The 72,089-nt window shown below is 35.8% G+C and overlaps 3 protein-coding genes across 7 annotated transcripts in view; all 3 read right to left on the reverse strand.

The window, feature by feature from the left end:
- Window positions 1-8,788: 8,788 nt before the first annotated feature.
- On the reverse strand, window positions 8,789-14,002 carry LOC131145010 (ADP-ribosylation factor-like). Of its 2 annotated transcripts, XM_058094033.1 has the most exons (7): window positions 13,737-14,002; window positions 13,065-13,234; window positions 11,533-11,603; window positions 11,273-11,392; window positions 9,871-9,989; window positions 9,684-9,765; window positions 8,789-9,100 (listed from the first exon to the last, which is right to left on the reverse strand). In XM_058094033.1, exons 2-7 carry the CDS (start codon window positions 13,210-13,212, stop codon window positions 9,095-9,097), a joined length of 546 nt encoding a protein of 181 aa, XP_057950016.1. In that variant the 5' UTR covers window positions 13,213-13,234; window positions 13,737-14,002; the 3' UTR covers window positions 8,789-9,094. The 2 variants fall into 2 exon arrangements, with proteins under 2 accessions (XP_057950016.1, XP_057950015.1); XM_058094032.1 differs by having other exon boundaries at window positions 8,789-9,765; window positions 13,737-13,986.
- Window positions 14,003-16,973: 2,971 nt separating this feature from the next.
- LOC131145011 (phosphatidylinositol 3-kinase, root isoform) lies at window positions 16,974-38,567 on the reverse strand. Its single transcript, XM_058094034.1, has 18 exons — window positions 38,251-38,567; window positions 37,398-37,494; window positions 36,832-36,928; window positions 35,763-35,921; window positions 35,417-35,626; window positions 32,069-32,247; window positions 31,038-31,185; window positions 30,336-30,431; window positions 29,009-29,144; window positions 28,768-28,886; window positions 27,995-28,189; window positions 27,643-27,813; window positions 27,325-27,462; window positions 19,085-19,239; window positions 18,340-18,483; window positions 18,006-18,153; window positions 17,734-17,915; window positions 16,974-17,517 (listed from the first exon to the last, which is right to left on the reverse strand). Exons 1-17 carry the CDS (start codon window positions 38,360-38,362, stop codon window positions 17,778-17,780), a joined length of 2,442 nt encoding a protein of 813 aa, XP_057950017.1. The 5' UTR covers window positions 38,363-38,567; the 3' UTR covers window positions 16,974-17,517; window positions 17,734-17,777.
- Window positions 38,568-64,736: 26,169 nt separating this feature from the next.
- LOC131144330 (1,4-dihydroxy-2-naphthoyl-CoA synthase, peroxisomal) overlaps window positions 64,737-72,089 on the reverse strand; it is a 10,771-nt gene continuing 3,418 nt past the window's right edge. For 2 of the 4 annotated variants that reach the window (XM_058092903.1, XM_058092902.1), the window contains 3 exons: window positions 65,614-65,709; window positions 65,335-65,457; window positions 64,737-65,154 (listed from right to left, as the gene is read on the reverse strand). In XM_058092903.1, coding sequence (XP_057948886.1) covers window positions 65,038-65,154; window positions 65,335-65,457; window positions 65,614-65,709 — 336 coding nt within the window. In that variant the 3' untranslated portion in view covers window positions 64,737-65,037. Of the gene's footprint in view, window positions 65,458-65,613; window positions 65,710-72,089 lie in introns of all 4 variants that reach the window. The other 2 variants (XM_058092904.1, XM_058092901.1) reach the window with 2 other exon arrangements.

Consider the following 72,089-nt stretch of genomic DNA (forward strand, 5'->3'; position numbering starts at 1 on the left):
TTATGTTAGTAAAACATTTTAATAATAATTATTTTATTTATTATTACATAAATTAACCATTATTGGTGTTTACATAATTTATTAATTCATTCATTTACATTTACAATTAAAAAAATAAAAAAAATACTATTTCTTTGAAATTGTTAGTAATATATATTAATTTAAGCTAAGGTTGGTAAAACGCTTAAATATCCAATATTAACATAGATGTGTGTTGTTTTTTGTCCCACATTGGTAGAATAGTTCCACATTGGTATAAAAGTTGTTTTGAATTTTTTGTATTATTTGTCCCACATTTGAGAGAAGTGTTTTTTGGACTTGAAGTTGAAGCTATATAAAGAGCTCAACTCTCCATTTGTAAAACACACCTCAAAGTTGTACTTTGTCAAGAAGTAGTGTATTGATCGTCGGCGCCCGAGGACGTAGTACCAAACCTCGTTAATTTCTTGTTTTGTTCTTTTTACTGTTTTATTATTAATTTCTGCATTACTTTAGCTTCTTATATATTCAATAGCAATAGTTGTAGTATTGGTGTTTGACACAAGTGGGGTGCCCGACATAACAATTGGTATCAGAGCTAGGTTGAGTAGTGTCGATACGAAGGTGTTTCTATGTTAGGATCCTTGATTCCACACTTGATGCCTAAGAAAGACCTTGTCTAAGCGAGTGCTTAGAGACCACTGCGACTCAGTCGCTCCTTGGAGGTCGGTCTAGTCAAAATGGAATTTCATAAGATAAAATAGAGTAGACACAGTTGGTACGTACTATTCATTCTAGGCCTTTTGATTTGTTGGTTGCCATTGAATATATAGAAGATGGCAGAAACTAGTGCAGCAGTAGAAGAAAATCTGTCCACACGAACTTAAACCCCTTCGGCTTCGACATCATCATCGAAGACGATAGCTAATACTTGGTTTGAGGCGGAGAAATTTGATGGTACCAATAATTTTGGCATATGGCAATGTGAGGTGGTGGACATCTTGTATCAACAAGAATTAGATATTACTTTGGATGATAAACCAGTAGATATGGGTGACAGAGATTGGGAAAAGATTAATCGTCAGACATGTGGTATGATTCGTCTGTGTCTCGCTAAAAATCAGAAATATTGTGTTATGAGGGAGACATCTGCAAAAAAATGGTGGAAGACATTGGAAGATACATTTATGACCAAAAGTTTGGAAAATCAGCTCTATTTGAAAAAGAAATTGTTTCGCTTCCAGTATCAACTAGGTATTTCGATTAATGACAACATAAATGCTTTCAATAAAATTTTGGCCGATTTGTTAAATTTGGTTAAAAAGGTGAAAGATGAGGATAAAGTCATATTGTTACTAAATTCTCTCCCTTATGATTATGAACATTTGACCACCACTTTATTGTATGGGAAAGATAAAGTTACTTTTGATATTGTTTGTACTGCATTAATTAGTACTGAATGTAGAAAAAATGATCAGAGGGTTTATAAGGAAATAGCAAAAGCACTAACAATAAGGGGACGTTCTCAGAGTCGTATGCCTAGAAGGAGGAATAAATCTCATGGGAGGAGTAAATCTCGTGGGAGAGCTGTTAAAGATAAATGCGCCTTTTGTCGTGAGTGAGGGCATTGGAAGAAAGATTGCCCTAAATTACAGCAGAAGAATAAGGGCAAAGCACATTTTAATGTCAATATTGCCAATGATGATGGAAGTGAGTAAGATTTTTCTCTTGTTGGAACATTTTCGTCACATTATTTTGGTAAGTGGATTTTAGATTCTGGTTGTTCCTATCACACGTGTCTCAATAGGGAATGATTTTCTAATTTTGAAGAATTAGATTGTGGGGTTGTTTTATGGGAAATGATAATACATGTAAAACAACTAGAATAGGATCAATACAGTTGAAATATCAAGATGGAACTATTAAGACCTTGACTGATGTTAGGTATGTTCCAAGCCTAAAGAAGAATCTGATTTCATTAGGTGCCTTAGAATTTAAAGGATTCATTATCACTTTGAAAGATGGAACCTTAAAGATTAAATTAGGTGCGCTGGTGGTGATGAAATGAATAAGGAAAAATAACTTGTATTATTTATAAGGTAGTACAGTTATTGGCTCAGCAGCTGTCGTTTCTAAGAAAGATGCAGGTTCAGATACAACCAGGTTATGGCATATGTGATTAGCACATGTAGGAGAAAAATCTTTGTAACAATTAGCTAAGCAAGGTTTGTTAAAGGGTGCAAAGATGTGCAAACCGGAATTTTGTGAGCATTGCATTATGGGAAAACAGACTAGAGTGAAATTTGGCACTGCAATCCACCAGACTGAAGGTATTTTAGACTATATCCATATAGATGTATGGGAGCCCACAAAAACGACTTCGTTGGGTGGTATGTATTATTTTTTTCACATTTGTTAATAATTTTTCTAGAAGAGTTTGGGTGTATTCTATAAAGCATAAAAATGAAAAGGGTGATCTTTTCCTTAAATGGAAAAAAATAGTTGAAACTCAAATTGGCAGAAGATTAAACGGCTCAGATCAGATAATGGTGGTGAATACACGAGTGACTCATTTATGAAGGTATGTCAGGATGAAGGTATTGCTCGACACTTCACAGTTCGAGATACACCACAATAGAATGGGGTGGCAGAGCGCATGAATTGGACTTTGCTGGAGAAAGTTCAATGTTTGTTGTCTAATACTGGGTTAGACAAAAGGTTTTGGGCTGAGGCTGTTAAATATGCGTGTCATCTCATTAATCATCTACCATCATATGCAATAAGGGGAAAAACATCCTGTGAGGTATGGTCTCGAAAGCCTGATAGTGATTATGATTCTTTACATATTTGGTACTATGACTTATTATCATGTTAAAGAATCTAAGTTGGATCCAAGAACCAAGAAAACAATATTCTTGGAGATAAGTGCAGGAGTCAAAGGATACCGTCTTTGGTGTCTAGAGACGAAAAAAATGATTTTAAGTAGGGATGTGACTTTTGATGAGCTTGCGGTAATGAAGAAAACAATACGCAAGGAGTCACGAGTTAAAGAGAAGACCAGTGGTACTCAATAACAGGTGGAGGTTAAGACAATTTTGGGAATTCCAGTGAGAAATGAGACTACACAAGGTAACTCTCCAATTACGGTGGGGAATAATGTACTGTAAGAGGAGATTTCAATTCGAGAATCTTCACACCAACAAGAATTAATTATTTCTCAGAGGCCAAGACGAGAAATTTGAAAACCTACTCAGTATACTAATATGGTGGCCTATGCACTTCCAGTTGTGGAAGATAATGTTCCTTGCACTTTCAAAGAAGCAATGAGGAACTCTGAATCAAACAAGTGGAAAAAAGCGATGGATGAAGAAATGCAATCTCTTCATCAGAATCAGACTTGGGAGCAAGCCCAACTACCCAAGGGTAAAAAAGTAATTGGTTGCAAATGGCTTTATGTAAAGAAAGAAGGATTTCCAAATGCAAATAGTGTTCGCTTCATAGCTAGATTGGTAGCTAAGGGTTACGCATAGAAGGAAGACATTGATTATAATGAGGTATTTTCTCCAGTTGTTAAACATTTTTCCATTCAAATTTTGTTGGCTTTGGTTGCACAATTTGGTCTCAAACTAGTTCAGCTCAATGTAAAAACTGCATTTTTACATGGTGATTTGGAAGAGAAAATCTATATGGCTCAGGCAGATGGATTTTAGGTTGCTGGAAAAGAAATTTGGGTATGTTGTGGCGACCTGCTTCATTTTCCATATATATATATATATATATATATATATATATATTCAATATCACAAATCCCATATTAGTATATCATAATCTACCTGGACCCGTGGGTACCAGGGATACATCAGAACGCATAACGGAAGCCTAAGCAGCGGAAAACATACATTCACAATATCACAAATACAAAGACATCCATCACATTATTACAAATATCAAAGTCACTGCATCCACTGTATTTCAGTATATACATCCTAAAAGAAGCAAAATCTAGGGACACTTCCCACAAAAATCCAACTGTTCCTACTAAAACTTACCCTTCAAAAAGGGCAGACAACAACTCTAATTCAGCGGGACTTGTCCCGCTCTCCTATCTGGGGCTCTTGAAAAGTTTATAAAATTTAGGGGTGAGACACCTCTCAGTAAGGGAAATAAACTAATATCAGTGTGTCGTAACATAAGTAATCTGTATTCTATATATATCATACCTAACATATTTAGTAACTGTTTTGTCAAATTTGGGAAAACATATATATATCAAATCATGGCAGAATATATTGCATTTTCATAATTATATTTCATCTCATAAAATAATAATAACATAAAATCATTCCTAGTAGGTTAGCTGGCTGTTGTCATGTATTACCCCCACATGACTGGGTTGTGTGGTCCGAAGGCGGGACCTGACAATGGTTGGCCAACCACTGCCGAGTCAAAAGTACAGTCTGTAAGTCTGATGGGTCTACCTGACCTGGCCCGTACACCAGGGCCGATCACACACTTCTTAAAAACCACATCGACCATCCAATCTCACACCACTCCGTACAACGGCGTTAACACAAATATCATGATCACGAAGACCATGGACACATAGCAACGGTACCGTACAAGTGCTAGCCTAAACCAAGTCAACCAGGTTCTGATATCATATAACATATATTAAAACTATAATACATGGATATCTCATATCATTAATTATTAGATCAATCATATCATTTTGCATATATACATATATCATGAAAATCATCGGCCCGTATGCCTGTATTACACATTTTATCATAGCTCAGCCCGTACGCCAGCAAATCATAGCACAGCCCATACGCTAGCAAATCACATCATAGCACGGTCCGTATGCCGACAAACATATCATAGCACGGCCCGTACACCGGTTTTTCCCATTATAAAAATTCGTATCGTAATCCCATTCTAGAAAACAATTTTTCGTAACATTTTATACTCATGCCACACTGACAGATTTTTCACATATTTAACATATCATCATTTTAACTGTATTTTCCCAAATATAAATCATATATAAATATATTCATTTCCCTGAAATCAAATTCTATAATAATATACATACATTTTTCATAAAATACTAACTTAGTTTATCCCCTTACCTGACTACTGAGAAAGCCCCCAAAATAATCTAGTCTAACACCCGCAAGATTTCCTGACCAATACCCTGAAAATGAAAACTCTCAGTATTAAACTTCAGTATTTTCATGCGTACATCATTTCCTATAACTATCGTAAGACTAAATTTGACTTAAAAAGCCTTATCTCAACTCAGGGATGATTTCCAACTTTCTTTCACCAACGATTCACTCCGGCAGATTTGGAGAGAACTTCCCCAGGAGCGTCGTGGTGGCTTCAGATTGTTGATCCGGCGTAAATTTTGCCCAAAATTGACGAGAGAGAGAGAGAGAGAGAGAGAGAGAGGAGAGAGAGATTTCTTAATTTGAAAGTAAAAATTCAGATTTTGATATTTATAGAGCAGAGGATTCGTCGACGAGCCATGTCATTCGTCGACGAATCCCCTGTATTCGTCAACGAATTCTCTTATACCCTCATCGACGAGTCCCCTGTATTCGTCGACGAATTTTCTTATACCTTCGTCAACGAATCCCCTGTATTCGTCAATGAAGCCCTGATGATTCCCCTTGGTTATTCCTTCCAAAGTGCAATGTCGTCGACGAACGCTAAGTTGACTTCCTCCTTCTGTTATGGTCTTCATTTCCCTTCCTCTTCATTATTTAAATCTCATTATTATTCGGGTCGTTACATATGTAAACTGGGTAAATCGTTGTATGGTTTAAAACAGTCTCCAAGACAGTGGTACAAACGATTTCATTAGTTTATGATGGGTCAGAAGTACATCAGAAATAAACATGATCATTGTGTTTATTTTCGCAAACTACAAAATGGATCTTTTATATATTTACTCTTGTATGTTGATGATATGTTGATAGCTTCAAAGAATAGGGAAGAAATCAACAAGTTCAAAAGTCAGTTAAATCAAGAGTTTGAGATGAAAGATCTTGGTGAAGTAAAGAAGATACTTGGCACGGAGATTCGTAGAGACAGAATGAGAGGAAGAGTTAGTTTGTCTCAGAAATAGTATTCGAAGAAGGTAGTACAGAGTTTTGGCATATCTGAGCAGTCAAAACCAGTAAGCACTCCTCTTGCTCCTCATTTCAAACTTAGTGGCTTTATCTCCTAAATTAGATGAGGAACGTAAGCATATGTCACAGGTTCCTTATGCAAGTGTTGTTGATAGTATGATTTATGCAATGGTTTGTACAAGACCTGTTATTTCACAAGTTGTTAGTATGGTGAGCAGGTATATGCATAATCCGAGTAAAGGACATTAGCAAGCTGTGAAATGGATTTTGAGATATATGATGAATACGATTGGTATTAGTATAGTATTTGATAAAAATAATACTATTGATTAACATGTTGTTGGATATGTGGATTCTGATTTTACAGGTGATCTAGATAAACGTCGATCAACTACTAGAATTTGGGAATTGTTCAGAAGCACATTGTTGTGTTCTGTGATAACCAGAGTGTTATTCATTTGACAAAGAACCAAGTCTACCATGCACGAACGAAGCACATCGACGTTCGGTTTCATTTTATGCGGGATATTATTAATAGAGGCACAAAATTTCTTCAGAAGATTGCTACAACTAAAAATCCCACAGATATGTTTATGTTGACCAAGATTGTGACAACAATCAAGTTCAAACATTGTTTGGATTTGATCAATATCCGACAAGTCTGAATATTTTTGGAAGGCGCCGATGATGTGGAACTTCAGAAAATGTTGGTGACTGAAAAATTTATTGAATTTATCGTCAAGGTGGAGATTTGTTGTTTTTTGTCCCACATTGATAGAATAGTTCCACATTGGTATAAAAAGTTATTTTGAATTTTTTGTATTATTTGTCCCACATTGTCAAGAAGTATTTTTTGGACTTAAGGTTAAAGTTATATAAAGAGCTCAACTCTCCATTTGTAAAACATATTTCAAAGTTGTACTTTGTCAAGAAGTAGTAGATTGATCATCAGTGCCTGAGGACGTAGATAATTCTATACTGAACCTCGTTAATTTCTTTTCTTATTCTTTTTACTGTTTTATTATTAATTTCTACATTACTTTAGTTTCTTATATATTCAATGGTAATAGTTGTAGTATTGGTATTTGACACAAGCAGGGTGTCCGACACAACAACGTGCTCATTTGGATTGGTGACATTTTGTAGGTTTATTTATTTTATTTTATTTTTTTGTTCTTTGGCTTTTTTTTTTTTTTAACTATTGACAAAGTGTGATATGTAGGGCATGCTTCCAAAGGGAGAGCCACATTACATACCAGAGTCACCTAAAAAAACAAATGAACAAATCCAAGTCAATATAAGACTCGATCAAATTAGTACCCACAATTCCATTTAGTACCCATAGAACCAAAGCTGGGGCAAAGCTATTAACAAATAGAGGTGGCAAAATGGGTCGAATCTTAACGGTTGATCCGTGACCCATCCATTTAAACTAGGTTCAAATTTAATACAAATTGATCTATTTATAAACAGATCAATTTGGACCCGACCTATTTATTAAACAGGTTAAGCAAGTTCGATCGGATCAGTCGATTTAACTTACATATACAATTGTACAAAATGAAACCTAGTCTAGAGTCTCCAATCCTCGATTCCCCATCTGGATTCTGGAGTGGCCTACCGCCTGTGGCCGTCTCCCATGATCCCATCTCCCGACTTCCCAATTCACAAAACTAGATAACTGAGTGATTTGAGTGAAGGCGAACTACAAGAGATCAAGGAGCCTGAATGCCTAAAGGATTCTCTGCACCACGCTAGCCTTCAAGATTTCAACCTTCAAGCTTCAATGCTTCATTGGGCCTAATTTGTCCAACAATCCTGGTTCTTGATTCTTTTGTTCATCATATTTTTATCCTTTGCTTTGAGAGTTCGATTTGTGACAATTATGGTTTGGCTGTTTGTTTTGGTTATGCTTTTAACCATATTCTCACACCTCATCCTCCTCCCCTTCCACTTCGCCGCGGTAGACTAGCTGCACCCCCCAAGCGGCACCGACCACCCCACGGGGCCACACGAGATTGATATCTCCCCATTCCCCTACGACAGGGTACCCAGTCTTCTTGTTCAACATTTTATATTTTATATTTAAATATTAATAAATAAAATGGAGGAGTGCTATTTTAAAAAACATATATATATATCATACACATTTACAATAAATAAACTATATTTTTAAACAGATGACCCACATTAATTACGTGTTAATAAACAAATCATCCCAAATCCAAACCCGTTTAACCCCAACCTAATTATGACCCACCCCAACTCAGCCATTTGCCACCCTACTAACAAATGACGGGAAAGAGGACAAAACGCAGTTTTGGTGGAAACATGAATTTCAGGACTTAAATTCATGACACTTATTTTTTCACTTTACAATCAAATTGAGCCCCCACATTATTTCTCGCCGTCAAGTACACCCAAGAATCAATAAAATCACCTGACAACTAGGTAGAACTCAAAAGCCTACCATCAAAAAACACCAAATCAAAACAAAACTGACCTGAAGCTTCGACTTTAAATTAAAAATCATAACAATTACTCTAGTAATTGAGACATCCAAGCACAAGTAAGGCTTCTCTATCTGTTGCTCGAAGGGATGTGAGTTACCAGCTGCAAGCAATTGCCCTGGAATACCGCAGTGGAAAGTAAAACACACAACAGCAACAAAATACAGAAGTATTTTCTTCTTTTTTCCTTCTCACACAATCATAATAGGTATTATCAGTTTCAATATGGGAGGGAATTAATTCAGCTAAAAGCATTACATTCAAACCCAGACAAAAATACAAATATAGCCATAGAAAAACAGCTCCTACTTTTTTTTTTCAAAAAAAAAAGTAACACCCGCCTTGTAAGAGAAATAGGGGGTAACAAGTCAGGACCACAACCCAATTGTCACAAAGGAAAAAAAAACTAGATAATATTCACCCCTGCATCCAGGATCGCCCATCCGCAAGAACGATTCCTCAACTGCCTCATGCCTGCAACACAAGATGGGAATGATAGACAACACATTAGTGTCAACAGAAAGCAAAATTGTATTGAGGACTTCAAGTGAGTTTGGATTTTCTCCTCCATTGTAGTATGAAATAAAAGTTGGGATTCAATACATTTGGTAAACAGCCTTCTGAATTTTTAAAAACCTAGTTTTTATCTTTTCGGGTGACAAGATAAAAGTTAGCTTTTTCTTTACAGATTATACTGCTGTAAATATTCCATGAATGTCATTTTCTTAATATTACACAATTAACCGTGCATTTCTTTTGCACTGAACGCTGAGATCAAAGTTTTCTTTCCAGCCCAACTTTGTTCAGTGGACCAAACAATATTTTCAGCTGCCTAAGTCGCATCCTTTTCATTGGCTAACTTTCCATCAGCCACAATGGACTAATTTAAGCCTAGACATGCTCCAATTGGATAAATTTGCCTCAAGAAAAAGCACATTAGCACAATACAATATTCGTGTCATAGTGACTCTTTTAATGGAATTCCGTTTCAGATAAAATCACATGCAACTGTCTGCCTAGTTCCCACAAATTTTTTTAATAATATCTAAGAACTTGCCTTGTTAGCAATGTTGTTTGAAAGCCACTCCAACCCCTCATAAAGGCCCTCCCCAGAGGTTGCACATGTACTCTGGATGTACCTGGCAAGAACGTATATGCATATGAAACCCCATTCTATCTGCGGTAAAAATAATTAAAAAGGGCGAGAGCATATCATATAAGGGCAACAGCCGAAAAACAATTACCAGTGGCGCTGCCGAAGAGAGTGAAGACCAAGCTTATCAGTTATTTCTGCAGCATTCATTGCATTAGGAAGATCTTGTTTGTTAGCAAACACAAGCAAAACTGCATCTCGCAATTCATCCTGAAACAAAAGATCAATAGAACTCGTAATCAGTATTTTCTACTCATCCTCTCTTTGTTTAAAATATAACCATAAAAAGGTTTGACGCAGAGTGATCAAGAGACAAAAGATGACACGGTAATTTCAATTCAACCCTCCACTCAAGGTTATCTTGGGAGTTAGCAAACACAAACCAGATTACGAGCCCACCCAACCAATACCCAATAAGGACTGCAAAACAGAAAAAATATTTTCCTTGAGTTATCGACTCCCTTGGCAAAAACATATAGAGAAACAGGGTAAGCCCAGTTGTAGGTTACCACTTAAGTTATCCATCCATGTGTCCTCCCCCAAGCACTGCTATTCCTGCAAGGTCTTGGATTCACTACCCCCGTCCCCAGTGCTTTGTCATCCACTCCTCCTTTGCATACAAACACATGCAAATAAAAGCCAATATGCACCACAAGACACTAAGTGCTTAAACTTTTTCCACCTAAAGTATTGTTTAATTATATAGCTTTCAAATAAAAAAAAATATTTAGACATGAAAAAGCACACGGCACAAGTCGTATCAATGTCTCCGCAACAAATCTATGGGACCAAAAATGTTGGGATAGGAGAACACTAATGAATTGTCAAAATATTAAAAACAGATATCCAACACACACACACACACACACATCCTCGAACAGAAACCAAAATGCACAAGACCCGAACTGCTACAACATTTTTTCACTTGAAAGTTTGATGTAACTCAACAGTTTCAGTTCCAATACTCATTTTCCAACAGTAATGTTCACATCACAGGAAACCAAGTCTGTTTTCATTGAAGAAAAAAATATAAAAAAATTTTATCTCTCAATCTACTCCTTTGAATATAATTTTTTCAATCTAAATTGCACTATCTTATGATGAGTTTAGAAGATCGCAACAATCAATTGCCTAATCGTCCATGTTTACTAGCATATTATATTTCACAACATCCAATGCACCATAGCTCTAACACCTTCCCTCAAATGCATCATCTCCACTCTACTCCTCGGGCAATACAACACACAATAGTTTGCATTTGCCATCTCTCTCTCTCTCTCTCTCTCTCTCTCATGTGCATGTGCAGACACACACACACTTGTGCACTCAAAAATGTTGCATCATTCAAGATCTCAATTTGATAATAGTTTACAGGTGACAAATACAACGGCAAAAGGATTTGCAAGGAGCGAAAACAGCTGATGATATACAATGATTGAAACAAAAATTGAAAGAGAAAAAAACACATGTAAATTAAATAAATGGTTACACACCTCATTTAACATCCTATGCAACTCATCCCTTGCCTCAACAACTCGATCTCTATCATTGCTATCCACCACAAATATCAGACCCTGAGTGTTTTGGAAATAGTGCCTCCACAATGGACGAATCTGTATGATAAGTTAATCACATTGGTTGGATATCAAATACATTTAGATTTAAAAAATTGGTATGAAAGATTGAACATAACACAACAAAACACACACAAAATACCCATAACAGGACTGGGGCAAGCATAGAAAATGTATACCTTGTCCTGGCCACCAACATCCCAGACAGTGAAGCTGATATTCTTGTATTCCACAGTTTCCACATTAAATCCTGCAAAAATATGTCATTTCTTTAATAAAAATGACACAAGAACATACGTGTACACTTATGCAACAACATTAGACCATAGTCACACTAAAACACAGAAGTCAGAATAATGGAGTGTGCAGCAGCACAGTTCACATGCTTATGATCCCTACTCCCTAATTAAATAGTGCAGAACAGGAGCTATGAGCACACATCTAACCCCCCCCCCAGCTTCTAAGTGAAATCATGCACCTTGAATTTTTTTACCCCAAATTACAGGCAGAAAAATGTTAAGTGTCTTTCATTTATTATAACATGAATCCACACACGGACAGAGCCCGAACAAACATAATAGATATTCATAGTTTAGCTACAGAAGATCTAAATTGATGAACCTCTAATAATGTTCTTCCAACCGTCTCATGTAACATTCACAAGCGTTTAAAGTTTTTAACCTTCTAATGCTTAAGATCGCATAGATTGTATGATTAGGATCCCTTCTATGCACCAGGCATCTCAAAGAATGCACGTTACTAATTTACATAAAATATTCTAGATATCAAACTACACCAACATGAGTCTAGTGAAGTGAAAATAAGTCATACAACAACAGGAGCAACAAAACCAAGCCTTAGTCCCACTAGGTGAGGTCAGCTATATGAATCATTTTCCGCCAATTTATGAGATCATGGACCATTTCTTTTTATAAATTCAAGAATATTAAATTCTTACTCACCATCTCTTCCCAAGTTATTTTAAGTCTACCCCTACCCCTTCTACTGTCCCCCACAGTATCTAAGTCACTCTTACTCACAGGTGCACTATATGGCCTACGTTGCAAGTGTCCATATCATCTAAGTCGTATCTCTCTTACCTTATCTTCTATAGGAGATACACCTAACTTACCACGAATATGTTTATTCCTTAATTTATCTTTCAATATTATACCACTCATCCATCTAAACATTCTCATCTCAGTAACTTTTACTTTTTAGATATTATGTTCCTTCGTCCCCCAATCACACAATCACACAAGAGAAGCACCACACAGCAAAGTACTAGATGTACAAGCAAGTCATATTACAAAGAAAACTATTCTCAATTTTAGTCTAAAATAATTTTAAAAACTAAATCACCACAAATCTCTACAATTTCACAAGCCCAAAAACTTCACCTGATTGACCATCAAAACTTGCAAGAATCAAAATTTATCCTGGTTAGAAGCCAAGAGAACTTAAAGAAAACAAAGAAGAACCCTACTGCAGCCCACAATCAACTCCGTATAGACAATAAGCACATACAGCATGAGTCAAAATCATAGTCTATAAGTTAACTGTGGCAACGCTAGTCAGCACAGCTTTTAGACATAACCAAAAATCAGATAACTTAAAACAATTTGTGATTTACAAAATATTTCTTACAAAAAAATAATTAGGATGTAGAATGAAGAAATTAAATCTATCCAGTATGAATAACAGTACATACCGATTGTAGGAATAGTGGTCACAATCTCCCCAAGCTTGAGCTTATACAATATGGTAGTCTTACCAGCGGCATCAAGACCTACCATCAGAATACGCATTTCTTTCTTGGCAAAAAGCCGGCTAAAAAGCTTCGTGAAAGTCAGCCCCATGTCTCTTCCTGGCTATGGAATTCTACATGCCAATGCAGGGATCAACACACGTCAACCGAAAGAAGAATAAAATGATCAAAACCAAAATCGACCACTGTCCGGGTCCACTAAAAGAAAATAAAGAACTCAAAATCGATACACTTTCTTGCCAAATGTCACCAGATCGAACAGATCTGAAGGTAAAGGCAACATCACACACAAAAAAGCCGCAATGTCATTTCACGAAGAGCAACATGCCATCATCAAGCTTCATTCAAAACCTAAGTTTCTATAACCGATGTTCTTTATGATTTAACATGAATACGGCAGATCCGAACCATTTCATCACAAGATTATCACATCACAGTACACAAAACCCATACCCCCAAGCAACAGAATTCAGAAACCTCTAATCGAGCCAGATTAATTGCGCAAAAAAGAAAACAACAGGTTGTACGCATAAAAATCGAAAATATCCCGACAAATTCATATCCAACAAAAGATAATGAAAGAGAAGGGGAAGATCAAGCTAGGGTTGTAATTACCTTCGGAGAGCTGCGAAGAGGGATCTAGTGAGAGAGAGAGAGAGAGAGAGAGAGAGAGAGAGAGAGAGAGAGAGAGAGAGCTTTAGACCAACGCGAAGTAAGGAGGGGTCGGAGCCGTCAGCTGGAGAGAAAATGAAAGCGTCGAAGGGGGTACCAGACAAGCGTTTTAGATTTGACTGGATTATCAAATATGCCCCCGAGCTCGCATCTCCGATATTTCCTATTCCTATTTCCCATTTTCGCCTGCAACAGACCACGGTGTATACGCGGTTAGTCAATTCATTAGTCTAGAGTGTAATTCACGTGAAAAATATGTGTTTTAAAAAATCAAAAAATAAAATTAATAGTCATTTTAATTAATATTTTAAAATAAATTGAAATTTACTAAACATATATTTATTTTAATCCTTCAATTAAATAAAATTTTAAATTAAAAAATAAAAATATATTAACATATAAATTACAAATATTATATTTCAAAACCAATTAAATGTTTTTGGAAAAATAACTTTCACAAAAAAAATTTATTTTTTGAAATTTTAAAAAAATTTATTTATTTATATTTTAAATTCACATATTATTTTATTTTTACTTTTATTAAAAAATTTAAAATAAACACATGATTTTATTCACAAAAGTTAATTCTATAAATGCCACAAATTACCTATACAAACCAAAAATCATAAAATTTAGTGGTAATTTGTTTTGTAAAAATAGCTGAAAATGGAACATATAAATAGAAAAAAGTAAAATAGGCAATATACTCCGTTTCTGCACTATACAAGACAAAAAATAAAAACGAGTTGAGTAATTAATCATGTTGAGAGAAGAAGAAGTAAATCTAAGTTATTTGATTGTTCCTACTAGACATTATACAGACTACCTATACAAAATAAAAGTTTTTAAATTAGAAATATGTCATTTGAAATAATAAATGTGTATTTAGTTGTAGAAATGGAAGTACAAAAATAACATATTATTTTTATAATTTTTAAATTTATGAAGAGAAGTTGAAAAAAATCTTTTTTAATTCTTTTGGCATGTATATTTGCAGAAAATAATTTTATTTTTTAAAAAACTACAAAAATATTATTTCTCGAATATTTGTATGGAAAAATTTAGAATATTTTTTCATTGCTTTAGTTTTTTTATACAATAAAATGAGATGACTTTTTTGTCAGAAAAATTCAAAAATGAAAAGGGAAATGAACATTTTTTCCACAATTGAATACATCCAATTGACAAAAAGATTAAATAGCACACCTTTAAAGAAGTATAGAGGTTCTTGGTCTCACTAAATGCGGGTCACTGTAATTGTACTTACGCGAGGCTTGTGTTATGGAGAGTCCCGAGTGACATGCTTCTCACAAAAGCAAATTTAAAGAATAAAGTAATGTTTTGTTTGCAAAATGTTTTTTTCCCATTAATAAATTAGTTTTAGTAGATTAACTATAATTAGTTATAGAAGAACTTATGTTGTTACTATAAAGCAAATAACAATATGAAATGTTTTATAAGTTGATAACGAGAAATAGATAAACAATAACTATTCTCAAATTTTACTATGGGATACATATTCCTTTCTTATTACATGTTGAATAAAATAATTAAAAATATTAAAAAAAAACATAACTATTCCCTTGATTCCTAAAAATTTAAAATATCCAAACAAGCCATAAGTATATTACTAATAATGATTGTTATTTTATTCTAATGAATATCTATTTGTTGAACCAAACAAGCTATAAGTATATTACTAATAATGATTGTTATTCCATCTTTATTTTTGTAAGAGAAAAAATTAGGTCTTTCAGAAGCACCCGCGTGGTCATGAAAGCAGACTTGCACTCGTTTCTTGAATGTAAGATCCGAAAATGTTGTGGTTTAGCTTTTGGGATTGGGGATTGAGAACAGATCAATTTCAGTCTTCTTCAAGAGTTGGTGCTTGCCTTTTCGCTTTACAAAAAGTACTAGTTCATTATATATATATATATATATATATATATATATATATATATGTCTAATCCTAATTGAGGGAGATGCTAAATTGGTGATTGATGAAATTAGAAACAGCCATTTGAAAGGAGTTTGGAAAATTCAGCCAATTATTTTAGACATTTTGATGCCCTAGCAGCTTGGGCAGCAGAGTGAGAGAGATGTTCAAGAGGAAATCCAGCTTTCCCCTCAGTTTTTTGGGCTACAAATTGAGGTAGTGCTTCAATGTGAGATTTTCAGGATATCTTGAAAGATCATAAATTTAAGCGCAAAAAATATTCATCTTTACTGAGATTGGAAAAAAGACAAAGACCTCTCCTAAAATTTTAAAAATCCCAAAGATCTCCCTTATATTTCAAAAGTGCTACAAATCTCCTCTAAAATTTGGTAAAAAGAGTCTCCCCTAAAAAAAATTGTCTTTTAATAAAATATGTCTTTTTAAAAAATATCAAGGGAAGTCTTTCGAATTTTTGAAACTTTAGGAAAGGTTTCTGAAATTTTTGAAACCTCGGGGGAAGTCGGTGTCTTTTACCCTAGATTTTTAAATTTATATTAGATTTGGATAAGATATAAGATAAAAAAATATATTAAAATTTGTTTAAATTCACCTTAATTCAAATTATCATTTTATCTTCAACATTCTCGTGTTTTTTGATATTTGTCTTGTATTAATCCCTTGCAAAAGAAAAGATGACAATTTTTTCTCTAATTTATATAATATATTGTTAAATTTAGGGTATTAAAAACTCATAATTTCATCTTGTAAAGAGCGGTGGACTCCCAAAGTTGAAATACGGTTTTTTATATAATCAAAATCTCTCTGAAAGAAATGAGGTTGTGGCGCAGAATAACTACGGGAAAGGAAGTTTTTTCAATGGGAAGAATAGAAGTTTTGGTAATTGATATTTTAAGACAAACGAACAAGCAAAAGTACATTTTATTTATATAAATTCTTTGCTGTTCCTAAAATACCATTCTTTAAAAAAAAAATTTAAAGAAAACAAATTTAAATTGATGAATAAATTAATAAACTAATTTTCTTTGAAAAAAATAAAAGCACCCCATAACCCAAATTTAGACTTCTTGCCAACTAGTTATCTTCATACAATGATTATTTTGTCAACTAAATCGAACACAACAACCATTCTTTTTTTTCCGCCTTCATTAAAGGCTCAACCTCAACTAGCAAGAAATTATCCATCTCTTATTCATACCCCTTTAACCAAGTAGGAGAAAATAACATAAAATAACAAATGATAAATTTATACAAATTAACATAAAAATTTTTCACAATGTCGATGTCGGAAATAAAATTTTCCACAATATTTACAGTCATATACATCTTCAATTCCTCAAGCCCCTGGTTCATCCTCGGATACCAGCCCGGGATAAATTACTTCCACAGATTTAATCAATGATAAAGAAAATTAAAAATAAAAATAAAGGGTATACGTGCAATGGCGCACCCTTCTCCATCTAGGGCACAAGGAGTCTTATCATTGGCACCAAATGAGTTAAGATAAAGGACATATGCAGAACAGGCCTTGGGGATTCATTTGGGATGGTTGAGTATGATGTCCAACAGGAGGATAGTGGACTGACCATCCACCCATACAACCACTGGTTTCTTCAAATTCAATCAAGCGAGATGGTGAAGAAAAATGCACAAGGAAACGACCACTGACTTTTCTGATTAATGTTGAATCCATTTGCCAACAAGATGCTTGTTGTGAGATTCAAGTACTCTTAATTCACACCCACCAAGATCCAAAGAGCTGCTGGAGAGCTGTCAAATCAGTAAAGTCAATTTCAGGAGCAATCAGGAAAATGTGGCATGTCCAAGTCTAACTTGGCTCTATATGTGTTTTCAGAGATTTAAAACGTTTCTATAATTTAGATTGCATGCTGAAAATTTGGTCTGGCCCATGTCCAACAAATCAGTTTGGTTAAGTAAAGCCAATAACAATAAGCAAGCAGCCAAAGAAATAACCGGATCTTCTACCTGGTTATTTTTTCAGTCATAGATGACTCCTTTCATCTCTAAGATCAGCGCCAATATTGGGCCCAGCGATGAATAGTCTCAACCATTTGAGGAAACAATGCACTGACACTCTCATTAATAAGATCTTGGAAAAAATGTATGCAGGCCTCATCGTCCAAGTCCAACCGAAATTTCTCTTGAAGCTGTTAGGCATTAGCAGAAACTTACTCATGCCAAGAAATATGAACCATATTTTTCAGGGACGATAGGGCAGGAATAAAAAGGGAAGTCACCTTAAGAATGCCCTTTTCAGGATCAGAAGCTATGTCAGGAATGTTGGAACCCGCCATCAGATGGAACAAATTTAAAATTAGATTACTAGACTTTCGGAGGATATTGTATGCTTCACAACAATAGGATTTGAACCTGGTATAATATTGGCTGCAGCAAAAAAAGTATCAATGTGAAAATTCACTATCAGGTAAAAGAATTTTGCATCACCACAAGTTTACCAGTGCACCATGGTAACAACATAAATCAGAAACCTGATCAAATTGCATCCCCCCTGACATGTCATAAAGGTAAAACACCAAGTCCAATGAATTTAACTGTTTCTTCTAACTATACCTTTCTGCTCCACCCATAGCTTCAACCATTTCTTTGCAAAGCTTCATTGGAGGTGGAAATGGCTTAGGATCTCGGCCTAGAATAAAACCGAAATCAACATGGAAAAGCCGACCATCATCCCTCAGGAGAAGGTTGTCTAGGTGCCTACAGACCAGTTAAATTAATGCATTCAGCGTCACTTCAGTAGGACATGCAGAACTAACTTAGGAGTTAGGATTAACATACTTGCATGAAGATGTAAAATGAGAAATCAGAATATAAAAAATGATATTCTATAAAGCAAATAATCAGGTCAGGAAAAAGAAAAACATACCTAAAGGCAGATTAACAGTGGATTGTAATACAGTGACACTAAAATCCTAGAATCTAGACCCCATGCTACCTTCAAATAGTTGAGAAAAAACAGTTAAACCATACAGAGAGGATAGAAATTGTCCACGTAAAATTGGTTAAAAAGGATGACTCTATGTTTTATGAAATAATTCAGTACTATAACCTTTTGTATTGGGGTGCTTTTTCCAACAACTAGATAGTAGTGCATCTTGTACGTGTAAGACTTGAATGACAACATAACTATCCACATGCAAGTAATTGAGGCCACATAAAACCAGTGAGGACTTGCTTTCCCCCATTGACCAAGAAAAGTGTGATTTGACTTGGCCTTGCACTGGTTCCAAAGTGCATTAAGATTCATCTTTAAATTCATGAAAATTTGAATGTAAATAACTAAGCTTAAAATAATCACCTATCTCCAATGCCCAGTATATAGGTGATAACAGAGTAGCCTGCACAACTTTTTATAAATGTTTCCAGACAGGTAGCTGTAATGCCAAATGGCCCGTCTTCGTCAGGATGAAACTTCTGCAGATAGCTTACAATACTGCGATGCTCTGAGAGTATCTGAATATAAAAAGGAATGCTCTTAATCAGCAATTATGAGATGGCATGCATTAGACAATACAGATAACGAAGATTGAAAACCAAAATCGCATAAGTAGCAGCATAGGAAGAATGCCGTACATAGCATGCAAATATTTTATATTCCAGTTTGCAAGGAATTCACCCCAGTATTACTAAATGTTTTACCTATGGGCCTGACTGGTCACCCAGCCACTGTTCTGGCGGCCAAATAAATTCAAAAATGCCTGATGCAGGACCAAAGTCCTTATGACCAAAGGGATAAAACCCTACTTCAAAATGAACTCAATTCCCAAAATCTGATTATTCAATTATGACTGAAAATAGTTAAATAGGCTAATTCCTTCACCATAAAGAATCCTTTTCAATCCTAAGATACTTTCTTAAAATAAAAATAAATAATTTAATTAAAATTTATTTTTCTTAAATGAAACATAATCAATGTGGCAAAACAACCTCCCTCTAAGTCGAGCCTGAGGTACACCCATGGACTGGGTAAGAGGAAAGAACAAACAAGCTTACTTCCACTGTTGGTTTTTGGATGACATTTAGATGGAAGAGACAATAAGGAAGCAGTTGGGTGCATTGTCTTTTTAGATTATCCACGGTTCCTAATGAACCAATTACAGATTTTCTCCTTTTAGAGGGGGGCTTTGCCTTCTTGGGACTTCCACACCTAACAAAAGTCCTAAAGAAAGAGAGGTTGAAGAACGAACTTCTTTGCTGAGTGTTGGACTCTTTTGTCGACCAACTTATCTGCTGTGTGTTTTGAGTCTTTTGTTCCTCAAACTAGGGGAGAATAAGGTTCCTTTTAAGCTCCGGGATTTAATTTGGACCCTAATTATTAATAAAATTAACAAGAATGACTTGTTACAGGTAAAGAGGCCCATAAGGCCCTCAACATAGATATATGTATGTTGCAACATGAGCTCAATGAGACTACTGCACATCTTCATCTTCATTGCTGGCTGACAAGACAGCTTTTGAATGCTTTTTTCTCCTGTTTAGGTGAAGCATGGGTGGCTTCACAAAATTTCTCCTTCTCTGCTGTGGGATAAAAGTTAACTTTTTAACTTCTTTCTGGGCACATTCATTTGGAATTCAGGAGGGATGTTGCTGTAAAGAAATTGGAGGGCAGCGATGTTGTGATTAGCTGATTTGTGAAGGATGGTTATCCTACATCTACTGTACTTCTGTTAATATTCTAATGGATTTTTGTTATCTTAAAAAAAAAAAAAACTAGGGATTGGGATGTAGGACGGTGCAATGCATTCAGCCCCACTTTAAAAGAGTTTGACCTTGAACAAGATGACAATCCAGTGGCGCAGATGGAATTCCAAAGCAAAGAATAACTGAAAGGGTCTGTGTGGCTGTTGATGATTGTTTTAGTCACTTAGCAATATTAGTATGTTAGTCTTATGTTAATAGAAGGGGAGCTTAGGCACAATGGTAAGGTTGTCACCAGGTGACTTGGAGGTCACGGGTTCGAAAAGTGGAAACAGACTCTTGCAAAAATGTAAGGTAAGGCCGGGAACTATAGACCCATTGTGGTCTGCCCCTTCCCCGAACCCCACATACACGGAAGCTTTATGCACTGAACTGCCCTTTTTTAGTCTTATGTTGATAAGTGAGAGTAAGGGTATTTTGGTCATTGATATGTACTTGATACAACAACAAACAAAAAGAAGCCTTAAGTCCCACTAGGTAAGGTCGGCTACATGAATCCTTTTTTGCCAATTCACCCAATCAAGAGCATTTTCCTCTATTAGATTAAGGGCTGTTAATTACTTCCTTACTACCTCATTCCAAGTTATTTTAGGTCTATCCCTACCCCTTTTCACGCCAAATACAATAACTCACTCCTCCTCACAGGTGCTCTACTAAGGCTGCGTTTCAAAGCCACCCCTCCTTTATCTTGTTTCAACCAATGCAATGCCTAAATTATTGCATATATGCTCATTTCTTACTTTATCTTCTAATATTAAACCACTCATCCATCTTAACATTCGCATCTCAACAACTTTTATTTTTTGTATATGTTGTTTCTTAGTTGCCCAACAATTTGAACCATAAAGCATAGCTGGCCTTATAGCCATCTTATAAAACTTTCCTTTTAATTTTAAGGGTATTCTACGATCACACAACACACGTAAAGCACTCTTCCATTTTACCCAACTTGTTTTAATTTTATATACTACATCTTCTTCAATTTCCTTTTCAGCTTGCAAAATAGATCCAAAATATCTAAATCTATCCATGCTATTAATCTCTTAATTATCAAGTTTAATCTTCTCTTTGTTGCTTCTCCTTACATTACTAAAATTACATTTCATATATTCTATCTTATTCCTACTTATCCTAAAACCTTTAGACTCTAATGTGGCTCTCCAAAGTTCTAGCTTAGATTCCACTCCGCTCCTAGTATCATTAATCAACACGATATCAATTGCAAACAACATACACCAAGTGATCTCATTTTGGAAATTACTAGCTAGTTCATTAATTACTAAAATAAAAAAATAAGGACTCAAAGTAAAACCTTGATGTACACCTATTGGGAACATAAACTCTCTAAATTCTCCTCCTACAATCATAATGCTAGTCACTACTCAATACATATCCTTAATGACCTCCGTAGATCTACTGCAAATTCCCTTCTTTTCTAAAACTCACCAAAGAACTTCCCTACATACTCTATCATAAGCTTTCTCTAGGCCAATAAAAACCATATGCAAGTCCCTTTTCTTTTTCCTATACTTTTCTGAAATCTTCGTTTCTAATCTTATTCTATGTTCAATTACTCTTTCCCATAATTACATCGTATAACTCATAGTCTTAATTACTTGATAGCTATTACAGTTTTGAATATCACCTTTGTTTATGTACAAAGGTACTAATGTACTTTTCCTCCATTCTTCTAACATTTTCCTAATTTGTATAATAATGTTGAATAGATTAGTTAACCAAATAATTCCTTTACGCCCTAAACATCTCCAAACTTCAATTGGCATTTTATCTGGTCCTATAGATTTCCCACTTTTCATTTTTTTAATGTCATCTTAACTTCAAAGGCTCTAATTTTAAGTATAAATCTCCTTTTTTTAATCTTCTCCTCATTTGTCACTTCCAAGTTCAATCTTTCATTTTGGTTTTCATTAAACAACTTTTCAAAATATCTCCACCACCTCTTTTTTATGTCTTCTTCTCTAATTAAGACTATGATTCTTGTCCTTCATACATTTTAGTTTTTACATCACCTAAATCGTTGCATTTTCTTTCTCTAACTCTAACAAGTTCATAAATGTCTTTTTCTCCTTTTTTGTACCTAGTTTAGTATATAAATTATCATAAACTCCATGTTTAGCTTTGCTAAGTCTTTTTTTGCATTTTTTCTCGCTTCTTTATATTTTTCAAGATTTTCTATATTTTTATAATTTCACCATATTTTATACCAATTTATTTTTGTCTTAACAGCTTTTTGGACTTCTTGATCCCCACATGCTACCCGAGTATCTTCCTTTAGACTCACCTAAAACCTCTTTTGCTATCCTTATGATAGAATTTATCATTTTATGTCAAACAGTATTTGCATCAACCTTATCCCCTATTGTCCAAACAGTATTTGCCATTGATATGTACTTGATATATACTATAAATAAAGGGAGAGACCTATCATTGTGATTGGGTCTACCATTTTACCCAATTATTATTATTATTTAGTGTGTTAGTCTTTTAGTATTATTATCAAGTGTGTCAATATGTTACTTAGTGAAAGTCAGTAAGGGTATTATGGTCATTAAAATGTATTTGATCTGTATTATAAATAGAGAGGGAGACATATCTTCAAGTTAGGTCATTCATTTAATCAAAATCAAAACAACACTCTCTCAACGATATCTTCCACAGATCTCCAGCTAGTGGCATAAAGAATCGACTACCATAGGCCATCAGCAATCCGTCTTCCATCCAGAACTGGCACGCTTTGCCCTCTTCCGTCAGCTTTATAAGGTTCCATGCCACTGGATCATTGGCAATGTTTTCCTTGATGCGCTCCCGCATCGCAATGGACCAGTGGTAAGTATACAAATCATCAAGTGTGCTACCATTTGCGAGGCCTCCAACTTGGCCTTCCTGTTCAGTGCATCTACAACTTGGTTCATCCTTCTTGCCTTGAGCTCGAATGAGAAATCAAATTCTGCCAAGAATTCCTGCCAACAGCCTTGCTTGGGGAATTACTTCGACTGCGTAAAAAAGTGACTGACAACCAAGTTATCTATTTTCACCACAAATCTCAAACCAAGCAGGTAATGTTGCCACGCACGAAGAAAATGGGTCACCACTAGAATCTCCTTCTCTTGAGTTGTGTACCCTCATTCAACTTCACTAAACTCAAGACTCTCATACACAACAAGATGACGCTCCTATAACAAAACTCCTCCAAAGGCGTAGTCCAATACATTTGTTTGTACCTAAAGAGTTTCACGATGTCCAAAAAGCAAGGACCGGATCTCCCATTATGGCGTCTTCCAAGTTTTCAAAGGCTCCCTGGCACTTCTCTATCCAATTTCCACCCCTAAACCTTCTTCAATAGTTCAGTCAAATAAACATTCTTCTTGAATATCCCTCCATGAAATTTTTGTAGTAATTAGCAAGAATAAGAAGGGAACACAAATCCTCCACCGACATTAGGATCTTCCAATCCTTAATGGCTCTTACCTTCTCCATATCATCTTGATATGACCTTGTTCACTCACATTACCAAGAAATTTTATGCTCCATCGAGCAAAAGAGCACTTCTCTTTATTCACATACAGACTATTCTCCTTCAACCTATCGAACACCTTCCAAAAGAGCACTTCTCTTTCTTCACATACAGACCCCTATATGATCTAGGTATACCACGACAAAATTGTCAAGGTACTCATGAAATACCTAATTTATCAAGGTACAAAATGTCGCAAGCGCATTTGCCAACCCAAATGGCATCACCAAGAACTTATCTACCCTATACCATGTCACACAAGTCATCTTCGGTACATATCCATCTACTATCCCCACCTAATAGTAGTCTGACCTCAAGTCAAGTTTAGTAAAGTACTTTGCATGACTCAATTAATTAAACAAATCAACAATCAACGGAATAGGATGCTTGTTGCAAATTGTCACCTTGTTAAGCACGCGATAGTCTACACACATCAGCATGCTCCCATCGTGTTTCCTCTGAAATAGCACCAGTGCTTCGAACGGTTCTTTGGAAGGACATACATATCTCGCTTTCAAAAATTCACCAAGTTGTTCTCTTAGCTCTGCTAGCTCTAGAGGTGTCATCTGATATGGCCTCTTAGCAAGTGGATTCACTTCAGGGAACAACTCAATCTCATGCTCCACACCCCATCGTAAAGGCAAGTTGTGAGATAGCTTCTCCGACATCATTAGTTTGTACTTAACCAACACAACTTGGATGGTCATAGACACCAGCTCTTGGCCTACTTCTTCATCTACCATTGGCGTGGATAGATACATCTATTCACCCCTCACTAATCCCTTCTTGAGTTGCATGGCAAAAATGAGCTTCACGTCATCACCTTTCTTTGCAATGATTTACACCATGCAAGGGTGGTCTCCCATCAAACAAAGAAAAGCAGCAAAAGGCATTGGCACTGCCTTAGTCTCCCTCAAGAATTTCATTCCCAAAATGACTTGGAAGTCATCTAGCAGCACCGCTGTGAAATTCGCATGTCCTGCCCACTGCCCCAGTTTCACAATGACTTGCTTGACTACTCCTAGAGTAAGCTGAGCTACGGAGTTAACCGCTTTCATGCGTCTTGAATCCTTCTTCAAGGATAAGTTGAGTCTCTTAGCTTCTAACTATAAAATAAAGTTATGGGTAGCCCCTGTATTAACCATATCATGAGTGCTCTTTCCATTGATCCTTAAGTAACAAACATCAACCCTTTCGCTTGTGTAACTTTCGGTTTTTTTGTCTACCTCTCCCATGCGTTTACTAGTCACATTAGACCCATCCTTAAGGTATTCTCCTCGTCGTCGTCATCCTCTAATGCCCCCTCTGCAATAAAAGCTTGCAAGGCATTGAGTGATGACTTGTACAAGCATTCAACAACTCTGTAAAGGCCTCTATATAAGAAGCAAGACATCTTACCCTTACCATTGGGTGTGTTGTTGAATGATTGAGATGATGAAGTTTCCTTTGAAGTTGACGTCTTACTGTCAACTCCCCTTCTTTTGGATTTGCTCTCCTTGAAAGACTTCCCGTCGTTTCCACCCATGCCACTCTCTTTGGACGCTGCGAAATTCTTTCTAGCTTAGCCAGTCAAGCATTCTACAATAACTTGTGCAATAGACAAGCCTAAAACTCTTAGTCTATGAAGTTCTATCCTTGCCCATGAATTCAACTCTTCTAAAAAATAGAACAACTTGTTTTTTCCAACATGTCTCGGATATCCAACATGAAAGCAGAAAATTGTTTGATGTATTCCCTGATTGACCCATTGTGCTTGAGGTCTCTTAGTTCTAGTATGACATTTATAGCTCAAAAAAGAATTGGGCCTTGAGTTCTCTCTTCAAGTTCACCCAAAAATCAATAACAGAGCATCCATTCTCAATCTCATAGTACTTAGTATGCCACCACTATTTAGCACCACCAAGTACATGGTTGCAGTGTTCACTTTCACCTATTCCGAGTTCGTCCTCATTGCATGAAAGTACTACTCCATATCAAACAAGAAATTTTCCAACTCCTTGGCATCATGAGCACCCCCCCAAATGTCCTGGGTTCTAACACCTTGGTTTTGCTAAACTGTGGAGTGTTAGTTTCCCATAGCAAAAACCATCAAGTTCACCTTTGCAGTCAAATCAGCTATATGAGCTTGCAAAGTCTCTACTGTATGGTGGAGGTCCTCTCACAATTCCACCATAGAACCTTTTTTATGCTTTTGTGATCTCTCTAATTCATTAACATGTTCAACAAGTCCGGCCATCTCTATGGCCACATTGTTGGTTGTTTCAGCCTATGCTTCTAGCACCTCATTTCTTTCAATATTGGTTGGCATGATCTCTTACCAACACTTCACAATCCCACAACAAAGGGAATTGAATTCATGCAACAATTAGCTAAGCTCTGATACCAACTGTCACAAGCCAAGTATTTCACACCTTTGCAAAGGGTCGTGCGGCACTAATTAAAGCAATCTTGCTTAACTAGGCAGCCAAAAGTTTACCACGGTTTACAGAACACGTTAGCAGCAAGCAGTTCATGAGAGTATGGCAAGCACATGGTAAACATCAAAGCAACGTAAATCATTAAAGCAACACCTCCAAACCATTAACAACGTGTTTAACCTTCTTACCTCCCTTGCTAAACACATGTTGTTAATAGAGGTGTTACTTTAATGCATTACGTTGCTTCAATGTTTAATGCATTTCGTATCACCTGTTTTTGGAATCAATAAACAGGTGATATTTTGCCCAAAAGAGCAGTGTATATGTGAGTTGGTGGTTCATGTGTAAAAAATATGGGGAAGACTCCAAATCATTTGTCACTGCCTGTCCAGTAGCCTGGGATATTTGATGCTTCTGCTTCAGCTCTGTTATACGAAAAGAGTGAAGTGTTTGGCCCTCTTTGCATATAAAGAGAGAAACAAAATACCCTCTAAAGGAAAGGAAGTTTCCACACAGAGATTAAAAATATGGCTGTCCATACTGAGTTGAGGAAATTGTACACCAAATGTATTTTCTTCTTTTTTAATGAAAAAATTTTACTTTGTTCAGTTCTTTTTAGGATTTACATCTTGTACTTGGGTCACACCCACTTGCCGCCCAGATTTTGAATATGGTTGCTTTTGTTCTTTAAAAAAAAAAAAAAACAAAACAAAACAAAACAAAACAAAATGCAGTAATTTAATCATTTCATACGTATGAATTCATCAAATATAATGATAAAAAAAAATGCTGCTATACAAGTCATTTGTCAATAGGACCACTGCAACTAGTAACTGCAAGAACTGACCAAACCTCCAATCAGAAAGTATCTTATAAAGTATATCACACCTGTGCTAAAGAACTGGACGGTATGAACTCCAACATTCCTTCATCTTGCCCTGTCGCTAGAACTCTATACGGAGTCAAATGCAGATCAAGGTTCTCCAACTTAAGCAATCGGTCCATGAGAGATACCATTTGAACAACCTACAAGACAACAAATTATTATATCAATGGGTACAACTTCCCCCACATCCCCAACCCCCATGTACGTGCACAGATGTGCATGGCTGTCGGAGAGAGGGGAGCAGTACATTAATTTTATGAAAATTTTATTTACAGATCAGACTTAGATTCATTGACAGAACAGAAAATATTTAACACTACCAATTGATCTTGCCGAATATCATCACCCTTCTTAAATATTATCTTACAACTTCCACCGGTTGTTGTTCGAAAAGTAAGGCGCAAAGGATGCAGCGCACTTTTAAAAATTGATGACTCTGATGGCACAATCCCAGCTATAAGGACACTAGGTGCCAGTGGTGATAGTATTGGCTGAACATGTAACAGAGCAATAACTTGAAATTAGGTATATCTATAAACAACACAAAAATCTAAGAAGCATTCAGGATTTTAACCAGATTTTGAACATATTCAACAAAAATATGTCAAACAAAACTCAGAAGCTTGGTGATATCGCGATTAATAGATAATGAACTTCAAATCAAAGAAATACCTCCTCAAAATATGTAAGCTCACTAAGAAGACCAGAAAGAAGCTGTCTAAGCTTTTCAATTTTCTTCTGGGTTCCCCCACGGACGTTTCTTACATCTCTCATTATGGAACACAACTGAGCAGTCAGTTCAGTCTGACGCACCAAACTTTGCCACAACTTAGGTCCATCTTCCTCTCCACTCACTCCAGGTGCAAGCTGTTAGAAAGTAAATACAATTGGTGAACTGGGAGACAAATATTCATTCAAATATTTTCTCCTACCTTCTTATATTTCAAGATGCCTGAAATGGTCAGAATGTCAAACTCTATTCAAATAGCACCATGACTGCAGTTCAAAATGCCAAATTGTATTCATCTACAGAAGCGAATGTCCCATGGGACCATATATAAGATGCAGTCTTTTATCTTTATACAATAAAAATCCGCTGTTGGAACCTCCTTATATACACCACAATCCTAAATTATTGTTGTTGTTGTTGTTGTTGTTGTTGTCATTGTTGTGTGTGCGAACGACATTGCATGCATATTCCACAGTATGCAATCACTTATAGTTGTTCTCCTGGAATAGCTCCTTTTGATATTTAGGAAAAAATTGCATTGCTTGAATCGCAAAAACTCTATATTTTACCAAAGGCAATACTTCCTCATAAGTTGCACTCTCATTAATGCATATGAGAAGCATATTCTTTTCATTACATATTCCTACTGCATACTCACCGTCATAAGCAAAATAGACTACTCAAACTGAGGTGATTAGGAATAAGAATGTTGCACCTTCATATTTTCTTCCAGGAGCTCATAGGTATAATAAAAACGCTTTGCATATGCAGGGTCATGAAGTTCCACAGCAACATACCATCGAAGAAAGCTGGCCAACTCGATATTGTGTATTGCTGTCAAAGATTCTAAGGGTAATTCAGATGACAACAACAAATGAAGCTGCAAGATATTGCAATATTTCAACATGTGTGTGTTTGTGTGTGTATTTGTGTGATGAGAAGAATGATGGATGTACAGCGTTGCACTAGGAAATGAGAAAGACGAGATTTATCAGAGCGCTCAAACCGAAGAGCTTGAACCAGTTGAAGTAAGTAACACTGGAGCTCTTCATCATCAGCTCTTTCAAGAACACTCACAGCATATGCACGAACCTGTTAAGGACTACAGTTATACAAAATATGGAAAGTGTAAAACTCCTACCAAAAAAAAGGAAAATGAAAGACAAGTTGCGAGAGGATGCAGTGCAGGGATACTAACAAAGATCAGCAACATACAGAACCTATTTTACCAACCATAAAAAATATTAAACGAAAAAAAAAAAAAACAAAAACAAAGAAATAAAACAAAGAGAACAGGAAAAAGAAAACACTAGAGAAACATAAGAAAATAATAAGGAAGAAGACACTTGACCAAAAAGACCTATAAAGCATTAAAGCTGTAGTACTGATTGTACTTGGAAAATCTCAAAATCCCATTCCAGATTCTTCAAAATATGAGGCCATTGGGAAGAGGCTCTCAAGGAGACTATTTTATAGATCATTCGTGCTTTCGTCTCCAACAACTCTTATGCATTTGTCTCCAAGAACTGCCAGTGCCTCTATTAACAATTTAACCCACTGAATCACAATTGAAAATCCACAACCTTTTCTTTCCTAATTTATAATTTCTCTTGGTCTATGGATATTGCACTTAGAGGTGTCAAAGTGCTCCTGCATCCACTATCCTATCTTCAAATTTCAACTTTAATAGACATGATTCTGAGATGAACGATTTCCATGTTGGGCAATTTGCAGTACATATCAATGTTTTAAAATGCAAAGGTGTAACCCTTGAGAGGCTAGGCATAAACCTTAAGGTGTTGAGAGGCAAATCTCTTGAGAATTTTATTTTTTAGATAAAAATATGTAAATGTAAATAAGTTAAATAAAGAAAAGATTAGAAAATTACAAACAAAATGTTTTAAAAATCAAATATAATTTGTAAACTATTTGTTTGCCTAACTTGAATTCAGATCATACCAAGGGATGGATATAACAATATAAAGTTCAAATTATTTTCAAGATCTAAGATGCAGCTCTCAATTATTTTGGAAATGTTGATGTTCAAAAGTTTTAGAAATCAACTCATATTACGACATTCCTTTCAAATAAACATGTAACTAATTCTAGCCAAATTGAGATTCAACACCCAAAATGCATAAGCCTCGAACTAAAAAGGCACAAAAACTTCAGGTGTGCAATGCATGGTATTTGTGGTTTGGTTGGCACATGCAAATGCACATATGAATTCACATGTGTACGCAATGTACATAGAGTAGTTTATGTTATATATAAACAACTCACCTCTTCACTCTCAAAAACAGGAGAAAGAAGCTCCAAAGCATCACACACATCAATCATTTCCCACTTACCCATCAGTTCTAATGCCTGCTTTGCTTCCTGCATATTACACCAACACTCTCCATTCAGAAATAAATCATATTTTGGCTAGAAGCAAAAGAATTAAAATGTAACTACTAATTCGCAACATGCACTTCCATAGCATGCATTACCATTTTTTCAAATCAAAGATACAAGAAGCCAATCATCAGATGAATATACTAATAAAATTATAGGCACCGTGAAACCAATACAACTATCAAAACAAAAAGCACAAGATTATTTTTTTCAACAAGTAAGATGCTAGTAATTGTGTCTTCCATTGTATCTTATCTTCGCATCTTCGAAGTTGCAATAAATACTATAGTTTTCATCCCTCTTAAATCAAGGAATCCAATTTCCATGCTTTTGAGAGTTTCTGTTCCCTTGTAAAATGCAGCATATTCCAATAATGAACTTCTAGATCTAAGGGCATATTTAGAGGTACACAAAAGAGGACCCTAGTAAACTAATCATTAAAAAACAAGTGAAAAGGCAGATGCCAGGACAACCTCATCATAATTCTTTTTTAAGAAAAAATGCATTCGCATATTTAAACAATTAAGAACACCTTAACATTCTTTAAAAAAAAAATGATGGAGAAGGAGAAGAAGAAGATATCCTGACCTGAAGATCGCTCCATTCAACACATCGGAGAAACTTTGTGAGAGCTCTCTTCTCAGACATCAATGAGAAACGGAATTTCCACAAGAGCTGCCTCTCATCCCCATTCAATGTCCTAGTTGGGGGATATTTTAGTATTCTTTGTATTGACCTTAAAAACAAAAAATATGCCAAGTGAGGTAGTGAGACCAACTATATCCTACATAAAATAATGGTAAATCCAACCATTATATTTAAAAACATTCACATGATAACATTCTGTTATGATTTGATTAAGAATTTTGCATAGTATCATGCTCGGATAAGATAATACCCAAATATGATGACTGTTGACCATCTTGAGACCAGGACATCATGATATCACACAGCTAGAATTTCCAGTAGTGAAAATTATTTCTTCCCAATCAACAATTGTCCAACCCAGTCTGACTGACTGACTCGTTTAAATTTAAAAACTTTAAAATGTATTTAAAATATTGCTATAAATATTTGCAATAAAAATAATGTATGGGTGGGAGCAAGTCATTCAACTAGATTAGGCAAATCCAATCCTGTTCAACTGTCAGGCCTTGAGACAACTTTTCCAACTTCAAAAGGATTACAAATCCTTAAAAAAAATGGATTCAAAAAACTGTGTGTTATTCATTCCTTAGAGGTCAATCCCAAAATCCACCTATCAGTCAAATAATTTATTTTTTCAAAAAACAAAAAAAATATTAAAGAACCGCAGATTACTTTTTTAAGATATTGTAAATGATAAAAATTTTCAAAAGCATATTAATCTGGTTTCTCTGATAAGAACACAACCCTAACAATTTTCTGATTAATAATTTCAGCATTTTGGGGAAGGAGCTTCCAACTCCACCCTAAAAAGGGTTACAACTTGCAATTCTTCTGTCAAATGTGAGTAAACATTTGGAATCCATGTTAATGGGGGGAAAATTGGAAAAAATAATAGCCAATAAACTTCAATTTTTATGAGCAAAAGCTCAACATCTTATTTTTAATCTTCAATGACTTGATTTCAAGCTTACTTTCTTTCGTTAGAGCTCGGTTTAAGATCCTTGTCAATGATACCACGAGCTAAACTCCTTGCCAACTTAAGTTGCTTATGCTCAGAGGGATTTATCTTTCCCACTTCTGGGTCCCACACAATAACAAGTTCATTTGTTGAAGCGATAGGAGATGGCAAAAAAAAGTTTGCTCCTGACTCCTGCACATCAAGCAAAGAAATAACTACTACATAGCACATTTAATTTGGTACAGCAAAAATGACATCATCAATTTATTTTCTTTTTGATATGCTTACAAAGTATTGTAAAAGTAAAAAAAATTTTAAAAAATCATTTTCCAGTCAAGTATCACAAGAAATAAGAGCAAGTGCACCTCATGATATTTATGTAAGCAATTGTTCTTTTCTTTGGTTGCAAGGGAGACCATAGCAAGAGATTAGGGTCATTCAAACCCAGGACCTTGGAGACTACCAAAGGCTTGTAGACAACTTTTTTCTGCAGAGCAAAATCCGAAACAAGAAGACTACAAAAGTATGGATTCAGGGCTCTGACCCAGAAAGTTGGGCAGAAAAAAATAGGAGCATTCATGTTATGTAATATCCATAGACAGTTGCCACCCTGTCCACCAAGTAAAAATGTTACTCATCTTTTGTTAGTGGGTAAAGATTAAAATTTAAGTCAATGAGAGCATGTTTCAATCTCACTCATCTGAGCTCAATCCAATTTAAACTCCATCTAACTCATTTCCCCATTTATAGGATCCTGATGGTGCACAAATTTACTGTATATGCAGAATCTATATACAACACGTGCACGTGGTCAGCATGCTGTCTGACAAAAGCATATTTGTGAACAAAAATTCTGGGGAAAGACAAGGAAAAATGGTCAACTATTTCAAATTTGAGTATATTTTCTAGAGTTCTGATTGTTTTTATTATTTTAAAAAATATTTTTCCCCGCCACTTGAAGGCTTGAAAAAGGTCAATTCTAGTCTAGGTAATATTTTATGCCAAGTTTGCACAAGATGCTATGGCCAACCAATAAACTTGCTCCTAAGACAAGAGAACAAGAAAGTCAAGGTCTGAGCCTTCGAATATCACCACATCTGAGAAATAAATACGTTCTTTTATGATTCACGAGTACATTGTGTAAGGGACAAATGACATTCCTCAACTAAAGCATAAAATATTCTGTTATTTTTCTTTTTTCTGCAAACAATTTCTTTCTCCTTTCTCCTTTTTGACCTCAAGAGATTGATTTTGATGATAACAAAACTTAGTTTTTGACTTTTTATTTATTAATGGGATTTGACATGTGCAAGATTTATTGAATGATCAATGTATCTAGTAAGAAAGTTATTACTTAAGTAGTTTTCATGTGTTCTCATCTTTTCTCTCATGAACTGTACGCCCTTAGTTTTTCCCTGTACAAAACATACAAGCGATCTCATGTACGCATGTTATTTAGTAGAATTTCGCTTAGATTTTCAAACATGAATTTCCTGCATGTGTTTCTAAAGTTATCTGTCTATCAATCTAGCATTCAAGTCTTAATTTAAGTATTTTTTATAATAAGTACTTATTTTTTAAGACGTTCCAAACAGGGGTTAAATGTATATATGTGAAATGGTTGTGTCCATCTTTGATGAGAGCTATATCTTTTTATCTTTGGAAAATAGCCAAATCAATATGCTTTTTAGATTCAAATAAATAGTATGTTAGAGTATCTTGGAATCTTTATTGCAATATGTCTCTTGCATGTTCTCAAATGGATTGAAATTTAGCATTCAATGTATATCTATGTGACATGGCTGTATCCAACATTGAATGAAGTTCAAAAGAGATCTAGCCTTTGTCTTTATAAAATAGTCAAATCAATATGCTTATTCAGATTCAAATAAATAATATATTGGAGCATCTTGGAATCTTTAATGCAATAAGTCTCTACTCTCTAGCATGTTCTCAAGTTGATGGAACTTGGAAAGTTTCCTAGACTACCTCTAGGCCTGTTCAGTTGTAGAAAAAAAACAATTTTCATTTTCCATTTTCAGATTTCTAAAGAATGACAAAATGTAACCTTATTTTCCAATTTTCCAACATTTCTGTAGGAAAGCTAGAAAACTATAAAAAGATGATTTGATACAATTTTTGTTGGGTTATTTTCAACTTCATTTAGTACTTTGTTCAAAGATCTTTTAGGCCTTTAATAAATACAAATCTTGCATATCTCCTCAACTTCAAAAACGTATATGAATAATTGCCTCAGAGTTCCATACTTCCACTAACAAAAGATAGTTGAATGTTGATTTTATAGCGAATGTTTGACGTCTTGCTAGGAATATGCTGGAATATTCCTTTGACGTTTAATTGGTTGCTATATATATCATAGGTAAAGGACTGAGCAGTAATTTTGTGTAGGATCTTTCCTATTTGGTTCAACAGGTTAATGCAAGCAAGAAAATCTAGTTTGAAACATCTTGATTTGCATAAAAGGGATTTAATCTGGAGATTTGCTTAAAGGAAATATAGCTCCAAAAGAAGACTTTTTTAGACAGGGATCTAAGACCATGGAACCATATCTTTGGAGCAATTAAATATGGTTAAAGTCTCTACTTTTTAAAAGACCTTAACAGCTAGCCACCACTCCAATATAAATGAGAAAAAACTTCAAACATATAAAAGAATTAAAGCAAAAAAAAAAAAAATTTTTTAAAAACTAAGCAATGCATTGTTTTGAATGTGAAACATGCCAAGCATGTGCCATGAAACATCTCCTACATACAAAAGATCTGAAACATTTTTGTCTTCTGTCTCACTCTCCACATTCTTGTGATAACTTTGAAATTTTGAGTTGGGGCCTAAATTCTTTGTGTTTATTCTTCCTGACATTTGAGAGTTATAGGAAGGAAGTTAACTTTTCTGTTTGTGTGGGTCGACAACCCAAGGTGGTTGTGATTTTGCAAGGGTTGAGAATCCATGGTGTATGTACTGCGTGCAGCACCTGTAATTGGTTGTCCAAATACACTCAAGACGAGCTCTTGGAGAGTGTGCATAAGCCTAACTGTGGCTGAACTGACATCTTGAGTTTGTCATCCTCTCTTTTACCTCCTTACTTTACCTTGTTATTTCTCAACTTTAACTTCCTTCTGTACTTTGAATTTAGACTTCACTTCAGTAAGACTTTTATACACCCAATTCAAACAGCCAGCCCCCACCTTCTAAAAAAGAGGGGACACCTACCAAGCTAACACTTCTTTTCTGGATTTTTTAGGGGAGACAATAGTTTAAAAATAAAAACGTAAAATCACTGAAACCCAAGTAAGACATTGAAAAAATAAATACAACATTTTTGAAGACATCAAAAACATACCTGAAAAACTACTCGATGCTCAAAACCACAGAAATCAACAACCAGGTATAAATGAGAACTTCCACTTCTACAGCTTTCGTGTTCTTTAATTTTCTCCATGGCTTTAAATGCGAGGCGGTCCAGCCAATCAACACGTTGAATCTGACCCCTCTCATACTTATTTACAAGCTTTTCCAAGCGCTCCAACTCCCCACGCTCAGGCCTAGGAACCTATAAAAATTTAAGCCACGGTTAGCAAATGCACAAAATATAATCATTTCAAAACAATAAGAAGGTAAGCATTTGAAGCAGCAGACTACAAAGACCATCAAGAAAAAGAGTGGGTTTGAGGGAGGGGATCAGAAACCTTTCCAGGGGTGGTTGTAGGAAATGATCCATCCGCTTCTTTTCCTAGCCAAAGCCTAAACTTTTGCTTCCCTGTTTTGAGTTGTTTCTTGTTGTTAAATAGAAGAATCGTGGCCCCACCAATCAACCCCTCGTCTTTGCCACATGAAACATCTCGAACCTGAATTTCCAAGAACTCAAGTCAAAAACCCATTTACCGGGAATATAAAATAAAGTATTGTTAAATTACCACTTGATCTAAAAGCTTATGTTGTTAGGTGGTGGGCTATCAAGCCACCCAACACTCCCCCTCACACGCAACCCCATCTTTTACGTTAGAAGGAAAAATAATCGAACTGGAATGGGTGCACAAACATAAACAAAACAAATTGCACCATAACAGACATATCAATAGAAAAGACATATCAATAGCAAAGACATAGAATATGACTTCAACTTAGAACTTTCTGGAAAGAAAGGTTTGATACCATGTCAAGTCACCACTTTGTCCAGATTACTCAAGATGCTATCTTTTGGGGGCTAACAATGTATACCAAGATAACAAACAAGTATGTCAATAAGCCTGGTCGAGTACTCATCCAACCACACATTCTACAAGAAAAATGGCTCTAATTCATTCCACAAGATGACTGTTTAGTATTTTAAGAAATAAGTAATTCAAGGTTGAGCACTGATTGGGGAATAATAGTTTTAAAGTAAGCTAATCATGTAACCAACAGAACTATTAGCTCACAAAAATACTACTAAAAAGGTTTGTTTACTCGTTCAATGAACATTGAAGTACCTTACATGCAAGGTAAGACTTCAAAAACATTTGCATACACATCAGAATAGATAAAAATACAACTTAATTATACATTTAAAAAATTCCCCAACAACTTCGAGGCATATTCATTTTTTTTTTTTTTTTGGAGAAGAGGAAGAAAAGTAATGGAACAGGTGTGCGTTCTTGGGGGTGGATTCCTATGAGTGACTCCCCTAAATGCATGCTGCACAATTCCCAGGAAAATGCAATTATCAAAGTAATATCCAAAAAAACAAAAGCATGAAGATTAAAATGTCAGACATACTGTTAATGCTAACTGTGATTGAGCAGTTAAGTCTCTATATTTTGTACTCAGCGTGATAAGCTCATTCCAGCAATATGACTGCCCTGCAGATTCCAACCTGGATAAACAATTTTAAACAGTAAGTCTGTGTCCTATATCATGCCCGCTTGAGCTGATCTAAATGTGGTATTAGAAATCACACAAAAATGAAGTCAGAAAAATGAGAATAATGAGAAAATGATATATCTTCTTTTATGGAATTTGAGAATCATATAAATTTCATATCTTATATAGGAACTTTCTAAAGCAGGGAGGCAAAATTTAAAGGTTTGGAAAGCAAAATTAAGTGTGGAATCATAAACAGGACTGGAAACAAGTTAAAGATCTTGAATACGTACAAAAAGGAATGTGGGCAAATGCCATTGAGATTCTCATAAAACAAAGAAAATGGAACCATCTACGTTGTGTATGCATCTCATGGACATGATTAGAAATTCAATCAGGGGCTCAAAGTCAGCAAGGACCTGAATACATGCCAGAGACTAGAGAGAGAGAGAGAGAGAGAGAGAGAGAATAAGTAGGTACACCTTGTTCTCATGGGAAGCCCAAATGGAGCACCATCAATATACAACGCACACTCAACATATAGCTCTGGCCTTCTCTCCTCCGTGGTAGAATCAATTTCTGCATAAGAATTAAACAAAATGTTATTTTAAAGAAAAAAAAAGGGTACAATTTGTGCAATAACATATACAATATTGTATAAAAATTGACCTATAGTTGTTCAACAATCACCAAGGAAAACTATATGTATTAAGCAGTCATTACCACAAATACCACACCTACACCCCCTCGACTGGCCCCATTGGCATATCCAATGCCCATACAGTAAGGTAGGGTTTCTTCGGACAAATTGTTAAATTCATGCATAAAATTTCTTGAACTAAAGTTATGGCTTGTTAGGCGAAGTGGGATTAGACAAGTTGCTTGAGGGAAGCGGACTGAAAAAAAGCAGCCATTTGAGGAAAATAAACGAATGCACATTTACGCCTGAAAAACAGGGCCAAATTTAGAAAATTCAGTCTATATACTTCTAACGAAAAACTGAATTTAGACGGCATACTTGGGCGATTTCGTAAGCTTTCTTCAAGTTTAACTAAACAAACAAACAAAAAAATAAATTGCTGAGTTTCGCTAAATTTTTTGCTTGATTCAACTGTTATAGAAACCTCAAGGGGATTTATTTTCATAAGCTGTCAACGAATGCAATCAGCACCCATCAATTTTCCAACTAGATTTCCTTCATCTCATGTTTCAAGAGCTTTTTAGGTTTCAGAACGAACCGCCAGTCCTCCTTGACAGTCAGCCAAGTCCAGACAGCAAATCAAGCGGCTCAAAACCCTTAAACGAAATTCGAATAAGAAATTCTCACGACCCTACCTGAACTAGGTGACTTAGCTGGAGGCAAGCTTCCTTCGAGCCTCTCGACTCGAAAAGTTACGGGGAGATTAATGTCGCAGGACAAGAAGAATCGAAACTCGTTCCCACTCATGTCTTTGGCGTTCAGAAGCTTTGAGTTCGCATGCGTAGGGCTTCGAAGGATTATCAGATTCTCGCGGAAAGAGACAGATAGCTGGGAGTTATCGAATTCATGGTGAGAGACAGAAACAGAGAGAGAAAGAGAAGAATTCTGCGAGGGAAAGGGAAACAGGGAAGTAGAAAAATCCACCGAGGACCCGCAAAATCCAACGAGCAAAATGACGACGTTTTTTCCGGTGAAAAATGAGAAATGTAGCGGAGACTTTAAAATTTATAAAATTAAAATTAAAAATAATCTGTTTAGTTAATATTTTAAAATTTTAAATTAATTTAAATTTTGAGTAGATGAGTATTTTGTGCTCGAATTAAATAAAAAATAAAAATAATATTAGAACAATAAAAATAGGAGAGTATAAATTAAAAATATTAAAATAATATAAAATTTGTTATAATAATTTATCTGAATTAAGATATTTTTTAAAATTCATTTTCTAATGATACAAGAAAAACAAGATTGTCCATCAAAATTGAAAATACTAACCTTGAATAAATCTTAAATTTTGAGTTATATTGAATTTAGATAAGATGTAATATAAAATTATAATGAAATTTTTTAAGTTTGAGAAATTTTATAAATATTTTTATTTATAATTATATTTTAAATTTGCACAGTTATTTATTTCAATTTTAGTAACAAATATATTGTAAATACCTCATTTTATCTGGGCTTATATAACACAAAAATTAGGTAAAAATACACTAATACACTAAATGAGAAAATACAAGAAAAAAATGCAGGAAAATTAAATTTTTACATTGAAAGAATAAAATAAAATAAACATATAAAAAATTAAAATAAAAAATGTGGGTCGGATTCTCCATGCTTGCATCTACACACACGCATGATAGAATTTCAGTTAAGAAATCATAATTAAAATTTAATTGGTTACTTAAGTTTGATTGGACAATTTAAATTGATTAATCAATAAATTAGTTTTAAGTCATTATTCGTAAACAAATTCTATAAAGAGAAGATTTCAAAAAGGTAAAAGGATACAAACACACGGAGTCGGAAACTGAGATCTAGAGAGTGTAAAGAAAAGAATTATGTGTTGAAAATTTTGAGAATGAATTGTGAGGATCAGAAATAAGAGTTAGAAAGTTCGATGTTCAAATGAGCGAAGCTGAAAGGTTAAAAGAAATGTGGGTTCGAATAATAAAAAGAATTGTAGAGTGAAAATTTCAAAATAGGTTAGTAGTTAATTTTGCACGATTTTCTTTTAAATTTTTTTAGAAGACGTTGGGTTTCAAATTTTATAGTTAGTGTTTTAATAAAAATAATAATTTCTTTCCTCAAAATATATATCAAATAATATTCAAGTATTTGACTCTAATTTAGAATGCTCAGACTCATATCTGGATCTAATAATCTAGATTTGAACCATGTTCTACCATGTGGCGAGTGGCATCATGCTGACATCACCTTATCGCATAAATTTTAAAATATATATAAATAAATTTTAAAAGTGCCACGTGGCTGACACGTGGCCAACCATCTTTTCCCAACCAGCCATTGACCCAGTTCAAATTGATTTGACCAGTTTTGACTTTTCCAAACTACTAGTTCATTTATTTAATTTAAACATTAATTTTTAGTCGATTTTTTATTTTTAAAAATATTTAAAAATTAAATAAATGAAAATTATTTGAGTTATTTTGGCTCGAATAACAAACAAATGGGAAAATAAAAATATCAAAAATGAAATAAAATGTCTATAAAAATCTCAAAATATTATAGAAAAAAATGTTGGAAAATTTTTAAAAAAATATGAGAATATTTTGAAGACTCTTTTTTTATCAAAATTGATAAATTTGTTTAATTATTTTTTGTATATATTATATTTTTGTATGCATACGTCTCAATGATTAAACAAAAGGTAAAAAGGTTTATCAGACCTCATCTATATTAAATTTTAAAGGGATTTATCATATAAGATCCCCTCATTTGAAGTTCTAATTTGACATTCATAAATTGCACCTTATTTTATATTTTTTTAATTTTAAATATTTATTTTTTAAGGAGTTAATTAAATACCATTAGATTCAATTTATGGATAATTCATAATTAATTAGGTATCGCTTGTAAAACGGGTGTACAGGGGGTGCTAGTACATTTCTCTCGCATAACTGAACTCTCAATCCCGACTATGGTAAAAGCAGACCGAGACTACTGGTTCATTAACCTAAAATTAGTTTAAATATCAATCAACAAGTGGTAATTAGGTAAACCAACTACACCTCCATCGAACTTATAATATTATTATTTATCGTCATTCTGGACCCCTGTCTGGAATGTTGTAACATGTATATGATAAAATTAATCACTTAATACACAAAATCTAGTTATGAATGTTAACTATAAAATATAAAATATAATTATGAAATTTTTACTCAATTAAATGATAAAAAACAACAAAAATTTAAAAACCGATAACATAAACAAAAATGTTGTTGTAGTTTATTTTCTTCATTACACATTATCAAAAACAATAAAATGCTCTTAAACAATCCCAATTAGTGAAAATTTAACAAACAATCAGTTGTATACTTATTTACAAAATAATAATTATTACAAAAATAATAATAACAAACTTTTTATAAACATAAAAAAGTAATTATTTTGATTCTACTAATAACCTGTATATATATATTTTAGAGTTTAAAATTTTTATATGTGACACTCTGATTTTCATACCATTTTTTTATAATAATAATTAAATCATACACATTAATTATCACATATCGACTACGTCAACAATTCTGATACCTCTCACATGACCTGACCCGCATTAAGTACCAGGTAAATAGACATTTTATTTATATTAACCTAACAGCGGAAGACATAATATACATACCATCCAGAATACAATTACCCATAGTACTAAATCATCAATATCAACATATATGTTTAACACATTCCCCAAAAACAAAACATCATAGGGAAACACACACATCCCTAGTTCAAAGCACTTACCCTGTGTATCAGGGTACCAGCTCCCCACTATCCCGGAACTCTATCATCTGCTCTGTCACAGCTTCCTAAAATATTTAGATATTTTGGTGAGACACATCTCAATAAGGTGAAATTCATAATTATTTACAATGTGTGGTAATATGAATTTCATCATATCATAATATACTCTTTTAAATTATCATATTATTTGATAAAATAACTGATATACGCTCATAATCATATAGATATAAAACAGAAACTTTCATAAGCTTTTAATTCTATTTTCAAAATCATTCATACGCAACCCAATTTTACCAATAAAGTTCCTAAGAATAAGGAAGATTACCCGTTCATATAAGTAGTTTCCCTCTATCCTTATACGTTATGCGGTCAGGTATGACTACATCTAATACCTATCAAGGCACTCACCTTACTCAATAAGCCCTCAAGCGGAGAATTTTACTTCACTTCAATTATTTATGTTACTAACTCACACATATCCATTTCTTAATTTCACTATCCAACACATGAGTATCCTTGGTATTCGGTACCAACATCGCGTCTGTAACCTATGGCTACCTTGAGGATCTCTTTCCATGTCATGCTTCCCCCCATGAATAAGGTTGTGCGGTTGAAGGCTGGATTTAACCGCCATTGGCCTACCTAGTTAGATCAAAATGGAAATCCATCAATGCGTTTGTAGTATGACTGGTCGGCCTATAGCCTTTGATCAGGACTCAAGAGGCACAACAACTCTACTAAACAGCTCAGTCGATTGTCCACACTATACTCTCCACAAGACTGTGTGGTTGCACTAACACTTCTAGCAACGATACCGTGCTCAATATCACAACCCATCATTAGGATTTCCATATCCATCTATTAGGGCTATGTCACGCCCCAAACCCTGAAATGCGACCCAGAGGTGAAATGTAGCCTAACATGTCCCTGTATCATACAAATAGTCCACATATATAGTACAAAGGATGAGGGTCCGACCCCGTGTGTAACGCCCCAACCTGGGTCTACCAGGAGCACTGCGTCTCTCCTCCTCCACCTGGACTAGACAACAGTGGGTAGACCTTATTGGACTAATGACTGGCCCCACAAACCAACACGTGTTCTTTTCAGTATGTTTTGTCCTCACTCACACACTTCCTGAGAAAACTTCCCAGGTGGTCACCCATCCCAAGATTGCTCCAAGCCAAGCACGCTTAACTATGAAGTTCTTATGGGAAAGCTCCCGAAAAGAAAGGTGCACCTTATTGATATGGGTAGTAACATCTAATCCTTTTATGTCTTTCATCCATGGGGTATCACATTCTCCCCCACTTATAGAACGCAACATTCTCATTGCGAACCCACATGTCCAAACCGAGGCGATGTGAATTTCATCACACTTCCAGCTGGGTGTTGGCTCTGATACCATTTGTAACGCCCCAACCTGGGTCTACTAGGAAACACTGTGTCTCTCCTCCTCCACCTGGACTAGACAACAGGAGGCAGACCTTATCGGACTAATGACAAGCCCCACAAACCAACACGTTTTCTTTTCAGTGTGTTTTGTCCTCACTCGCACACTTCCTGGGAAAACTTCCTAGGTGGTCACCCATCCCAAGATTGCTCCAAGCCAAGCACGCTTAACTATGAAATTCTTATAGGAAAGCTCCCGAAAAGAAAGGTGTACCTTGTTGATATGGGTAGTAACATCTAATCCTTTTATGTCTTTCATCTATGGAGTATCACATTCTCCCCCACTTATAGAACGCAACGTCCTCGTTGCGAACCCACATTTCCAAACCCAGGCGATGTGAATCTCATCACACTTCCAGCTGGGTGTTGGCTCTGATACCATTTGTAACGCCTCAACCTAGGTCTACCAGGGAGCACTGCGTCTCTCCTCCTTCACCTGGACTAGACAACAAGGGGTAGACCTTATCGGACTAATGACTGGTCCCACAAACCAACACATGTTCTTTTCAGTGTATTTTGTCCTCACTCACACACTTCCTGAGAAAACTTCTCAGGTGGTCACACATCCCAAGATTGCTCCAAGCCAAGCACGCTTAACTATGGAGTTCTTATGGGAAAACTCCCGAAAAGAAAGGTACACCTTATTGATATGGGTAGTAACATCAAATCCTTTTATGTCTTTCATCCATGGGGTATCACACCGTGGGGCTCCCAAGCACCCTAAACACATCCAAACACAATCATATACACAGTGGAAAAAGGTCATTCTATATATGCATATGCAGTACCATACCAGAGTCTATACAAGAGCAGAACATGGCTCTATCAAAATGTAGAAATGGGTGCCCAAATACATCTCAAAATGGCAACCCACCAAAATACAGTTCTAGCACTTACCCAGCGCTAACCGCAGTACACCGACCACTACACTCCCTACACCAGGACACTAGTTCCGGTTACTCGAATGACCTATAAAAATGTATATACAGTAGGGGTGAGACACCTCTCAGTAAGGAAGAACACAGGTTATATCAATGTGTGGCATATGAGTGTTATCATGATATCCTAACATGCATTGTTCAATAATCAAAACAATCAAAACTAGTTCCAGTATTTTCACAAAACAAGAAATACAATCTAGTGTCGTCACACCCTTCGACTCGAAGCCGGACTGTCTGGTGGTATTTCACACCCTTCGGTAAAACCCAGTGATTTGGTGATATTTCACACCCTTCAACCAATGCTGGCAATCTCGTGATATTTCACACCCTTCGACAAACGCCGATGCCCCCGGTAACCTAGCATAGCATCAACATTGAACCGGTGCAGATCTGGAGTTCGCACACCCTTCGGCTCGAAAGTTGGCAGTATTGCACACTCTTCGGCAAAAGCCGGATTTTCAAACCTGGAACAATTCGGAACCCCGTTCCTATTTCACCAAGATACAACATATGCATGCTCATATAACCAAACAAACCACACCCATTTGGTAATCCAAAACTTGGTTTTCTAAGCAAATACAGTTTAAACAAGTCAAGGCACGACCATCCCAATAACACAGTATAAATCACCATATACACTTGGTTTTCAACAAAACCAGGGATGAAGCCCGTCGCCCCTCTTTTTCTCAAAACTGTGATAATGAAAAACCCATAGTTTTTCCTGTTAGATTCCCCCAAATGAGTAGCCAAAACACACAGAGGACCGTGAACCACAGTTTTACCGAGTCCGATTTAAAAAATAACCAATATAAACACAGTTCCCTTTACCTTTTCCCCAAATAGAAAATCTTGAACTCCAAGGCCCCTAAATAGTGAACCGAGCTCCAAAACCTACAAATCACAGTACAGAATATACTCATGAGAATGTTTCCTACAAAACTACTAGATCAGAAATGAAAACTGAACCTTACCTCGATTTTTTGCCAAAACCCGAAAATATCCGAAACGGGATTCCAATCCTTAGAACTTTTAGAGAATCCTTCCACGATCTTTGTCGAAACTTCAGATTCACGATTCTAACGACAAACAACGATGAAAATCTAGAGAGATAGAGAGTAGGGAGAGTTTTAGAGAGAGAGAGAGATATATAAATATTTGAAGTTTTCTTAGTTGAGAAGTAAAGAAATTCCTATTTATAGCCCCTTTGACACGGCCAAAATCGTCGATGAAATGGTGTTCTCATCGATGAGGCTTTATAGTCCTCTCGTCGATGAGACGCAGGATTCATCGACGAACCCTGATATCACCGGTTCCCGAGACTTCTCAGCTTCTCCTCATCGACCAGCCCCTGAATTTCGTCGACGAGAAGGACAAAGACTTTGTCGACAAAATTTGGCTTCGTCGACGAGGCCTACTCTTTTACCAAATTGCCCCTCTCTTTAAATATTTAAAACCATTATCAAGAGACAGGTTCTTATAGGTTATCATTATCACATACTCGCAATCATTATGCGGCATTGGTATTTCATCAATCATATTTCAATGATCCCATTGCAGTTTTCGCACTTTGCTATGTTCACATTTTCTAGTATTTAATGATCCCATTGCAACTTTCGCACATTGCAATGTTCACATTTCAATTTCCACATTTCAATATTCATATTGTAGAATTTACATTACAACATTCTCAATTTCAATATTCATTTTCCAGTATACATATTTCAAAATTCATTTTGTAATAATACATATATATCTCATTTTACATTATTCAACATTTCCCATTAAAATATTTTTTAGAAAATACTCTTTAATATATATATATATCCTCGTTTCAATATTTCTCAATAAAACAATTCTCATATTATTTCAATATTCTCATCATTTTTCAGTAGCACATACCATCATCTCATAATAGTATATATCATGTTTCACGTGTTTCAATATTTTTCAATAAAACACATCTTCATTTCAAAATCATTTTCCCGTAATAATATTAACGTTTCACATAGGAGTATTTCTCAGAAAAATACTCATTAATATTTATCACTTTTCATCACCTTTTGTATTTCAAATACCAAAACACCACAATTCAATATAAATCATATGTCACACAACTTTATCTAATATTCATATCGTAATAATTTCAGGCAAAATATCATATACTCATTTTCACATATTTTCTCAACCAATAATTTAAAAAATAACTGCAATAATTTATTCCATTTACCTGATTTCCTAAACTACGCCGCAGGAATTCCAAAATTATACCTGCGGTACTCACCCGAACCCTAAATTCAATAACCCAAGTTCAACCCCAGAATGCCCAATAATTTTAACATTTTCAAATCTACATTAATTAAATAACAATTAATTTTTTAATAACCTCCTTATCATAATTTTGGGGCTATGCCTAAAATGACCTCACGAGAAATCCGCTCCGTTAGACTTGTAGAGAATCATTTCTAGATTCTCGTGGTGGTGTCCGATAGTCAATTTGGCTTATAATTTAAGAAAAATTGAGATAAGAATGAGAATTTACCTTACCCTGAGAGATATGTTTACATCTCTCATACGACAAATTCGCTTTGGTAGAAATGTCGATGGCGGAGAATGGAGCCCTGTGGTATTTTTTAATTTTCAATCGGCACTCGTTAGGCCGATGAAATCGAAGAGAGAGACGGAGAGACATGAAGAGAGTGACAAGAGCAGGAAAGAGAGAGAGAGCATTCGCCCAACCTAGAATTGAATTTTGAAATGTCTGAAGTCTCAAGAAGCTCTTGAGACTTCCATTAGGTAAGTATATGTATTTATATTAACATTATATATATATATATATATATATATATACACACACACACACACTATATATCCATCATAATATTTATTTAATTACTTTAATAATGTTTAATTACTAAATAATTAATTTAATTTAATTCACTTTTTTTTTAGGATCATAACCTTAATCAAGTATAACTATTTTTGGGGTCGTTACATTGTATTAGTAATTTCAAGTTCGAACCTTAAGAACGTTAACACCGGAGGAGTCAATGGGTCGGCTTAATACACATGAGTAGGCACTAACTTAACCCAAAAGCTTAAACCTATTGGGTATTGGGTTCAACCATGTATATAAGCACCCATTATCCACTCATTTTTTTCAATGTGGGACAAACTCACGAGTGGAATTCTCAACAATCTCTTCCTTACTTGTGAGTTCCAACCGCTTCCCCTTGAACGGAAATGGTCTCCCTTAGGAGTAAGCTCAATTCCCTAATAGTTGCTCAAGTGGGTTTTACCACTGGCGCTTTACGTGCGTCAGATTGCATTCCACGTGTGACTCTATTCGGATCTATCTCCAGCCTAGATGATCCTTATTGGTCTCGGCCACACACTTGGTCCTCCAACTGTTAGCACGTTAGGAGAATTCGCTTCACGTCTTGACTTTTACGATATCTCTCACCCAGAGTTACGAATCGAACCGTAGGTTCTAATACCACTTGTTAGCATCGGAGGAGTTCATGAGTGGGCTTAATACACATGAGTGAGCATCAACTTAATCCAAAAACTTAAGCCTATTGGGTATTGGGCCCAACCATGTATATAATCACCCATCATCCACTCAACTTTTCCAATGTGAGACAGACTCACAAGTGAAATTCTCAACAAAGAAAAGAGTAAATAATGGAAAACAAATTATCTTATACTATGTAATCCTTACTCAATAGGCTCCAATTAATCAAAAGAAAACTATGAGTGCATTGTTTTAATTTGGTCCATTTCCAAACTAAGTTATAAATTTAAGTAGATTTTTTTATTCAAAAACCTACCAACCTAACCCAACAAAAATTCAACCAACTCGAGGAGAAAGAGAAATAAATCTAACAACAAAACCTTAATTTGTTTTGAGAAGGAAATTATATGAAAATGTTTGTGCAAATTTTGTATACCCCAAAAATGAGTAACATGTAACTAAAAAAATCAGCTCTATAGAACATCTTAAAGAAAGTTGACTTTATAGGTGAACATGGTCAAACAACAATGAATGTCGAAGTTAAGATAGGGTTTTATCTAAGTAAAAAGAGTCTGTCAAGTAAATAATGGTTTATGTCTAGTTATAATCAATAATAAAATTTTGAGAAATTTTTGTAACCCTAAGTTTGATTAGATGGATATTTGGTTTGTTAATCTTATTAGACACCTCCCAAAATATTCACAATGTGACAAATCCCAAAATTTGGCCTTTAAACCACCTTATCGTCTTTATTTCCTCTCCCATTCTCTCTATCTATCTTTTTTCCTTTATCTCTTTCTCTTTACCTCTCCCTCACCTTATCTTTTCTATTCTATTTTTTATTACCTTCCTTACTCTTTCCCCTTCTATAGTTTGTACAATTTTTACTGCTACACATCCTCTTTGCCCATATTCTACACATCGTCTACTTAAGGGGACAATTTGAATTTCCATACCACTTTTACAGAAGAAAAAAATTCATAATACCAACCGTGGAAACTATTTATTGAAAACATAAAACATACAAGAAATAGTAACCATTTAATTTGCATTAAAAACTTGCATACTATATAATATTGTGGCCTGCATCTTATTAATTTTATTTGTGATAACAAATAATGCAATGACTTCTAAGCAAAACATAGGCTTCAATTGATCCTCCCTGCCCCTACTCTTTGATTTCCAAGATAGGTAATGGAAAATTGAATCAAACAAAGCAATTAGAAAAACTGTCTAGTTCAGGATTGTTTAGTTTAGCTTAACTCTATTTTTTTTTGGTCAATTTTCTTATACAACAAAAGTAAATGTTGTTTAATTATTGCCTTTTTATCTACCAAAAAATTACTTTTCAAAGTGAAGCAAGCAACTATGTTACTTTTTTATTAAATGACTTCATTCAACTTGCCATATGAATACTTATATCAAGGGAGGTTTATATAATTTTTAAAATCAAATGAGAGTTTCACATATTTTGCTAGATATTGAAAGAAGTCAATATCTTTTGCCATCAAATAAAATATAATAATTTGTTTTTCATCCTTCATAGCTAGAAACCCCATGTTGAACAATACATCATAGAACCAAGCTAAGGGAGAGCCATGTTGAAGTGAACCCCTATGAATCGATGTATTTCTCAACTTATTCGAGCTAAAGTTGTATTAGCAACTAGCAAAACTCGTGTAATAAGCAACACATTCTAATAACAAAGTGAATTCCTTTTCAACCCCCAGGGTGTGGTTCAGGTGGTAGTGCGGGTTGCAAGAGTGCCTCTCACGAGGTCAGGTATTCAAACCCTCTCGGATTCGTTTCCACCCCTGGATTCCTGAAATTTACCTCCCTTTGGAGTTGTGGGGTCGGTTTCAAGGGCCGCGGGATTAGTCACACGGATCGTAAAACGGACACGTGGATACCCAGTGTGCAATCCAAAAAAAAAGTGAATTCCTCTTTATCCATATTAGCCCTCATCGACTCTAACACAAAGGTGTGGCTTAACACGGAGTTGCTTCCCTCTAACTTCATCAATGATAGTCATTTATCTTCTTTAAGCATAAGAGTAGTCAAGGTGAAAAGGTTAGAAACGGAAGATGATCAATGAAGTGTCCATAAGTCTCAAGAGCTGGAATTTTGTTTCCCAAAATGTTAAAAAGTCTTCATTTTCCTACTGTACAACTACTTCTACGGATTCTAATTGCCACCATTCCATCTTAGTCACCCCCTTTATTTCTCTTAAACCCATTCTATATTTTGAAGGTTGAAATTGAGACATTAAGTTTGAATTTGTGTAAATTTATTAAATGTAATACAAATTTCTCCAAATTTTATCTATATTCATATAAATTAAAATATAAGATATAAAATTCATTTTTCCAAACAAAAGATGAGGTATTTTTGAATGATACAACAACAACAATAATAATAAGTCTTAACTCCCACTAAGTAGAGTTAGTTACATGAATCCTTTTTAGTCAATTCACCCGATCGAGAGTGTTTTCTTCTATTAGATTAAATATTCTTAAATAATTCCTCACTTCCACATTCTAAGTTATTTCAAGATTACAAACATACCTAAGGTAATTGCAAAAATACTAGCTGGTAGAGTTAAACCATGCCTTGAGGATATAGTTAACCCTGCTCAGTCTGCATTTGTCAAACAGAGAAGTATGGTGGAAAATATTTATCTTGTCCAGGAGATTGTTAGGAAAATGCTAGGAAAGGGGTCTCTCCTAGATGCTTGCTAAAAATAGATCTCAAGAAGGCATATGATTCCATTTCTTGGAAGTTTCTACAGGAAATGTTGGAACACCTGAATTTTCCGAGGGTCATGGTTAACTGGATCATGCAATGTGCCGCCACAACAAGCTATTCCCTCTCTCTGAATGGTGGATGTAACGCCCCTGGACCCGCCACGTGGGGCCCGGAGTGTTAGGAGACCGATACACGTCTCTGATACCATTAATGCAGCGGATAATAATAAAGCAACCTTGAACATAATATACCAGAGTTCTATAGTTATACATCATCAAACTTATTTCACACATCCACATTCTTTATAATACAAAACCTCACAGAAATTTAATAAAACATAAAAATTAAAACGTAACCGTTTAAGTCTCACTCACAAAACTACCCTGTCCTGGAACTATCTAAGCTCGATCTTCCGGATAGCCTGAAAAGATTTAACATATGACGGGGTGAGACACCTCTCAGTAAGGAAGAAAATAGTTTATAATAGTGTGTGGCTGAAGTGTTTATAATAGAATTAAAATATCCATCTCATGTGTACACACAATCCACAAGTAACCCAAATTTCATGCCTATAATCACACAATGGTCAATGTCATTATCATCCATTCACATATTCATAACCATCAGTATTTTATTGTTAATTTCCGAGAATAGGGAAATCTACCCGCCTATACAAGTAGGTTCCCTCTACTCTAGTGCTAACACCAGGGCACTCACATTTCTCAATAAGCCCTTCAGTTATGTATCCAAGTAAAGACACCGATAATGGCGAAGATCACCCGCCTATACAAGTGGTTTCCCTCTACTCTGGTATCCGTAAATAATTACCAGAGTACTCGTTTTCCTTAGCAAGCTCTCGGGTGGAGTAATCTACTTTACCCAAAATACTTAATTAATTAAAAGTCGTACACAACTAACACAATCACTTCACAGAATTTCACATATACACCCATATCATAATTAAATCAACATAGGATCCACACAACACATATGTGCACCCAGGACTGGTCCACACATGGCTAATCAAACCACAGCATAAATGTCCATATAGGATTGGTCCACACAGGACTAATCAATCCACAACATAAATGTCCACACGGGACTGGTCCACACAGGACTAATCAAGTCATGCAGATTATATGGTCCACACAGGACAAAACAAACCACACAGGTTACAAAACAACCACTCCATTCATAGTAAATAGGTAAACAACCTCCTTATACCATGGTCAATGTTTACCTCTCAATATAAACGTCCATAGAATGACTTCCTCATACCATTGCCAATGATATATGACGGTTATACCAGGTACGATATAACGACCTCCTCATACCACTGCCAATGTTATATCGTAATTTACATGAACCACATTCCAAATCAACATCAGCCAAACATTTAACATATCTACAATTCTACCACAATATAAATTATATCAGTATCTACAAACAATCAATATATTTCACAGCCAAACAAAATTCGCAGCCTCAATAATATCTCATTCCACATTAATCACCATCATTTAATTATCAAAAATGGTTTCAACCACATGATTTTTCTCAATATAATTTATCTACCTAAAAACATTATTTTCAATACTAGTAAGGTTTAGAAAATTATACCTGTATGTATATAAAAATTCATACTTGAAACTAGTCGTTTAAAAAATTATGAAAAAACCATTATAAAATATTTCCTTTTACCTGCTCCTCGAAATTCGACCCAAAATTAACAAAAAGAGACCCTGAAATCCAAAATTCCAAGTTCCTCAAATCTTAGTATAATACTCCTATAGTACTTCCTAAGCTCCAAAGGATAATATTTGTAATGACCAGAGTAATAATGTTATTTAAATAATAAAGAGGGAGGGAAATGGAATCAGTGACAGAAAGAGGCAGTCGACTTCATCGACGAATGCGAAGCGTTCGTCGACGACATTGCATTTTGCAAGTGAAAATTCCAAGAAAATTTTCCAGGCCTCGTCGACGAACACAGGGGTTTCGTCAATGAGGGTTCTTCAAGATCTTATCGACGAGGTCCTGTCTTGTCGACAAGAAGATACCGAGAGAGGATTTTTGAGAAGTTTGAAATTCGTCAACGAGAATGCAGGTTCGTTGACGAACTTTCTACAGGACTCGTCGATGAGGTGATGTGGCTAGTTGACGAATCTCGTAGTATAAATAGTGCTTAAACTCAGTTTTCACGCATAATTTCAGCGTAGAATCTCTCTCTCTCTCTCTCTCTCTCTCTCTTATCTCTTATGGCCTCTCCCTCTTCTCTCTTCGATTCTGGCCCCATCGTTCGTCGGATCAACGATCTCAGGCCACCACGACGCTCCTAGCGGAGTTCTCTTCAAGTTTGTTGGGGCGGATCGTCAGTGGGATTAAGTCGAATTTCTCCCCAGAATCACGGTAAGACCTTTTAGTCAATTTTTGGCCTTCTGTCAGTTGTAAGAAATGATGTAGGCAAAGAAATATTGATATTCTGTTAATGTTATTTTCAGGGTGTTGAGTGGAGAGCCCTGTGGGGGTAGAACCGGTATACGATAAAGGCTTTTGATAGTCAGGTAAGGGAAATATGCTTTGTTAGGTTATTTGAGTATGATTTCAGTTTAAAATTATAAATGTTCTACCAGAGTATTATTCACAGCAAAGATTTATACAATTTAACAAGTATGATTAATATGTTTTAAAATTTTTGTGTGGCTTGAGAATATAGATATAGTATAGAAATATGTTTTACAATATTTTCCTGAGTTATGTTTTATAAAATATATAGACAGTGGCTATGTTTTATAGTAATTATAGAATACTATGATTATATAGTTGATACAAATACAGATTACAGTACCATGACATACACTTTTATAGTTTAATTCAGAAAATACAGTTGATACAGATACAGTTTATCACAGCGTCATGATTTATATAGTTATTACAGAATCATGGTAAAACAAATAGTTGTATATAGAGATGTATTATATAGTATCAGGCCCTATTGAACCATACAGTTTACAGAGTATGGTACTGTAGCTACATACAGTATATAGAGTGCAACCACCTATTTAAATAATACGTGGTATAAAGGTTGATCATATAGAGCCCATAAGTGGACAGACTCCCCATCAGATATGGGTTGAGGAGGGCTGATTAGACTGATAGAGTATAGTGATTTATTCCTCGTTGGCCAGCCAAGATAGATCCCACCTATGGGCCGCACAACCCTATCATGAAGGGTTATATCATGATACACAAGTATCTACAGGGAAGTTTTCAGTTGTTACTATGTTTATACAGATTTACAGAGACAGAAAATATATATATTTATTAGAAGTATTTTGAGTAGAAACCTAAAGTACAAAAATGTTAAGCATTAGGAAAAAGGTGATGGTTTATATTATTGGTATTGTATTTACAGATTTAGTGATACATGATTATATAGAAATAGATTTTCATAGTATTGTGACTCATCTGCCACACACTAGCAATAACATATTTCGTCTTACTAAGCATTGGTTCACCCCATGACTTTAACATTTTTCAGGTGATCCAGGTAGGCGAGCAGACCAAGCTCGTAAATAGAGGGGCCTCAGTATTGTCCTGATATTAGAGTGAGTATTTTTGAGAGTTTTTTTTGTATAGCCTTTGCTAGTTGAGGGTATTTTTAGAAAACAGTCATATATGTATATTTTGGGAAACATTTTAACACTCTGGTATTGTATATAATTATATATGGTTATGTTATTTGACTTCTGCTTCTCGCTGCCTAGGTTGTTGGTTGGGTTTAATCCAATTTGGTATCAGAGCATTATAATTGTTATAGTATATATATATATAAAAAAAAAAAAACCCTGTTAAATTGCAGGTCGTTACAATATTTGTAGAGACCCAAACCCGAAATAAGTTGGGTTCGTCGACGAAGGAGTCACATTCATCAACGAAGTCCTTTAGAGCCTCGTCGACGAAATTCAGAGTCTCGTCGACGAGCAAATACCGAGTGGGTCAAAGAAATATCTAGAACTTGTGCTCGGCGACGAAGGGATGGCTTTGTCGATGAGCTGTGTGGCGGATTCATTGACGAAGACGCCGCCTCGTCGATGAGTTAGACTTGGTCAAAGGCCTTATAAATATCCATTTTAGTTGCTTAGAAGTTAAGTTTCTCTCCAAACTCTCTCCCTCTCTTTCTACCAATGAAATTTCTCTCTTTCTCTAAGATTCTTCGTCGTTCGAAGTTTGTTTCTAAAAACAGAAGTTCCTGCGGGGATCAGAGGAGGAAGTTCTACAACTTTATCGGATCGGATCGTTATTTTGAGGATTTTCGGGTTTTCCAAAAAATCAGGGTAAGGATTTGATTTCAATTTCGATTGAATATTTGGATAGTAGTCAAAATTATAGTAAGATTATATTCTGTGATTTTTAGGTTTTGAGGGTCCCGGGTTGTCGATTTGGACCGTGTTCGTACGAAATTTCGTTTTGAGTTTAAGATAAGGGGAAATTGATTACAACAACATTTTTGGAAAACTAAACAGCTAAAAAGAGTTTATATTTATATGTATGATTTAACTGCTTATTTGATAAATTCTACCGAGTAGAAATGCCGATTTTACGATTTTTGGTAAAAACGAGGATTTTAGCGTTTGATCTCCAAATCTTATGAAAATCACTTATTTGCATTTAAACTGTAGTAAGAGACGCTTAAAACTTTTACTTTTCCATTTAAATGGTGGTTACTAATTTTTTTTTTATCATTTAACAGGTTTTGGATTAAACTTGTGTGATATATATTGAAATGGAAATCTATGAACATTCTATATTTCATATATATGAGATATGGGAACGGAGTTCCAATTTGTTATACTGAGAATGTGGAAAATAGAGGTCGGTGATACACCGAGCTGTATCAGTAAACAAAAAGGGGTAAATGGAGTGGATAGGCACCGGTTTGAACTCGATATGATTATCTGAATTTGCGAAAATACTGGAATTGCACAAGTTACTATATTTTGCTATAAATTGTATATATGATACTGGAACCACAACTTGTGACCAAAAGAAGTTGAAAGAAATTTCAGTAAAAGGGGTTGAAAGATACTCCAGTTCGGGGGTTGAAATAAACTCCTAGAACTAGGTATCGATGCTGGCAGTATAGTGCAACCATACATGAGAAATCAGTATGAGTATGTTAGATGGTCGACCTGCGAGGAGTTAGCAAGCTGCTGGTAAAAATAAACCAGGGGGCGGTCGGACTATAAAAGATGCTTGGCTTTGTCTGCATGAACATGACACTGTTAGAGGCAATCAGTGCACAACCCGTGCCACGAGGTAAACAGGCAAATTGTCATATCAAGCTGAAAGTGTTATAATAATCATATGCATGATTTAATTACTTGATATGCAGATAAATGTTGTATGATACGGTATTATAAAAAAATGTTTCAAATGTATGAGTTTGTATGAAAATGTGCATATATGCAGTCACACACTGTTGTAACACTTTCTTCCTTACTGAGAGGTGTCTCACCCTATTATACAACCTTTGTTTTCAGGTCCATCAGTACGTCAGTCCTAGTAGCTAAAGGGACTGGGGAGATCGTATTTTGGTTTATCTTACGTAAGCATTCGAATCATGTATTAAACTTAGATAAAGGTCCTTTCAGGAGGATTGTAATAACATGATCTATTCTATGTCTGGATTTATGTACTTGTGGATGTATTAGTAAACTCTGGTATAAGTCTAGTAGAAATTCCAATGAATGTTTATGTTTTTCCGCAACATTTACATTGTAATTATATATGATTTACACTCGTAGGTCCTTGTTTAGGGCGGGTTGTCTATCCATCTTGAACAGGTACAGGTATTTTGCATTTGGGTTAACGGTGCTAGTCCGTATAAAGGGTCGGGTCGTTACAATATTTGTTAAAGAAATTCCAAAATAATTCACTTACCTTTGTTTTGGGATGTTTCCCAAACTACTCAAATCAAATATCCACTCCGCCTATATTGTAGAGAATCTTCATAGAAGTCTCGTGGTAGCTTCCGATCATCGAACCGAGCTAAATCCGGCCCAGAATCGAAGAGAGAAGGTGGAAGGGCCGAAATTTCTAGAGAGAGAGAAAAGACATGCAAGAAATTTTTGCTGAAATGAAAGAAGTTCACTATTCATACACAGGGATTCGTCGACGAGACACGTCGATTTGTCGACGAGTCCTAGTACACTGTTCATCGACGAGACATCCAATTTGTTGATGAGTTTCAGTCATGCAAAGAATCCCTCTCGGTAATTCCTCGTCGATGAGACACGTACCCTTGTCGACGAGCTAAGAAGAACATTCATCGACGAGACCAGTCTATTCGTCGATGAATGTTTGCTGCCACCTTTTCGAATTTATTCTTTCTTCCTTATTATTTCAATTTGTTTAAAATTCCCTGGGTTGTTACAGTGGATATCATGGATTTTTTTAGGGAAAGAAAGGACTGAGGCAAGGGGATCCATTGTCTCCCCTATTGTTTGTAATATGCATGGAATACTTATCTAGATTGCTGAAAACTCTTGAAGACAACTGATAATTCAAATTCCATCCAATATGAGAGCAGTTGAAAATCACTCACTTGGTTTTTGTAGACGACCTGATAATGTTTTCTAGAGGTGATTTTGGCTATATTAAACCCCTCATGAGCTGTTTGGGCAAATTTTCTAATTGTTCAGGGCTAGCTGCAAATAATATGAAAAACATTCTATTTGCTGGTATCAAAGACTTGGAGCTGGAGGAAACTAGGAGAGTTATAGATTTTCAAGATGGGGAACTCCCTTTCGGATATTTGGGATATAACGCCCCCAAAATATGCTCTGATATAATAATATGTCATCACAAGACATCTTTGATACCACAGTTGTAACGCCCCCATTTTTTTTTTCATTTTTCATAATAATCATAAAACATATATTCATAATATTTCAAATATTACATCTGTATCCATCCACTGCTCGTGGAAGCAAAAATAGACATTTCCAAAACTATACATACGAGAGTACTACCTCCCAACCATTACTATACCATTTCCCAAGACAGAACTATAACCCAAAATGTAACGCCCCAAAAATTCTGTTATATTTATTTATTATTTTTTTCTACATAATAATAATAATAACAATAACTCTGATTCCATAAAACATAACCTAAATCAACCTAGACCCCAAAGGAAACCGAGGATATACCTGTCCATACGTACTTGATAACTATGCAGCAGAAACCATACTATCCTTAACCTTATATACAATATCAGAGTTTTACTGTTTCTAATACATTTATATACATATATATATATATAGACACACACAACCCAAAAAGGACCATACATCCTAGAGTCATATCCAAAAGTCTATCCTGATCTTGACTCAACTACTTACCCTACAATTGGGGTAGTACCAACGAACTCCTCTATCTTGGAGCCCGCTCTACTCGTCTGTCGAGGTTTCTTGAAATGTTTATAATGTTGGGCTGAGACACCTCTCAATAAGAGAGACAGACTAATATTAGTGTGTGACAACATGAGTATTATTGTGTTATAAATATATACCGTATATGAAAAACTGTATCTGATAAGTAAGGAAATTTTGTACAAAGCTGAACTTGTATTTGACAAATCTAATAAAACTGTTCTGTATAAAATCTGAATAAAACATAATTCAACATAATAAAATAAATTCCTTTGTACATACAAATCATCTATTATATCTAAGTATTACTGAAATTATACCCTGGATGGATAGGTAGCTGGCGTCATGTATTACCCTCCACATGATTGAGTTGTGCGGCCCGTAGGCGGGACCTAGCAATGGTTGGCCTACCATGTTGAACCAAAACTGATTAGTCTGTAAGTACGATTGGCTTACCCAGCCTGGTCCGAACTACTAGGGGGCACACTACTTTTCTCTAGGCTCAATCGACTACCCATCTCCCACACTCTATCTAAGATCTGAATAGCTATGGTACCATGCTCTGAAACTAAACTAAACCATCAGGGTTCTCATATCATATAGTAAATTTCATGCATATTGTATATACTATTTCGTGATTTTGTGTAAACTGTGACATAATAATATTTCTGATTAAACTGTTATATATATATATAAATCTGTTCATGTCATCTACGTCGGCTAAAATATTACGATATCTGGGCCAATTGAATAATCACGACATCTGCGCCGGCTGAATAATCAAGGCATCTGCACCGACTGAATATTATAATATACTGAAAATATAATTTCTATACTATTTATAGTTTTTCTAAAAATAAACTATTATCAAATCACGTTTGTTCTAAGGAATCATAAAATATTATGACAAACTATTAATGTTGTAAAATATATCTACTCATGCCACACGAGTGAGTGCCACTATATATATCATGCTATCTATCTAGGAAAAACATATTTTGCCGAAAATATTATTAGACCTGTTCTAAGGTTTTCTCAGTTCTACACTAGTATTCCCAAAAACTATACTAATTACATATATAAATTTCTAAATTAAATGCTATATATTCAATAATAAATTTTTCTGAAAATATCTAACTTAGTCTATCCCCTTAGCTGATTTCTAAGAAGCTTGTTAAAATCCTAAACCACACTTACAGCGTCTAGAACTCCAAACCTTGAAATCGCATTAACCCTAGTTTAATCAACTCAAACCCCACCATATTAACATCTAACACATTTCCTGGGTTCACATATCCCAAATAACCACATAAACCCTAAAATAACTTACTTACCCTGATTTTGGGATGGTACCCAAGACCCCAAATCAACAATCCGCTCCAGCTATCTTGTAGAGAATCACCCCAGGATCATCGTGGTAACTTCCGATCGTCGAAACGGGGTAAAACGGAGCTAGATTTGAAGAGAGAAGGAAGAAGAGCTGAAGGTAGAGAGAGAAAATGAAATCTCGCTGAAAGTATGATTTTTCGCATATTTATAGATTGTTGGCCACGTGGCTTCGTTGACGAGACACATGTACTTGTCGACAAACCACAAAAGGGTGTTTGTTAACGAAGATAATGAGTTCGTCGACAAACCCTTAATGACCTGAATTTCCTACTCTCGGTATCTTCTCATCGATGAGACACGTGTACGTTGTTGACAAGACCTAGAAGCACGTTCATCGACGAGGACCCTGAGTTCGTCGACGAATTCTTGCTGATGCCCCTTTAATTCCTTTTTCCTTCTTTTCTTTCTCTTTCTTTTCTTTTCCTTTATCACTTTCATAAATTAAAATTTTCCCGATTTCTACACAAAAATTACCAAAAACATTTATATACGCTGATACATATCAACACTTACCCTATCTATAATATTTACACCCTAACTCTAAGCTCCTAAGCTTGCTTTCCCAGCGATCCTGAAATATTGAAATATTTATTGGGGTGAGACACCTCTCAATAAGACGGAATAAATTATTATCAGTGTGTGACAAAAGAATTTTAGTATAAGCATAATACATCCATTAATTAACTTTAAATGAAATAGCATTTATAAATTGTACTCACACTTATATAATTGCATAACACATATTTATTTTCAGTTCATAATTTGGCTCAAAAGCCCGATTCATAAAAAAAAATTCTACAAATTATATGATCCATACATATCAAGCACTTGCCGAGATTAAGGAATTTCATATCGCCGTCCCCCAAGTCAGCAATTCATATCAAGCACTAGCCGAGATTGAGGCATTTCGTATCACTGTCCTCCAATTCAACAATTTATATCAAGCACTCACTAAGATTGATGCGTTTCGCATCGCCGTCCCCCAATTCAGCAAGCCCTCAGGCAGAAATTCTCGAGAATCGGGGCGTTTCGTATCACCGCCCCCCTTTGCCTTTCTCCGCAATTACTTTAATAAACATCAGTATGTCCGCAATTTCCAATCATTCACGAGATCGTATCAAACTATCAAATTCACAACTCGGTATGAAAACATCATATCCATAATTCAGTATTAAATCGTCATTTTTATAACTCGATATAAATTCACATTTCTGTGTGTAATTACAACTCAATATACAATCTCAACTTTGCATATAATCATAACTCAGTATAAAATCACATTTTTGCATAAAATCACAATTTCTCTATATAATATCACAAAAGATTCCAACTAATTTATTTCTGCAATCATAACCATTTATTCTTATGCCACAAAATTTAAATGATTAAATCATAATTTGATAAGCTGCCTGGGAAAAAATATATTTTGCTGAAAACAAGGACATAATCATCTCCACAATTTTACTTTAACCCATAATATACATTTTTTAGGAAAAATGAGATGATTACTCTACTCAATTGGTTTTTTCCCAAATACATATATAATAATCAATATCCATATGCTTAAATCATTTATAAAATCATATACAACATTTTTGTACTCATAAACTCAGTTTTAATTGGTTAAATTTCAAAAATAAGCTGACATAATTTATTCTCTTTACCTTATTTTTGGAGTGGTGCCTACGATGGCCAAACAACGAATCCACTACGATTAAAATGTTAAGGATCAAAGTTAGGACCCAAAAATGATGTTTATTTATCAATTTGACTGAGTTTTGGAGAAAAAATTGAAGAGAGAGAGAGAGAGAGAGAGTTAGAAAAAATGAGCTTCTGTCTATTTATAGGCTGCTGGCCCACACGAAACAGTCAAAGGTTTCCTTGAAATCGTCGACAGTTTGGCTTTTAACCAAACCGATTTTTACCATTTTACATTTACTAGCCTTTGGTAATACGAAACCGTCGATGGTTTTCCTGAGCTCCACCAAACCAGATTCCCCTTTCGGGTCTCCACATGGGAATTCCCCTAGCAGCATCTCGATTGAATAAAATGCATTATGCTTCTTAAATTAATAGAATTTCTGATCTGTTGAGTGGATGGCCTAGTCACACAATTTCCTACGCAAGGAAGATAGAATTGATTAATTTTGTCATTCAGGGGGTAGAATGCTTTTGGCTAGCAATCTTCCCCATCCCAAAATCTGTTATGGATCATATTGTAAGATTGGAAGAAAGCCCCTAGTTGCCTGGAAAGAAGTATGTCTGCCAAAAATTGAAAGGGGGCTTGGGGCATTTGATTTAAAATCCTGGAATAATGCACTCCTCATTCGGGCAATGTGGAATATTCAGGCAAAGAAGGATTTGTTTTGGTCAAAATGGGTTAATCAGATTTACTTGAAAGGGGCAAGCCTTTGGGAGGTTTCACCAGATCATGATGACTCCCCTCTGTTTAAGAAAGTGGTTGACTTAAAAAACCAAAAACTGCAAAAGTATGGAGATCAATTATCAGCACAAAATTTGATAAACCAGTGGGTGGTCGATGGTCATGTTTGCTCCTCTCAAATCTATGGATTTTGGAGAAATAAAGGAAGTGAAGTTCCTTGGCACAAAGTGGTGTGGAAGTGTGGAAGCACCCCTAAAGATGTAGCACCCTGACCTGCCACGTGGGTCCAAGGTGCTACTTTAGTGATGTCTATGTACCTGATATCATCTCAACATACAAGATATGCAGCGGAATAATGAAACAATCTCAGCATACTATTACCAGAGTCTAAATCAACATATATATACCAAGGTTCTTTCCATACTTATATTACATCTCAATCTAATAAGTCTACAAACTCGGTCCACACGACCATAAATACAAGCCCGGAGGCATACTATAATAACTACTCACACTTGAGTTCTTGAAGACACTCAAAAAAAGTAACTAAACTAGTCTCCACTCCCTGGATTCCGCTAAACTCAATCTCTGGGATTCCCTGAAAAAATATGTTGTATAACAAGGTGACACACCTCTCAGTAAGGAGGATCAAGTTAATGATAGTGTGTGGCAGCATGCTTTGCAGTGTATACTAGAATCATACTTCTCTCTTTTACTGAACATAGTATGCCTACTCATTTCTCATTTCCCAAAACATAAATCAATACTGGAAAACATTTACATCATTACATAAATATACAGATATGCATAAAAGATACACCCTAGAACTACTGGCTATGTATAAACCCCCGTGGTCAGGATTGTGCGGCTTGAAAGCTGAACAAAAACCTGGGGGATCAACCTAAGCCAAGTCAACTCTCTGTTATATACGTTAGCAGGCTTTCGCAAGCTCGCTTGCGGGCCCGATTGCATCTTGGTTAATCGGCTAAGAGCACTCGACACCACACGCTCGTAGATGTGGGCGCACGCGGTCAAATGGTGAAACTCTTTCTAGCAACGGTACTGAACTCGCAACACTAGGTTCACAGGTTTCCTAAAGCATATCGTGCAATTTAAGTAAATAAAATTGTACTTTAAAACTCATTTCATAAAACCCGGCCTCTGCCGTGTAATACAATCTTGGGCCTCGACCCTCTCATAAAGTACTCGGGCCTCGACCCTCTATTACAACTTGACTCTCAGCCTCTGGATACAATTCTGTTATTTTATAAATCTCGGCCTAGGCCGTTTAATACACACTTGGGCCTTGACCCCTTTTTGTTACAAACTCGGGCCTTGGCCCTCTCATAAAAATCCCTGCATTTTTCAAACAATTCTAGTATATTTCGCAAAAAGTTCAGTATTACATAAACATCTCATCTCTGGTGTTTCCATAACTCACAAAATAACATTCACCTGTCACATAGTTTCTTATATTAAAAACATAGCCCGTAGACAACCATAAAAACACTGTATAAATGGTTTGTAGAAACAAATCGATCTTTCCACCGTTCACTTCTACTCAAAATATCATATAGTATATCCTAGGCTCGAAAACGAGCCTTTTGAATGGTTGGGTTTTAGAAATCTCAACTAAAAACATAACATACTCACCCCACAAACATTTCTATCGGTTCAAAAACGATACAACACTGCATTAAACATAATCTCCTTACCTAATTTCGAAACAGAAATCGAAATACTCGAAAATCGAATCCTGACCTTTATCACCAAACAGAAAATCTAATCCACTAGAACTGTAGATCCTAACTCCCTGATCCTCATAGTAACTTTCAATCATCGAAATGGGCGACAAACGACGAAGAACTATAGAGAGAGAGTGAACTCGTCGGTTCTAGAGAGAGAGAGAGTTTTGGGTTTCTTAACCCTTAAGCAATGAAAAATGATATTTATAGGCCTTTTGACCCGGTCAGACTCGTTGACGAATTGGTCCCTCGTTGATGAGCCATAGAAGGCTGTTCGTCGCTGAATCTCCTCCCTTGTCAACGAACCCAAGCCTGATATTTTTCATGTCGGTCGGGATCTCTTTGTCGACAAGACTCTGAATTTTGGCAACAAAGCACTGAAGGGCATTCGTCGACGAGAACATTGGCCTCGTCGACGAAGCCTGCAAAATCCCTTTTTATACTTTTTCTTATTTTTACAGGTTCAGGTCTCTACAAAAGATGCCTTCATCTTGTGGATGGGAATTAAAGGAAAAATGTTAACAAATGACAGACTACATGGAAAGGGAATCAACCTGGAATGTGGCTTTTGTAATGTAAGAGATGAAATTAATGAGCACCTTTTCTTTAAATGTAGGTTCTCTAAAGAAGTCTGGGATCTGGTTCGAGCTTGTTTAGGCATAACTAGGGCTATGACTACTTCGAAAGCAACATTGAAATGGCTTCGTAAGAACTAAAGGCACAAGAATTCAGGGAATTGGTAGGAAGGTCTGTTTGGCTATCACTGTGTACTCCATTTGGAATTTTCGAAATAAAAGGAAATTTGAAGGGAAGTGTATCTCTCTTGTGGAGCTCTTGAAAGTGATTCAAAGTCACACATATAAAGTGGTATATGATAGATTCGATATGTTCTCCAATGATTAAATGGAGACTTGCTGTACTTTTTGTGGTGAAGTAATGATGTTACTAAGTAAGGGAGGCCTTTTGGTCTTGCCTTTTAATTGTATTGCTTTGCAATTGTGATGGGGGCTTGGCTTCCCTTTTGCTTGGGTATGCCCAAGAATTTTGTACATATGCATTTGATCAATATATTTACCTTTTACTGATAAAAAAAAAAAAAATACAATTATACATTTTCATGTGAGAAACAATAATTTACTAACTTTTACTCACATGTGCTCTACTAGATTTGTGTTTCAAATTTCCAAACCATCTAAGCTACCCCACCCTTATCTTATTTTTAATCAATATTATGCCTAAATTAGTGTACATATACTCATTTCTTACATTATCTTTTAATGTTATATCACTTATCCACCTTAACATTTGCATTTCAATAGCTTTTACTTTTTATACATATTTTTTAATTGCCGAACATTATGAATAATAAAGCATAACTAACCTTACAGTCGTCTTATAGAACTTTTTTTATTAATTTTAAGAATATTCTACGACACACAACACATTTGACACACTCTTCTATTTTTATCCAAACCATTTTAATTTTATGTATATCTTCATAATTTTCCCTTACACTTGTATAATAGATTCAAGATAACTATCTCTATTAGCGCTATTAGTATCCTAATTATAAAGTTTGATTTTCTTTCAATTGCTACATCTTACATTACTGAAATTACATTTCATATATTTTCTCTTATTCCTATTTATCCTAAACCTTTTAGACTCTAATATGACTCTCCAATGCTCTAACTTAGATTCCATTTCGTTTCTACTATTATCAATCAACACGATGTCATTTGCAAATAATATACACCAAGAATCTCATTATGAATATTTTATTAAAGCTTATATTTTTGAATAATAAGAGGAGTTAGCTAATTCATTTTTTTATGGAAAGGAAAAATTTCTCATGCAAATACAGGAAATTATCATCTTCAAATTTGGCAAAGGTGGGGACAAACCAAAATCAAATAGATTGTTTTTTTTTTTTTTAAAGCACCCCATCCCTTCAAAAACCAGAAGGAAATTGCAGAGGACGGGGATCGAACCAAACTTGCCGCGAGAGAGAGAGAGAGAGCAGTAAGCATCAACAAGAAGTTAACTTTGATATTAAGGTCGTCGGGGAAATTTTGAGAAATCTGGGGGTCTACGTTGCAAATACGCTGACTTCCCTTCGTTTCCTTCTTCAGTGCCATAAAATATCAGTGTGGCATTTCCTGCAAGTTCCTGCGAATGGAAAGTAGCACAAAACATAATCTCATTTGACGGAGACAAGAAAAACAAAATTGCGGCATCTGCAGGAGATGAGCACTGGAGTAGGGCATCCATCGGTGCCATGGCTGTGCAGCCATTCTGTTCTATAGTTTGCAGTCCCCATTTTAACAGGATGGATAGAATTGGAGGTACCTGAAGACCAGCATGGCCATCATCAACTGCATTAAGAGCTGATTTGAGCACTCGAATTGCAGTTGGGCTGTTTCTCAAGATTTCTCGACACCATTTCACCGTTTCTTTTTCCAAATTCTCCAGCTGAAAGAACACAAATTTAAGTTGATAAGAGTGAATGTGCACAGAAGTTTGCATTGAATCCTTTAGTCTTCAATGAGAGAGAGAGAGAGAGAGATGATGACTCTATGTTGTTGATAATTGAATACAAATAATTCAGCTGAAAATAAATGAACTCACTGGCACAACAACATTGACAAGTCCCATTTTCTCTGCCTCAGAAGCAGTGTAAAACCTAGTCAGAAACCACATTTCGCGTGCTTTCTTAGGCCCAATCTGTTAAGCCATAAATAAATTTCTGAAATGGTTAGCTGACAAATTTCACCAGAGGGGCAACTGTTTGACCAGTGACTGTCAGATTTACACCAGGATGCAGCAGATTTAGATATGAATTTTGTTTCTCTTATTTATCAAATAGCAAATGATAATCCGCTAAAAATCTTGAGAAAAGTATGTTCTTATCCCACATTGATCTGGTAAACAAACATTTTCTTTAAACTAGACTATAAATAGGACTCGTTTTGTATACAAATCACGCCATTCAATACAATTCTCTTCTCTCTCGTATTGACTCACTCTTTCTCTCAATATGGTATCAAAGCCACTATTTCCTTTTAGTGGTCCTTGGCCTATCAAGAGTTGAGTATGCTCTGCGATTGCCACTATAAGTGGATCTTTCACATCAGAAATACTTCTTGTGCGGCCCCAGTATATCAAGAGTTGAATATACTCTCTGATTGCAACTATTATTAATTGATCCTTTACATAAGAAAGACTTCTTGTATATTCTCTTCATACCTATTCGGCTGCCTTTAGCCACAGCCTATCTCCAGCTGCCGCCATTGCCTTTGATTGCCATCACTCGTCTCCGATCACTGCCTCCAACCGCCTGTCTCTAGTTGCTGCCTTCGACCGCAGCCACCCATCTCCAGTTGTGTTGCTCGTCCTCGGTTATTGCCTTTGACCGCCTGTCTTCGGTCGTCACCTTTGACCAAAGTTGCTCGTTTTTGGCCGCCATTGTTGTCGCCTTCGCACATTATGAAAATTCTTAAGGCTTCAAAACCCATTGCCATCGTTACGGAACGCTCCAACTACATTGTATAGGCTCAGGCTATGTCGAACTTTCTTAAGGGCAGAAAGCTTTGGTGATATGTCATTGGTGATATCATCGAACTAGAAAAAATTGATGGAGAAACCAACATCAATTACATAGACCATCTTGAGGAGTGGGACAGCAAAAACCACCATATTATCACTTGGATTCGCAACATGTGCATGCACTCCATTAGTCTCCAGTTTGGGAGATTCAAAATTGCCAAATCACTTTGACACTTTTTGAGGAAACATTACACCGCTGCGGATTTGTCTCATCAATATCAACTTTTGAGCACCCTACACCGCATGCAACAACAAGCTGGGCAATCCATTAATAATTTTTTATCTGAGATGCACTATGTTTGGAATCAACTTGCTTCCTCAGAACCAGAATTTATAGATGCCACTAATGTTGAAAAATTATCCACCTATCGAGATCGTCAACACTTGGTTCTTTTGCTAATGGCCCTCACTAATGACTTCGAGCATGTCTGTGCATCTCTCCTTCATCGCAGTCCCTTACCTACTTTGGATCAAGTTGTCACTGAACTTCCCTTAGAGGAAACTCGCATTGCCTTTCACAAGACGACCCCTACAGATGCTGTCTTCGCCACTCCCAGGGGACCTCACCCCAACAACAAATGGCCTCCATCTGTATCTTCAAAGAAATTCTGTAATTACTGCAAGAAACCGAGACACATTCTCTTGGAATGTTCGGTTTGAGTTTGCCATTAACAAGCCCCAGGTCATCTTTCGCGGCAGATCTCGAAGGAGTACCGCAAGACAGTTAGGAAATTGAATGGGTAAGAATAGTGTCACACAGCTAAAATAAGAAATTAGAAAAGAGGAATTGACACCAAGATTTACGTGGAAAACCCCCAAACAAATCGAGAGAAAAACTACGGGTAAGAGTAGAAGGAATTCACTATGAAAAATAATGATACAACTTCTCTCAAATTAGGATAAACTAGAAACACAAGCTACAACAGAGATACTTTGTAGAAAAGTACTTGATTTCTCTCTCTAAGGTGGAGTTGGAGATGCTTGGGATGGATGTCTTCCTTCACCACCACTTCCCTATTTATAGGGGTTTTGTAAGCCTCTTTTTCAAAGCCGTCAAATGAATAGTGCAGCCACCTTTGTAAACTTGTGCAACCACCAAATAAATAGTGTAGCCACCTTTGTAGACTTGTGCAGCTACCAAATGAATAGTGCAGCCACCATATACATAGTACAGCCACCATATAAATAGTACAACCCCTATGTTAGACTTTGAATGCTAGAAATGACTTTACAATTTAACATTCTCCCACTTAAAGTCATTTTCAAATCTTTTTTTTTTTTTGTCTTTCGTCCTTTCTAGTCTTGCCAGTTTCATGCCACTTACGTTTCTATTAAACCATAAGAGGATCTACACCATATGAACTTGTCAGTGTTGATTGGTTTTGTCATAACATCTACTAGGTTGTCTTTGGTGTGAATCTTTTGCATGTCCACACTTCCTTCTTCCACAACTCCTCGAACGAAGTGATACTGTACTCCGATGTGTTTTGTCTTAGAATGAAAAACTGGATTCCTTGCAATATGCAAGGCACTCTAACTGTCACAATATAGAGAAATTTTCTCTTGATTGTGCTCGAGTTCTTCCAACAGTCTTTTAATCCATATTGCTTCCTTGCAAGCCTGCGTAGCTGCCATATATTCAGCTTCAGTCGTAGACAATGCTACAACAGTCTGCAACTTTGATACTCAGCTTACTGCTCCTCCTACAAGAGTAAACACATAACCTGTAGTGGATTTTCTTTTGTCAAGATCACTTGCAAAATCTGAATCAACATATCCCCTGACAATAAATTTTGATCCTTCGTAACATAATGCAGCATCTGAGGTCCCTTTAATGTATCTTAGGATCCTCTTCACAGCATTCCAATGCTCTCTACCAAGATTCGCTATGAACCGACTGACCGTACCAACTGCTTGAGTAATATCTGGTCTTGTACAAATCATAGCGTACATTAGGCTTCCCACTGCTGATGCATACGGCACTCGAGACAATTCCATCCTTTCTGCTTCATTGTTAGGACACATACTTGAGGATAATTTATAATTGACAGGAAGTGGGGTAGAAATTGGCTTACAATCTTGCATGTTGAAGCGTCGCAAGACTTTCTTCAAATAATTTTTTTGAGAAAGCCAAATCTTCTTGTCTTTTCTGTCTCGGTTAATTTGCATCCCTAATATCTTGTTTTCCGGTCCCAAATCCTTCATATCAAACTCCCTAGCCAATTGTGCCTTCAATTCTTTGACTTTTTCTTTGTTGGGGCCTACAACCAACATATCATCCACATACAACAATAAAATAATGAAATCATTATTACCAAACCTCTTGTAGTACGTACAATGGTCTGCACTGAGTCTGTTGTATCTGAGGCTAATTATGAAGGAATCAAATCTCTTGTACCAACATCTTGGCGCCTGCTTTAAATCGTACAAAAATTTGGTTAACCTGCAAACCAAGTTTTTTTTTTCCTTTTTCTTCAAAACCTTCTAGTTGGAGTATGTAAATTTCTTCTTCAAGTTCTCCATGAAGAAAAGCAGTTTTCACATCTAACTACTCTAGATATAAATCAAACACAGCACACATAGCCAATACAGTTCTGATAGTAGTAAGTCTAACAACTGGAGAAAATATCTCATTAAAATCAATACCTTCTTTCTGAGCATACCCTTTCACTACCAGTCTTGCACGATATCGTTCCACCTGATCATTGCCATCTCGTTTGATCTTGTAGACCCATTTATTTCCAATGGCTTTACATCCATGTGGTAATGGAACAAGCTCCCATGTATTATTTCTATACAAGGCTTCAATTTCTTCCTGCATTGCTGTCATCCACAAAGAAACATCAACGCTACTAATAGCCTCATGGAAAGTTGATGGCTCTCTATCTTCTGTTAGAAGACAATATGCAGTATTGCTTGCCATGACATAATCTGAGTTCCATGATGGTTTCCTTGTTTCACGCACTGAACGCCGAACTTCTATATCATTGGCCTCATTTGATTCTTGTTCCTCATGCTCTAGTGCAGCTTTAGAAAAATCTTTATTTTCTTCTATCTAAACAATAGCCGTTTCCAAAGTGCTGTTGTTTTCTTTATTTTGCATTTCATTTTCTACAAATATCACATCTCTGCTGACTACGACCTTGCGGGCAGTGGGATCCCACAGGCGATACCCCTTGACCCCGTCAGCATAACCCAAGAATATGCATTTCTTAGACTTTGGGTCCAGTTTAGTTCTTTCCTGGGCATTATACGTTACATATGCAGGACATCCAAATATGTGAAGAGAAGAATATTGGGCTGACTTACCAATCCACATCTCCATCGGTGTCTTCAAAGCAATTGCTGTTGACGGTGATCGATTTATCACATAACAAGCAGTTCTGACTGCTTTAGCCCAGAATGACTTGGCTAGATCTGGAGTTCTCAACATGGCTTTGGTCCTTTCCAATATGGTTATGTTCATCCGCTCTGCTACGCCATTTTGCTGAGGTATATGCATAACAGTGAATTGCCTTTGAATACCCTCTTGCTTGCAAAATGAAATAAAATTGCCGTCTTTATATTCTCCTCCATTATCTGTCCTTACGCACTTGATTCTTTTTCCAGATTCAAGTTTCACCTGCGCTTTGCATTCTTTGAACACTAGAAACACATCTGACTTCCTCTTGATTGGATACACCCATAATCTCTTGGAGTAGTCATCAATAAATGATACAAAATAATGCGCTCCTCCTAGGGATGAAATTGGTGATTCCCATACATCAGAATGAATCAAGTCTAGAATGTGTTTGCTTCTGGCAGTAGATCTTTCAAATTTTAATCTATGTTGCTTACTTGTAACACAATGCTCACAGGAAGGTAGACTTACTAATTTGAGTCCGGGAAGAAGATTACATTCTGAAAGAATCTTCAGACCATGTTTAGACATGTGGCCAAGTTTACGATGCCACATTATCGTTGATTCTTCCTGGGTTGATGCAACTGATGCGTCTCTTTGTTGTATAGTATTTCCCAGAAGTGTGTATAGGTTTGCTACGATCTTTTCTGCTTTCATCAATACAAACGCGCCTTTGACAACCTTCAAGATCCCATTTTCAATAAGGGTCTTACAGCTGAGGTCATCTAACTGTCCAAGAGATAGTAAATTTTTCTTCAAGCCCTTCACATGTCGTACCCCTTGAATAGTGCGAATCGTACCGTCGTACATCTTCAATTTAATATTATTGACTCCAGCGATCTCTAAGGCATGATCATTACCCATGAATACAGATCCGCCTGAAACAAGTTCATAACCCTTGCATATTGCAAGGAATCCAGTTTTTCATTCTAAGACAAAACACATCGGAGTACAGTATCACTTCGTTCAAGGAGTTGTGGAAGAAGGTAGTGTGGACACGCAAAAGATTCACACCAAAGACAACCTAGCAGATGTTATGACAAAACCAATCAACACTGACCAGTTCATATGGTGTAGATCCTTTTATGGCATAATAGAAACATAAGTGGCATGAAACTGGCAAGACTAGAAAGGACGAAAGACAAAAAAAAAAGGATTTGAAAATGACTTTAAGTGGGAGAATGTTAAATTATAAAGTCATTTCTAGCATTCAAAGTCTAACATAGGGGTTGTACTATTTATATGGTGGCTGTACTATTTATATGGTGGCTGCACTATTCATTTGGTGGCTGCACAAGTCTACAAAGGTGGCTACACTATTCATTTAGTGGTTGCACAAGTTTACAAAGGTGGCTGCACTATTCATTTGACGGCTTTGAAAAAGAGGCTTACAAAACCCCTATAAATAGGGAAGGAAGACATTCATCCCAAGCATCTCCAACTCCACCTTAGAGAGAGAAATCAAGTACTCTCCTGCAAAGTATCTCTGTTGTAGCTTGTATTTCTAGTTTCTCCTAATTTGAGAGAAGTTGTATCATTATTTTTCATAGTGGATTCCTTCTACTCTTACCCGTGGTTTTTCTCTCGATTTGTTTGGGGGTTTTCCACGTAAATCTGGGCGTCAATTCCTCTTTTCTAATTTCTTATTTTAGCCGTGTGATATTGTTCCTACCCATGACGAGTATTATTGGGAATGCTTGTTTTTGACAAAAATGGCAAACTCGAACCGAACATTCCAAGAGAATGTGTCTCGGTTTCTTGCAGTAATTGTAGAATTTATTCGAAGACCCAGATGGAGCCTTTTGTTGTTGTGGTGAGGTCCCCTGGGAGTGGCGAAGGCAGCATCTGTAGGGGTCGTCTTGCAAGGGGCAATGCGAGTTTCCTCCAAGAGAAGTTTAGTGACAGCTTGATCCAAAGTAGGTAAGGGACTGCGATCAAGGAAAGATGAACGGACATGCTCGGAGTCATCAGTGAGGGTCATTAGAAAAAAAAACCAAGTGTTGATGATCCCGATAGTTGGAAAATTTTTTAGCAATAGTGGCATCTGTAAATTCTATTTCTGAGGAAGCAAGTTGATCCCAAATATAATGCATCTCAG

This window comes from Malania oleifera, chromosome 12 (assembly GCF_029873635.1).
Source record: "Malania oleifera isolate guangnan ecotype guangnan chromosome 12, ASM2987363v1, whole genome shotgun sequence".
NCBI lineage: Eukaryota > Viridiplantae > Streptophyta > Magnoliopsida > Santalales > Ximeniaceae > Malania > Malania oleifera.

Coding starts and splice junctions, on each gene's coding strand:
- LOC131145010 (XM_058094032.1), bottom strand. CDS start 13,212: ATGGGGCTGACTTTCACGAAGCTTTTTAGCCGGCTTTTTGCCAAGAAA. Junction 11,604..13,064: donor GACCACTATTCCTACAATCG/GTATGTACTGTT, acceptor ATATTTTTGCAG/GATTTAATGTGGAAACTGTG. Junction 11,393..11,532: donor ATGTTGGTGGCCAGGACAAG/GTATACATTTTC, acceptor CTTATCATACAG/ATTCGTCCATTGTGGAGGCA.
- LOC131145011 (XM_058094034.1), bottom strand. CDS start 38,362: ATGAGTGGGAACGAGTTTCGATTCTTCTTGTCCTGCGACATTAATCTC. Junction 35,627..35,762: donor CTACAACCACCCCTGGAAAG/GTTTCTGATCCC, acceptor AAATTTTTATAG/GTTCCTAGGCCTGAGCGTGG. Junction 28,887..29,008: donor TCATTTCCTAGTGCAACGCT/GTACATCCATCA, acceptor AATCTTTGACAG/CAATACACAATATCGAGTTG.